We start from the raw sequence: 64,974 nt of genomic DNA, 5'->3' as shown, positions 1-64,974 counted from the left end.
CCAGATCATTGTTTGCTCCTTTCAGGATGCAAAAAGAATGCAACCTAATCATGGGAGACAGTTTTGAATTGATCATTTCTGCTGGAAAATAAGGCAGCACTTAAGTATGTCCAGTAACTTCCAGCTGGACTGGTTTTTGAACCACACCCTTTAAAGTTCATAAATTAAGTTTGTTAGAATGAAAACTGCCCATTATGCCGAGTTTCTTACTAGCTTGATTGCCTAAAGGCAATGGTGGCCTGATTTATGTGGGCTCTTGTTTCATAGATTATGCTGTTTGATATCACTAAACTTTTTGTATTAAATTGTAAAATACATTGTATGTTTTGTGAATACTCTTGTATATTTTCAAGATTGGTGTTGATACTTTGGTGCTTGTTCCACAGCAGTGGGTGAGTCTCCCTATCCTGCATGTTTATACCTTTATCTCCATGAAAGCAGAATTGCACTTCCCTTGAGAGGCAACAGACTTTCATTGACACTTTGTGACTAGCAGCTGGAGTTCAGTTGCTAGAGCTTTTATTTTATCATTGACCTCCTTAGAGGTATTCTCAACAGATATTTTTAAACAGTTACTGAAGGTTCTTATTTATTTCACTTGTAAATTCTTTTTTCAAATATAGTTTTTATGTAAATAAGGACACTTATTACGTGTTACTGCAATTAAGGCTTGGTAACAATAGTGTACAGTGTACATACTTAAACCACCACTTTGCAAATATTTTATAATGCATATAATTGTAACTAATTACAGATGTTTATTTTAACTTTCATATAATGTTATGTAAATCTGGCTGCGGCAGAGGCTCGTAGTTGCTTTGAGGTACTTATTTTTTCTATCTGCTGTCCAAATATGCATAACATTAAATACCTGTAACAGTATTAAAATTTAGACATTGGTTGGTTTATACTGTGCAACTGAAACAAAAAAATGCAACACTTCTACTTTTTATATTAAAAACTAACACTTATTTTTATAAATATGAATGTAATGGAAACTGACATGGACCAAATCATTTATCAACCAGACGAATGGATGAGTGTTGTTATTTGACAGAGCCCCTGGTACAGCTCATTGAACTGTTTCCTCTTATGAATTCTGATCCAGGAATGAGTTCAGAATATTTGAAGGGGTGGGGGAAAATAACTGGTTATAACTTTGTGTATTCCTCTGGAAGACAAAATTAAATTATCTTCATGGATAAATGTAACTACGTTTTATTGCTGTTGCATAATTTTACAATTGGTAAGGACATTAGTACTGGTACATGTGCAATAATTTTAAATAAAAATACAAAAGGGTGGAAGGTACTAGCAATCTATTTTGTTTATTTGAAATGCTGCTGCTTGTAATTTTGAGGGCTTCGGGAAGAAACATTAAAGCAAACTGTTCAATATGAATTAATACCCATAACATTTGCAATGGTGTTTATTAGGGGCTCTTCAGATTCTTCTGATTAGACTCACACCACTACCTATTTTCCCTTTCCTAAATGCTGACTCAAGTAAGCCCTTCTCAGACCTCTGCAAGTCTAATCTTCATGTAGAAGCCTAGCAGTGCTATAACTGATTGCTTGTAGCCTGCATTGTGCAAGAATCAGTAAAGGGCTTCTTCTTTGAAAGTGCAACACCTCAATGTTGGTGGATTGGTTGAGCAGTAAGCACCATTAGTGGTACTGTTTTTGCTACTAGAACTTCTCCTACTAACCTTCTACTGGAGGGTTAATAGGATTCTTTTTGCTATCTACCCAAGCCCTACAGAAAAGTCTCAAGCTGATGTGTAACACCTTGGCAGAGTCTCAGCTTGGTGCTTGAGCTGTTTGTCAAGACCAACTTGGATCAGCTTAGTTCTCCATCCAAGGAATTAAGTCTCCAGCCAGTTTCAGTAGTGGGGTATGCAGAAGAAGTACCTCAACCTCCAGGACTATCATTTAATTTTTACCCCACCTTTCTCTCCAATCCTTACATCTTCCTAAAGCTTACATCCTTCTTCTCTTCTCCATTTTATTTTATGAGGTAGGTTATGCTAAGTGTGTGTGACTGGCCCAAGATCACCCAGCTTCCATAGACAGAGTGCAGACTTGAACTTGGGTTTCCCAGCTCCTTTTACGATAGTCTAACCACTATACCACACTAGGTCTTATGAGGACCAAGAGAGGTGTCAATTTATCATTATTAGCTGCTTTCACGTGCATGTCAAGGATTGTTAGTGGCCTACCAACCAGAGATATTCCCATGGAAATAGTTGGTTTGGAAAAAAGTTTTGGTTTTTTGCTTTCTAGTTTAATTTCATCTACCTTGCTAGAAGCATAGAGAAGACAGTAGTAACTTTAACGAGTTTTTGCAGTTGCATTCATCCTTGTCTGCAGTAGCCTCTTCTTCCCCTACAGTTCAGTTTCAGCATCCCCAGGGCCTGAGTGAATATTTCCAAGGTAAGATGCTTTTTATGATGCAGAGGTGGGACCATGGTTTGTTTTCAGCATTTTGGCTTTTAGTTACAACAGAATATTTAATAGAGGGTAATTACAATCCAGATTCAGTGCTTCTTCCCATATATATTTATGCTTAGTCATTGATCTTTATCTCCTATAGACTTTGGGCTGTGTTGGTATGGCACCTTTTTCACACTTGGAAAAAAGTTTTAGCATTAGGCCATTGACGAAACTGTTCCCATGCTGAAATTGCTTACCACGTTTCTCTATTCTACATTTAAGAACAGCAGCCAGATTTTGCTTCATTGTTAAAGGGGCATCCCAGGTGTTTCCCCAGGTCTTGCTACCTACTTAGACTCAGTCCCTAAATTTGTTGTGAATGCTGTAAAGAGAATGCGCTACAGCTGGCTCAGGCTGTCAATGTGCAGGCAGAACCACAGAGTTTTATTCTGCATTGACTTTTGCTGTGGACTCCCTATAAGTGCCTCATTTGTTTAATATCAGGAGCTGCAGTGCCAAAAGGTGGCGATAATTTCCTTGCTCAGGTCACATGACACCTTATCATGGCAACAACCGCCAGATCAGTTTTGCAAAACCATAAATATAGTTTGAAGAACTACATGAAACTTAACTACACCCTCACAAGAACAGACACCCTTCTAAAACGATCAAAGCAAACTCAACTGGCATGGTTTCAGGGAAAGGTTTTTGGTCTTTGAACATGGTCAGATGTAACTTCTACCTTCAGCACCAGAATGTGGACCAGATTTCCAAATTTTAACTTGTTGACTGCATAATTTTCAAGGGGGAAGACTATTTCAAGACAAGATGTTTAGGAGATTTTGATGGACATGACAAGGAAAAAAGGCCATGCCTTCTGACTTGGTTAAACTGATTGAAAACAGGATGGGGGGGAAGAGACAACTAATTCCACTTAAGTGGAATGTGGGTTAACCTATGCACAATCTGGCATTGATTTCTAAACCAGGACTGTTCATACAAGGAGGGGTGCAATATTAAGCCAAGCGTGTGTACATCCCAGTTTAACATTGTCTAACTGCAGCCCAAGAAAGAAGGTTGGAAAAATTCAGCCCTGTATTCTATCCCTAGTAAAGTGACCCTCACAAAACTTTACCAGAAAAAGGGGGATTTTAAAAGGCTGCACATCAGTCACAATATTGCATACTTCCAACTTTATAAGCTCGTATTTAATGTTTAAATACTAGATGAATTAAAAGATATCACCTGGTGAGCTAAAGGAAAGTTTAGAAGACCATTGGAAGGATGACAGTAAATCACTTACTGCAAGTTTCTTCATAAAATCTTTTTATTTAGCATCAGTTTAGTTAACTTTCCATTCCATTCCCCTTTTCATGTTTTTCTCATTTTCACATCTGTTCTACAACCTTTCGTAGCAGCAGTGTCTGTCTTCCAACCCCATTTCAAATTGCAGGTTAGGACTCACAGCACAAATTCTCCCCCCTAAAAAAAAATCTTGCTGGTAGAAAACCAACATAACCCCAGAATACCAAGATTCTTCACATGTAGTTTTCCACGAGCAGGAAATGTTTTTGCATAAAGGAGCATGCCACCTGCAGTCTAAAGTGGTACAGTACAGTCAAAGGTGCAGTAGCTGTACATGAAACCCAGCATAGGTTTATATAGGTAGGTATTCTTAAACAATTATCAGGCATATGATCAGTTACATTTGACTTGTAATAAACTCAGAATCTTTATTCTCGAACTCATTTTGTCACAAAGCTTCTTTCAGTGCATGGCCAGAACAGAGGAAGACAAGTCAGAATAATTCCTGTGCTAAACAATTAAGTATTTTTAAATAAAAAAACATACCTCACACATCCCATTATTTCTTTCTGCTACGTAATAAAAAGATGCATCTTGCGTTAGGCAAAGTTTTTCTTCCAATGGAGAAGTTGTAATTTCTTGCATATTTTGACACATTTAAGATATTTTTTCATTGCTGCATGCAACGTAAGTTTAGAGGCACAATGAAAGTAAATTAAAGGCTTTGTGGACGTGAATTGTACAGATTTGGAATGCTTCCAAGCTAGGTTTGCCAGAGTACATAAGCTGTACAAAATAGTGCGCTGACACACATTGCAAGTGCTTCTCTACAATAAAATGGCAACATGTATAAGGCAATTAGGACAAATAAACATTGTACCTCTAAATGGGAAAAATTCTCAACAGAAGAAAAAATACTACACACAGGATTGGTTGCTGCTAAGGCAAGAGGTCGCGCACATCTTTGTGCATGTGGCTTTTAGTTAGCTTTGCTTGGCATGTTTTGGGTTTAATGGGCAAAGCAATGATATTCCTTAAGGCCAACCTCCAGCTTACACTGAACACATAGGTGCAGCCAAAAAGTAGCCATGAAACTAGGTTCTCCTTTCTTAAGAGCCAGCAGAACATACCTTGTGCCATGACCTGATGGCATTCTGTTGCCATTGGCAGGGCAGTCGAAGAGGGAATGTCATGATCCCTCTCTGCTGGATAAGTTATGCTTGATGGGCAAAAAGAAGATACGAAATGCACCACTGCTATTTTTGACAGTACCTGTGTCTTTAGTATAAATGTCTAGTTTTGCCCTAATTTGTGAACTGCAATTGTTCTGCATCAGAGTATCTTGGGAAATGTTGCATAACTTGATTCTGATGAAATTCAGAATTATTGGCATTATTTTAAAAATTATAAGCCAAATCATGAAAACTTATCCCAGTGACAAAACTGAAGACTACTATAACACAGCCCAAATGACAGAAATTAAACTAAAGTATAGGGTTTGAGATAATAAGAGCTTAACTGCTTTTATTTAGAAGCAAGTACATAGGATTGCAACTTCTACCAATTCTCATATTACCTTCTGCATTGGGTTGCTGGCAAAGACTAATGTAAGGTAGTGTCTGGGACTGAGCCACAGGGGGAGCACTGCGTGCAAAGGAGAGCAGTGTGTCCAGTGAAACTACTACGGTATCTGGGGATGCTGTACCAACATAGAAGGCTCCAGGGGTATGAACTGCTTTTCAGGATGACATTAACTATGGTTTGGACTCTGTGCGATTTCGCATCTCTCTAAGCGCAAGGCAGCCTAACATTAAACTGCAACCACACCTTTATTGGGGGATAGCGCACTGATTTTCTATCCACATGCTCTGTAAACGTTCAAAGTAGTAAAGCCTCTTTACAGAAAATAAGCCAAGTAGCAACATACAAAATATCTGCAGAGGAGCATATGCAAGTATAGGTTTTCTGCCTTCTGTCACCAAGGGACTGTATAACCCAAATTACTTGGGTACTGAGGATTTAAGACTGTAAAAAGAATGACACATTTTCTTTTTCATGAGATGGGCAAATTGAGTACAAAATGACTGGATGTTTATGTCTGGATTACTTTCTATAACTAAACATTATCCACAAAAGATGCAAGGAGAAAATGCATTTAAGCAAAGTCAGAACTCTTCTACAGGATCAAAAGCTTCTGTTATAATCTATCATTATATGCAGAAAGCAAAGAGTTTATTTTAAACAATGTGTTTGCTTTTTATATTCACCAGCAAAAGGTTCCTAATTAATAACATGTTTCCAGCCTCCTTTCTGCTCTCAATAAATAAAATGTAAATTTGTGCCAACATACGTTTCTTCGGCAAACATGCTTTTCTTGTGCACAGAAATATTTTGGCTTTGAATATTTAGATTATTGTGCTGGAAAAGGCTATGGAAGGTGAAAAAAGGGCAGTGACTCACTTATTAGATGCTTAAACTTTGTGCTGCTCTGGCTCATTCCAGTTTTTTAAAGCATATTTTCTACTTTTAGACAAAGTTTTACTGCAATTGGATTTCCTATGAAGTTTTCCTAATCCAACTATGAAACACTCATAAGAAATAAAAGCAAGGTAATAATCAACAACTCATTAACTACAAACAATGAAAACACACTTATACATACAGAAGGGCAGAGTGGTAGCTCAGAGCGTAACATAGAAGATAGTGCTTATGTGTTTGCATCTGATAAGTATAAATCTGCTCGTCATACTGCTTGGTCCCCACAGAGCAGAAGGTAAGTTATCCAACTTTTACTGAAAATAGACTGTATTAAAGCATCACCACAAGAAAGGAGGACAACTGTTATAAAGAAAACAGAACAGTAAGGTCAACACATGAAAAACGGGTTCGAAACAGAATGATCATCAACGTCTCTGGTTTTGTAATTTAAAGAACTTTGATTATAAAATGCATTGTAAGTGGATATCATTACTTCACAACTATGATCACTTAACACTTGCTTATCCTCCATGATGTACAGTCATAAAAGTCTCTGAGCTTTAATTCAGATTATAAAGGATTGACAAGGGTTTAGTGAAGGCAGCACTCACATTATTTAAAGCCCATGAAGTATTTAACTTATTGTGCTCAGAACTTCAGCACTAAAGCCCCTTTTGTTACAAGGCAGCCGGAAGTCCATCGTAAAGCCACATCTCAAAGGCAAGATTCATCTTAAGTCCATCACAGGCTTCAAGTGGGAGAAAAGGGTGGTTTGTGCTGCATAACCACATAGAAAACATAGTACACTGTCTTTTAGGTATTCAAGCTGCCACAGAAATACCATTGTAGGTAAAGTATCGTAAAAAAATACTGTCTTCTCTGACTTGCCCAACTCCCTATGAATCAAAGCTGTTATCCAGTATCCATCACCAAGTGACCTTTAAGTTACCTCTGGATTAAAAGACAAATTGGTCATAAGTGGAGACCCAACTGGAGTGAAACGTCCAATTGGGAAATCTTCCTGATAAGGCAAGTAACTGGGGTGACTTCTGATCTTCCCCAAAGTAGTAATGGGTAGCTATAGCAAGGGTGACCATTTCTTTGACTGGCTCATCTGAGACCTGGAAAACAGACAAAACAAAGTCAGAGTATCTACATTTTCAATTATGTCAAGCCAATTCATAGTTTCTAGTCACAATTCATCCTGAAAAGCACTTCTGTATCATTATACAACAATAAAATCAGATTCAGCAGACTTGGGCCTGCAAATAAGAGCAGACATGAATGGCAATAACAAGCCTGGCAAGCACACTGAAATCTAACCAAAAGACAAATTGAGCCCTCAGGTAATATGGAAAGAAGGTTTATAGAACAGTTGTCTGTCTAGAGAAAACAGCTTGTACTTATTTATTTCTACATACTATTTATAGGCTGCCTCTCTTGCAAAATAGGCTTCAAGACTACTAAGATATGTCCTGTTATTTAATTTATATCTAAATGACATCATCCCAAAGCTATATGGCTCTGAGTTCATTTCTCTCTCTTTAGGCCCTCAGAAAATATCAGACCTCTTATACGCTGATGATATGGCTCTGGTCTCCCTTACACGTGTAGTCCTAAGAAGGTTGTTGCACAAACTAGTTGACTACTGTAAAGAAGAGGCCTTAAGAATCAACTATGCCAAGACCAAAGTGACAGTCTTTAGGAAAAAGCCTCGCAAGTTTAAGTGGTCCATAGACAGAACCCCTTTAGAGCAATCCAGCACCTTCAAATATCTAGGGATAATGTTCAATGAAATTTTAACCTGAAGGGCTCATTTGGCAATTACCAGAGCCACAGTCTTAAGATCCATAGGGGCTATTCTGGAATTTCATTATGCGAAGGGGGGATTCTTGATCGACCCAGCTCTGAATCTTTATCAAAGTAAGGCAATTCCCTAACTTTTGTATGTGTAGAGGTTTGAGGTTGGAAGGATAGTCTGGTCACAAAGCTGGAAACTATCGAAAATCACTTCTTGAGGAGAATTCTAGCCTTACCCAGAGGCACACCAGCAGCCCTGATGTGAGCAGAACTTGGTTTGCCCTCAATCAGGGCCCATGTTCACTTAGCCCTGTTAAGATCTTGGAGAAAGCAAAGCAGTGACACCACCAACTTACATCGCAGGCAGTGTTTTAAACTGATGATGCAAAATGATGCTGACAAGCTGGTCTACTATAACAACATACTACATTGCTACTCCATATCAGAGGACACCCAGACTGTCCCCATAACAGGTACCAACATTCGGGAGTGAGCGTTCAAATGTGATGCTGCATCGGACAGGCAATCAATCTCCCAGTCCAAATTCTCACCATGGTTTAAACAGTTTAAAAGAGATCATGTCAGAGCTTCATACCTGGTCAGTATCCCCTTCCACAGCCTCAGAATAGCTTTTACCGCCCTCCGGTTTCAAACCATGCCAATGGCTTGGATAGCTGGACGTTACTCTCGAACACCATGGGCCTCTCGCCTATGTATTTGTGGGGCCGCTCCAGAGGACCTAATTCATTACACCTTTTTCTGTCCTCTTTATACAGAGCCCAGACTTAAATTCCTCGGAGCAATTCTAAAGGGCCTAAATCTTTCTACAGATCCAGAGGAGCTGCTCTTTCTCTTATCAGACACCAATCCTGATGTTTCCTACAAAGTGTCACTCTTTACTTTAGCAGCTAAGAAAATCTGAGCTAAAGCTGTTTTTAACCTGTGATCTTAACATATTTAAATATTAGTTTCTTGTGTGTCAGACTTTTTAAAAGTTATTTTAATGTTATTTTAATGTTTTGTATGGTGGGTTGTGATGGCCTTTGGCCACAGACAAACACTATCAGTCAATCAAACTAAGATATGATGCAGACTGCTCACTAGATTGAGTACGTGCTTTCAAAACAACTTGTACTAGGGAAAAATATTGAACATATAAGTGCAATGCTTGGTTAGTCTCCAGTCCAATGCCAACTATAAATTCAAGGGAGATACCACTGGCAAACTGAGAAGCCACTCCTTTGTTCTCTAAGCAGAAGAAAGGCAGAAGGCCCCTTACTGCAGTTCTAATTTAAAGAAATATCATCAAAAGGGACAGCATTAAAAGAAACTTACATTATTCTCCTTATTGTTTTTATTTTTTCTTTGCCATTTGCCCTCTATAGCATGGTTGTATATTGAGAGAAAGGGCCACCTGATTACTAAGATTTCCGAATGACGAAGACACAGACAAGAATCAAGGGAAAAAACTCTGAGGAACAGGTGAAGCTCTCCAAAGAGTCCTCTAACCGCGGTGGCAGAAAGAGAAATGAGGGAAGGATGCTCCCCACCCCTCCATCACATGTCCGAAAGGGCAGGAAGGACCGTTGCCGGAAGGGAGGGGGAGCAATTCTTGTTGCTGGGCTAAAATGAAGCTTTCTAGGAGTTCCGTGGCTGGCCTGCGCACGCGCAGTTCCCATGTGGGACTGCAAAGAGGCCACAACGATGAATCATCCCTACTTTTAGCAAGCAGATGAAAAACAGTCATTTAGGATTTTACAGCCAGGCCAGCACAACACAAGACATTAACGTAGGCGCCTCCCTTCCTTCCATTATTTGCTTCAACCACTGCATGTCTGTATAGCTCTAGTTTCACCCTTCCACATTCTTTTACCGGACAGGAAGACTATTCCATCCATTTTAGCAAACTAATAATAATGGCAGCCAGTTAGCACTGGCCTTAGCTAGTAAGTTAATTTCCATTGGCTGCATACAACATGTCTGATTCCATAGCAGATCTCTTGAAAGGAAAGAAATAAACTCTCTCCAGATCACATAGTGTTCCAAACTGCATCATTTGCAAGGAATAGTACTATTTGCAAACAGGTAGGATGAATCATAAAGAGCAAACTTGTATTAACATTCATTGTTATATCCTTTCTGACAAGACAATAGCAAGTAATTTAGTGGATTAGGCAAGAGAGTTCTGTTAAAAAAAATACAATGTTTATGGTATAGCAGGATTCCCACCCCTCTTACCTTCATCTCAATCCAGAAGCGCCATGGCAAGGCCTGGAGCCCATGCGAATAATACACAAAGTAATCCCCACCTATATTAACAACAGGAGTTCCATCTCCAAGGGACCACCTGGACAATGTCACCCCTTGCTGCGGTCGAAGGTATAAGGACATATGACTTGGACCTAAGTGAAAGGCAGACAAAAGTTCCTGTATGAATGTACAATAAAAAGCCATTTTTCAGAGATGAATTTCCCTTCACTGAAGTTCTATCTCACGCCCCAACTGCCTAAATCCCCCCCACACACACACACACTCTGCAGTGCAGAGCACATCAACAGGCAAACAAAGATAACTATGTCCACACTAAAAACTGGTCGTTTACCCCAAGGATTTCTAGGCATGGTATCTGGTGAGAGGGCTAGAAGTCTCTATCAGAGAATTCCTAGCAGTTGCATTAAAAAAATTCCCGTTTCCTTGTTGAAAGGCATCAAAACCATTTAAACTTTAAGTTCATAGCTAGCAGTAAAATTTAGAGTAAAAAACAGTTCCGAAAAAATATCACATGAAAATTCTTGCTCTCACTTCCAGCAGAGTGCTCTAATGAAAACGGAACCTTGATTACTTACCGTCAAGGTCCCTTCTTCTGAGGTAAGGAGGGCATCTTGAGAGATGGGTGATTCCCTTGCGGTGCTCTGGGACAGGCAGGATGTAATTAATTTAGACTTCCTGTTTCCTGTTCCGGAATCACCTGCTCACCAGTTTTAAGACTTTTCAAGCTAGGGATCCGGCAGGGAAAAAGGTTAGTGAGGGATATCGTAATAACTGCTACAAGGAATATGGGCAAGAGACCACTGGTACTTGCATCAACCTTTATGTAATAACAGATAATAAACTGGATACATAACAAAACTGATAATGCCAACATGTAACAAAAACAAAGGCTAAGCATTCGATCTGTCCTCATAGGGGAATAACAGAAACAGCAAACACATGCAACAACAACATTGGCTGAATGGCTAGGACTGACGCAGCCCTGGCACTTGTCCTTGCGGCCGTCATGGATGAATGTGCTCTGCCTTCACCCAGGGTGGGCCAAGATGCCCTCCTTACCTCAGAGAATAAGGGACCTTCACGGTAAGTAATCAAGGGTCCATTCTCTCTCTGAGGGGGAGGGCTTCTTGAGAGACAGGATGTCTAAGAGCTGTGACGTTTTTCAGGTGGGATTAGCCTTCGGTCACAACGTGTTGGGGCACTCTATGCCCAAAGGCTGTGTCCACGGAAGAATATCTGTTGAGGCAGTAGTGTCATATGAAGGTTGACACTGAAGACCATGTGGCTGCCTTGCATAACTCCTTGACAGAGGCCAGCTTGTTGAAGGCAGCTGATTTGGACACGCTTCTTATGGAATGCGCAGTGATCCCGTGAGGTACAGGCACATTGCTGGCCCTGTAGGCTTCCTCAATGCATGCGCGTAGGGTGTGGCTTATTTCCGCCCTGGAGAGTTTCTTGCCCTTGTTTGGGGCGGTCAAAGAGATGAACAGCGAGTCTGTTTTTCTGACTGGAGCCGTGCGGTCCAGATATATGTGTAATGCACGTGTGAGATCTAGGGTGTGCCAGTCCTTCTCCTTGTTGTGGCGAGGCTGTTGTGGCGAGACTGAGCACAGCGCGCACCTTTTCTGGATCCATAGTCAGTCCTTGGTGTGAGATGACATACCCTAGGAAAGTTAATTGCTTCTTGTGAAACTTGCACTCAGTTTGGCATAGAGCTGATGATCTCTAAGACGTTGCAACACCTCTTTGACCAAAGCAACATGTTCATCCATGGTTTTAGAGTAAATAAGAATGTCATCTAAATAAACTATCACTCCTCTGAACAGCAGGTCATGGAGGATCTCATTAATGAGGCCCCTTTCAATCCAAACGGCATCACCATAAACTCGAACATCCCAAAGCAACTGGAAAAGGCTGTCAGATTCATCCCCCTCCTGAATTCTGACTCTGTAATAAGCCTCGACTAAATCCAACTTGGTGAAAATGTGTCCTTCCCTCAATTTTCCCAAGAGATCAGAAATGAGGGGAATGGGGTAGGCATTCGTTTGAGTAACAGCATTGAGTTTCCGGAAGTCAATACACAAACGCAAATCCCCCGTTTTCTTCCGCACGAAAAAGGCTGGTGCCGAACAGGGCGTGGTGGAGGGTTGGATGAAACCGCAAGCCAAGTTTTTGTCTAAAAACTCACGGAGCACCGTCCGTTCTGTAGGGCTCATTGGGTAAATCTTACTCTTTGGCAGTTTTTCATCCCCCACCACCTCAATAGCACAGTTTGGCGGTGGGGAGGTAAAACATCACACTCCTGCACATTGAATACATCCGCAAAGTCCTGATAGTTGGGTGGCAAGTGCAGGGATTGGTTTGACTACGGTTTTAACGGCCATGTCATGTTGGTGTAATTCACACAACAGGCTATTGAACATTAAAGTCCCAGCGTCCCAGTATATGGCGGGACTGTGTCCTTTGAGCCAATTTGCTCTTAATACCACCGCATATCTAACATTGAGCACAATAGTAAGGTTGATTTGTTCCCAGTGGTGGCCAATCCCCATTGCCACCCTGTCAGTGCGACGATCTACTGGGCCCCCCCTGAAATCACTGCCGTCCATCTGGGCAAACTGGACAGGTGCAGGCAGAGGGACTGACTTCACCTGGAGCACCTTAAAAGTGGTTTCGTTTATTAACGAGCGGGCACATCCAGACTCAATTAAGGCTTTCACTTGTAATTGTGGGCCCTTTCTATAATGTTGTAATATGACATCTACATACACCATCTCTTCCACTTCACTCACCATGAAGGGGGCTTCAGGTTTTGCCCCGGGTTTCTCAGGAACTCCTGCGGGGGTCTGCGGTATCGCCCCCTCTACCGCAGACCCAGTTCGTTTTTTGGCGGTTCGAGGGGAGACTCCAGATAAAGGGCAGGGGAGTTCCAGTGGTCACCCTCCACGGAGGAAGTGGAGCTGATCTCTCCAGGGGTAGTAATTGTAATCCTGGACCCTGACGGGTCCACTGGCGAAGGGTCCATCGTTACCTCCCTGGCAAGCAGAGCTGGGGGTGCTTTTTGTCTTGGAGCGATGCTTCGCTCGACCGCGGCACCTCTCCCTCGAGTGCGTCCCTCCCGTGAGGAGTCCCCTCCGGCTGGGGAGAGGGACTCGGCAGTCCCTGACGTGACGGGCAGGCGGCTGTGAAGTGGCCCATGGCACCGCAAACGAGGCAGGCTCCCCTTTGAAATTGCAATGCTCAGTCCGGTGGAGGTAGAGCCGGCCTCCGCGGGGCTTGAGGAGCGGCCGGTTTAGGAGGGTTTTTCTGGCTTCCCCCCTCCCTGGCCTGCCGTCGGGCAAGAGAAATAAACTGGCGGCGACTTTACAACTCCTCCGCCAGTAAAATCCATTCCTCCAAGGTGGCTGGGTCTAGCTGCATGTATGCCCAGTTTAGAATCTCAGGATGCAATGCTGCTCTGAAGTAGTGCACTCGAGTCGCTTCAGTCCAATCGACTATTATATTAGCGAGTCTTTGGAACTCGTCAGCAAACTCACGGACTGAGGAGGATCCTTGACGGAGTTGTAGGAGGGCCGCCTTGGGCTTCTCTCCCTGGAACGGATCCTCGAAGCGTCTCCTTAACACTCGCATGAACTCATTAAGCGACCGTATGGAGCGGGCTTGAGTATCAAACTGGAGGACCATCCATTCTGCAGCCTTACCAGTTAGAAGTGAGGAAACGAATTTCACTCGGCTGTCTTCAGTGCATTCAGCTTGCAGCTGCCATATCCCCAAAAGGTGCTCTGGTTGACTGCACAAGCCATTTTTCCCCATGGTGGTCATGTTGCCACTGTTTTTGCTGCTCAATTTGCACTTCCAACAGATTCCACACAAAACAGGGTAATCTGGGTTTTTATTCTTGTTAGCCATGGTTTCCTTTCACACCAGATGCAGACTGTATACACGCCTCACCCTTCACCCCGCTGTTGTCCTATTTCTGTCATGATTTTCCACTTACCTTTAAAAAAAACCTGGTGCATGCATAGCACTGCTGAAGAAAAACACAATACTGAAAAACAAACAAACATGCATTTGCGTAGAACTGTTCCAGAATAAAGCAATACTGAAAACTTTCGGTAATGCTAATTGCTGGAAGGTACTGATGTCCCATTGTCTTTCTCTACACTGAAAGACTAACTGGTCCCTCTACTGCTCGGAGGATGGGGAGAGAGTGCTTCAGAAACTTTTCAAATGCTACTTGAGAGCAAAGAAAAACGCTTGCCATTTTTTTTGCCAGCAGTAGCACCAATCAGTTCACTGTGAAAATGCAGATGAAGGGGGTATTTGTTTCATTCTAACAAAAGGTGTACCATCCCTTCCAGATACAAAGATCATCCCAACAATGCCAAGAGGGGAAAGCTCAGGTTTGTTAGGTTTTAAAAAGTGGAGTTAGCAGAAAAAATAGACTGTTTGTGATTTGAACAGGAATGAAGGGTGAGTGTGTGTGTGTGTGTGTGTGTGTAGGGGGAGCATAACCAGAGAAATAATTTGGTCTGGCCTTTCGTGGGTCCTGGCAGATTTCTAGCTCAGAAGGATCTAAGACTGGTGATCCGCCCCCTCCCATGGACAGGAATAGCCTCTATTCAAGTCTCTATTTGCCGAGAAAAGGAACCTTTCCCCCCCCCCCTTGCAGAAGAGTAGTTAGCTATGGAGCTGCTAGGACCGCCCAAGAAACTGTGTTAACCCTTTCCCACCTGGGCCATGGAGAAACGTATTCCTTCTGTTTGTTTATTTGTTACGGCCAATAGCCAGCATAATATTCCTTCTGTATTACAAGAGGGCTGGGGGCGGAAGTGGCGACAATGGAGGGGTTAAAGGAAACAAGGCCAGAATGCGCGGGGGGAGGCGAGTTCTTAGCCAGTGTGTCCTCATTTCATCTCTGTAGGCAGAAGTAGCAGGAGCCAGATGTAGAATCCAGCCCCGACCAAGCAGAGCAGGAGCAACTCAAGCATGCGGCTGGACAGATACACCCGGCTGGTGCAACAGTCCATCCTGTGCCACCAGGTGGGTGAGTGCACCACTGGTTGTATGCCTGCCTGCTTGCCCGCACGTGGGGGGGGGTGTCATCGGGGGCAGCTGCCTGCTTGGGGCTTAGTTGGCTAATTTTTAAGTTGCTAATTTTGTATGGCCCGCAGATTATGTTATAAATATCCAAATGACCCTTGGCGGAAAAAAGGTTCCCAACCCGTTCTAGCACTTCAAAGATTAACACATTTATTGTGCCATATCTTCTCATAGGCAGAAGCCACATGTACCAGCTACATGTTGTCACACACATACACAACCACACACTGTGGCCGCAACATGTTGCAGTCATGCATTTCCTATACATTTTGTATGGCATATTTTAGGAGATTAGGCACAGAATATTCACTTGTAAAAACCACAGTAATTTCTACTGAAAAGTAACAATCTACAGATGGAAGGTGTGTGTAAAGCCCACCTGAAATTTCAAAAGTCAGCTTTGTAGAATCCCAGGGCATTTGCTCTTTGGATAGTAGCTGGAAGCGAATAGAGTTCTTAGGTATAATCTCTGGAGCAGGAAGATACCAATTTTTCCTAAGAAGAGAGTTTGTTAATTTATGCCGGTGTCCAGGATTAATTCTGTCAAAACAAATAGTCTATATACAACATGTGAAACACTGAAGGGCTATTTCAAGGGGTTTTAGTCTGCTGCAGAGAAAATGACAAAGAATCTTGTGACATAAAAGGTACTACAAGCCTCTTGTTTTGAGTGAAGGGTTACTTTGAATTTACAACTCAGACATCATGCCAAATCACTGTCTGACATTACATGAGTTACCCTACATGCTCCTTCCTTACCTTGCACGGTCTTTTGAGGCAAACCGCCCATTGCTTTTACATACAAATCAAATAAAAAGAGTTTGCCGCAAACTAGAACTGGGAGGCAGAAGCAAATTGTGGTTTCTAGTTCTGATGTGGAGCCAAATTAACTATATACACTTATATTTTAAATGTGGATTTAACATTGAAATGTTTGCCACCAGGGAGACCCTATTTTAGAGAGAGAGAAAAGAAAAGAAAAGAAAAGAAAGCTGGTAGCATAGGGATTGCTTTGTGTCCTTCATCACCAGCTCCCCCCACACAGTTAGGATTTTAGCTGCCTCAAACCACAAGGAAAGACAGGGTATAAATATTATAATAAATAAAAAATAGGATTTTGCTTATTGGAGAGAGGATTAGTCCACTCTTCCTTCATATGATGTTCAAAGAACTCTGGGAAGGACATCACCCTCTCCACGTCTGGCAACCCAGGAAAAACTCTTATTCCCTTTGGTTTCACTTTGGAGTTCTTTTTTTCTTCCCCAGACTCAGCGGGTTCCATGAGATCCAATGCCACTATGGCTTGGCCAGCAGTCCCTGATAAATCTTCCTGATTAAGAAGGAACTTGGGCTGTTAGGGAACTATAATCTCTTTCCCCTCTGAAACTTCTCCTTCTTTATGTCTGAGGCCCAGAGCCTCCGTCTGAGACGGAGTCCGATTTCCTCTCATGGGAAGCATACGTGTGGTGGGGTTATCTTTTGTGCTTCCTTTCTAGTCTAAGACCTATGGCCTGAGTCCCACACTCGTTCCAGAGACTCATGTCTACCTCCTACACTCTTTTTCCTGCTGCTCTTGTGGCCAAATCCAAGTGTCCACCATCTTTAACAGTGTTGAAAAGCTTCCTGTGAAAATCCATTGCCACCAAAATGGTGTCCTCCCATTCTTGCACCTGTGCCACCGATTGCTTCTGGTTCTCAGCGGCTGTGTGCATTTTTGCAGGGCTCGACCAGCCCAGCTCCACAGAGGAAGAGTCCCTGCCTCCAGGTTTGGGGAGAAGTAGGATGTCCCCATCCTCTGTGGAGAGATAGGCCTTGTTGAAGTTCCTCTGTCCTTCCATTACCTCAGCTACGTCACTCCACAAAAGGGGGGGGAGATAGGGTCATGGGAGAGAAAACAGGGACATGATCAGATATACAGAGAAAGGAAGGCAATTAAGCAACAATAAAGGAGAAAGTAGGTTGTAACTTGTAGGAGCCCAGCTCTCGTCTCACAAAATGCTTGCACTCCCTGGTAAGGCAGGAAATTAACTGAATCAATGGGGACTCTCACCTAACAGACAGGATGTTGAACATTTGGTCCTACCTCCTTGATGGACAGAGGGAAATCACCCATGACAAGATGTCTTTTCTCCTCAGAGCAAGAAGGGAGCTCAAGAACTTCAGACACGATAGTGTAATGCCAAGCCACATTTGGCATTCTGTCTGAACCAGGCCTTAGAGTCACCATTAAGCTCACAAAGGACATTCACATGACTAGCCACCATTATCATTTTAATATAAACAACAACAACACAGACCTAAATATAACAAAGCAAGCAAATGTATGATGAAAGGTACTGGAATTTTTTAACGATAAGCTAAGGTTCTTCTTAATTACTGTTTTTGCGACAAAAGTCATTAACAGCAAATCAGCACACACTGAGGGGCAACCAGGTTTTGCTTTTTTAAAGGCCTCTTGGGAATAAACAGTGAAACTGGAAAAATACAAACTAAGGTTGTAAGTTTTAATCAATAACAATTAATCAAATATTTAATCATAGGTTAAAATTAATTCCCTAATCAAGTAATCATCTTTGACTTTTTCCTGACAGAAACTAGAAGCAGCTTAAGGTGAGGGTGGAAATAATCTGTACATCTTTTAATATTCCACAGTATTGATGATCTTGAAATTATGTATAAACCATTTCATCTGCCATAAATTTGCACCACAGAAAATATTTTGTATTTCCAAATCTGATGTTAAAGTAAATATTTTTAAAACCCCTTTAGCCAACTCATTAAAAATACAGCAATAAAGAAATGAGGTGTTACCTCTGTTCTGGGTTGTTTTCTGCTTATAAAAATAAAACTGTAAGTAGTGACTATATTTTGGGGACACTGTTTACTAACTTACAAATGACAATGTCCAAAAAGGATGACGTTGTAGACCAACAGTGGCTATTCTTCACTGGCTGCTATCCAATTGTTAACAATAAATTATATTTTTTTTTAAAAAGAAAATTATCTTCTTGACAATTATAAGCAGTTTAATCGTTTAAAATAGCAAGCTCTCCCATTTTCCCCTTCAGGTTCCTCAGAAATGGATTTGTATTAAGGTGTTACTAGCTAATTTAAATATATAGCAACAGCTTTGTTTATATGTAAGTGATTAGCTGATTTTTAATGATCTTTCATCAGGTGACCAATTCAGTTTCAATAACTTTTGAAGACAGTTACCAACCTAAAAAGATAGTCCACAGGAAGGATCCAAGGTAATCCACAGAGAGGTGACTCTTCCTCACATTTTGTTCTAATAGTGTCATTGAGTTCAGGAATATGAGGAGTGACGTGAGATATTCCACCATAGTCGAGCCCATTAATCCATATTCCCGAATCGCTTTTTGCCAAGTGGCCATCCAGATCATGAAATCTTCTGTTCAAGTGCTGGAAAAGTGAGAGAAAATCAGATACTGGGTAGATGTTGCTATCTTATGGGAGCAAGCCTAAGCAGGTCTACTCTAAGCAGGTCCCATTTTATTTAATGGGGCTTACTCCAGGCAAATGTCCTTGGGATTGTATTCAGCAGTAACATCAAGATCATGAAATGAGTATCAACTTACTGATCAGGAAACAACTTTGCAAGGTAGAGGTTATATTTCTATCCACAAGGAAAAACCAATTCCCGCTTGTGTGATGTAAAAAAATATTATGTAAAAGGTGATTACTAAATACTGTTATCTCTCAAGTATGTGAAGGGCCTAGTGGAAAGATGCTGGAAGGTTTACTACAGAAACTATTTCAGAATCTGTATGACGTAACTATGATTTAGTAGACTCGTGTTGCTAGAACAACTATGCTATATTAGATGTTATGAAAAGCAAAGTACCTAACAAATAAATTCAGGTGGAAATGGAAATAGAGCAATAGTCTTTAAGGAACAGATACATTTCCATTTACTACTTTCCTAATCTAGCAAGACAAAAATTCCACCACAATCCCAGGTGGAATCACTACAGCTGGTTTCTAAATGCAAACTACTGCAGTTTAAATGAAATTTGAGGTAAACCTTATCATAAATATAACAAAAAAACAAGCACTACGGTCCAGGCAAGCCACACACCCCGCAGTATTATCTTTGCCCTTCCCTGCCTTTATCTCTGGTACTTCACGGCTGCACACAAGTTCTTGATATTAAAGCAAGAGAACATGACATACTGCAAACAGTGTGTTCTGTAAACAATGCCACAATCCTGAACTAGCACAAACTGTATTGGTGCAGCTATGCATGTTCCAATTCAAACACATTATACAAGTTAAGAAACATTTATCTACCAGACCATAAACAAATTCATAGTATGTTGTGCAGTATAGCTACAAGACTAACCTGTAAGAACAATTATAAATATAACACCAGTCCAATTAAATGAGACCATTACATAACAAATGTTGTTTTATCTTGTATAATGTGTTTGAATTTAATAGTTTGCTTTATTTGAGTTATAATTTATTATTTATCTACAGCTGTTTACAACAGGCTTCCAAATTAACCAGTGCAAGGTTGTTTATGACTGATGAAGATTCATACATTGAAACAGAAATTTAGCCGGCATCCTGCCTTGTTGTGTGCCCTTCTTTAGCTTGTGAACTTTTTAATAGAACTGTCATATTGAAGTTGTACTGAAATTGTTATTTGCTGTATTTGGCTTGTAAATCTTTTGTCAGTGTTCCTATTTGTTGTCATTTTGAATTGTGGACTTATTATGGTACAACCTTGTACTTTTGTAATTACAATAATAATCCTTTGTCTTTTCCATTACATTTAGCAATTTATGAATTATATATACAGTTTTTGGTATATTTTTTAATGCTTCTATAACTTGTTTAGACCTTTGGTAAACAGAGGTTTCACTTACTGTAACGGTTGTTCAACTGGTGGTCTTCTATGCAGGCACACATTGGGACTGCGCAGGCGCAGCCCAGCCACAGGTAAGATTTGTCAGCTTCTAGCAAAATTGAAAGTGAGAGTGCTCCCTCTCCCCTCGGGAAGGCTGCATGCCCTGAGGGGAGGGAGAGCACTCTCACTTTCGATTTTGCTAGAAGCTGACAAATCTTATCCATGGCTGGCCTGCGCCTGAACAGTTCCAATGTGGGACTGTACAGAAGCCACGCAGATGAACCCTTGTTCTTGTCGCTCAGAGGTTTCCTTTCTCCTTTTTTGTAGGCAGAATCTGGAGCAGTCACAAACAGCAGCATTGCAGAGATGTGTGCCAGAGCAAAATGGGGAGTTACTTGTCATATTCCCATTTTTCATATTTCAGCTATAATTTTTTTGCTGTCAAGTCAGATCTGACTTATGGCAACTCCTGATGGGGTTTTCAAGAAGAGAAATTCAGAGGTGGTTTGTCATTGCCTGCCTCCGTGACACGACCCTGGTATTCCTTGGAGGTCTCCCACCCAGGGTCAACCCTGCTTAGCTTCTGAGATCAGGCTAGCTTGGGTTACCTAGGTCAGGGCTTCAGCTATAATAGGAGAGTGAAATAGATGCCATACTAACACAGCCCAAAGGCTATGGGATATAAAGATCAATAGTTAAGCATTAATATGTCTGGGAAGCACTGAATCTGGATTGTAATTACCTCTTATTAAATATTTTGCTGAAACTGAAAGCTAGAACACTGAAAGCAATTATTATCTGATATCTCCATGGCTCCAACTCTGCACTTCTTACCTGAAGAAAGACTCGCTTAGGCCTTGGGTTTGCTGAATCTGAACTATAAGGGAAGAAGACGCCACTGCAGACAAGGATAAATGCAACTGCAAAAACTGTAGTTAAAGTTACTACTGTCTTCTTCGTGCTTCTAGCAAGGTAGATAAAATTAAGCTAGAAAGCAAAAAAACAAAACAAAACAAAGATCAGGTTATGTCATTTGATGAAGTACAGCTGCAGATGTCTAGAATACATTTGTTATAACCATAGGCCATCTTTTTCATTGTATTACCATTCCATTCCTGGGGTTTTGTTCTTATCTGCACAGCTTTGCTAGGCAATATCTTTGCCCACAAACATCAAGAAAAGGTCATGATCCAGAATGGATTTGAATCCAGCTCTTTCATGTCTGGCCTTAACTAGGCTGGAACTGAGTACATTCCATAGATAAATGAGCAACCTAGTAACATTGTTTTGTGGGCTAGTTAATTAATTATTCTGTCCAGGATGAGACACATCTCCATTATAAAAAACAGGAAATTTCTACATCAACGGCTGTGATTAATGACCAGGAATTAAGCCTTTTGAAATGCAAGCTGTCAGGCCACATACGGTATGTTTTAGTAAAATATAAGAAAGCAGATATTGGGAAGATGGTCTCAGAAAATTCCCATTCATGTCTACAGAACTTCATCTTACATCACAGAAAGAAGAAGAGTTGGTTTTTATATGCCAACTTTCTCTACCACTTAAGGAAGAATCAAACCGGCTTACAAACACCTTCCCCTCCCCACAACAGACATTCTGTGAGGTAGGTGGGGATGAGAGAGCTCTAAAAGAGCTGTGACTAGCCCAAGTTCACCCAGCTGGATGTGTGCCATGGTACCATTTTCTTAGATCACAAACTAGTCTGAAGGCATAACATATACAGCTCAAGAACTATTAAATTAGCTAATGTGTAATTTTTAAGCACCCTTACAAAATAGGAAGAAAGTAATATAGACGACACAACAACAAAAGAAGCCATTAATATATCAGGTGGAATTTCTGACCCACTTCGTCCCAGGATGGGAATGAACATTTCATATATAATCCAGTTGAGGTACATTAAATAGAGGTATGGAACAAACATTCCCAGAAGGTATATCAGAAGAAACTTCATTGTGGCACCTACAAGACAAGAAAAACAAGAAAAATAAATAAGCAATCTGTACTAGACTTCCCAGCAGCGTCACTTTTCTCTTTCATTGCAACACAGACAATGGCACAAACTTTAATGTACAATATGCCAAGATGAAAATATCTGCATATATTTTTGAGAGTTTATTAACCCTAAACTGTATACCTGTAAGAACAGGTATAAGAGACTTTCTCACAGAATGATTGTCATAATTCTACTAGCACCATTTTGTACTTTAAAAAGTTATTTTTTTCAAAGCTGCAGAACAGTGCTTGAACATACAGAAAAGGGATGGAACAGGACATCATATTTGGAGAGTACAATCTTAAGAACTGAGATAGCAAAGGGAAGCCCAACATTAATCTTGGGAAAGGAGAGGAGAAAGGTGACATTTCATGCTGGAGCACTCTAAATAGTCTATTTTAACTAAAAGCAGTGGCAAACAGGAATTGGCGACAAAAAGTGGTAATGCAGCAAAAAGCTCTGCATAAACATGCATGGGAAGGTCAACCCACTAGCAGCAGGTGTGGGTTTTTGGAATTAGGGTCTAGAAGGAGAAGGCTAAGAGAACCAAATTAAAAAAAAACATGTAGATTATTATAACACAAATGGAAACACAACTGGCACATGCATATATACCACTTGCAGTCACTTAGTTCTTGCTATCAACTGCCTCCACTTGAAAGCATTCAGATGGAGGTGATACCAAAGTTTAATCCATAGTGTTTGAACTTTTTGAGTCATGATGGCCATTGATAAACTTTTTAAGCTATTCAAAAAGTCAAGAAATGAATGCATGGATAACCGCCAGCATCATGTCCATCCATATGGCGTAATAGCATCTTGACTCTATACACTTACACAGTAATGCACTTGCATCTAGCTGTAGAACAGCATTGCTGCAGAGCTGGTAGCCTTTGGAAGGCTCTCCCCCCCACCAGTGTTTCTTTTTTGGGGGAAGATAATGTGCGTGTGTACATGTTTAAAAAAATACATAGGTGGAAGTCAAATGCCCTTTGTGTGAGTGGAAGGGCACCAAAGATAGCTACTGTTCACATGAAGCTGCCTTATGCTGAATTAGACCATTGGTCCATAAAAGTCATTATTTTCTATTTTGACTGGCAGCAACTTTCCGGGGTTCTCAGGCTGAGGTCTTTCACATCACCTCCTCCTTTTAACAGGAGGTGCCAGGGAATAAACCTAGGACCTTCTGCATGCCAAGCAGATGTTCTACCACTGAGCCATGGCTCCCCCCCTTCTTTATTTATTTATATGATCAACATACTGCACTGTTTTTCCCAACCTTAACTGGCTCTAGCTTGATCATATTTCAAAATAAAGAAAATACATACCAAATTTCCCCCTTCCACGAGAAGGGCACTTCTACATGTGCAAGAGGGGGAAGCCACTTCCACTGATTCCAGCCCTTCATGTCTATACCATTCCCAAAGGCCCAGCAATCCTCAAGAGTGACTTTTCAATTAAAAGTTAAAGTTACTTTTAGGTCCAAAGAAAAGTATTCCCGTAATAAAAGTACTGTTTATTACCCAGTCATAAATATTTGCCCTAGAATTTCTGTTTTAATAATAATACTTAGCATTTATTCAGTGCTCTACAAGGTTCAATGTGTTGCACAAAAGTTATCCTGTACCAAAATCTTTATAGCAACCTACTGGGCTGCGGGGTGGGGGTGGGGAGTATGCAAACTGGACCTGAGGATAAGAGAAAGAGCATGTCTATGGTCACGTAGTAAGCTTATGGAAAAAGCACCATTCTAACTGGGGACATCTTGATTGATAATTCAGTCTCTTAGCCATATGCTACATCAGCATCATCACCTGAATATATATCCCTTTCATGCACAGGAGGTGGTAGTGGTGTTTCAACATGTCATAAAGGAATGGACAATTAGGTCAATTTCTAATTTAAATAACCCTCTTTGTTTTATAGAAAAGCTCCTCATTTGCTGCAAGCACATACACTGATTTAGAAACAAGCTGATTTTTTAAAGACCTGGAAAAATTTACATCCATTTAAATTATTGATTTAATTTTTCTCTTAGATCTTCTGCCCATATTTGTTTCTCCTTTTTATTATCAATATTTCAGAAAAGAGCTTCAGATTTATTTGCATTTAACTTATATCCAGATATTTTACTGAATTTTGCAATCACTTTCCTAACCTCTAATCCAGATTTATCTGTTTGTTAGAAAAAGCGCTATATCATCTGCATATAGGCTTAATTTAAATTCCTCACCTTTAATCTTTATACCTTTAATTTGATTATTATATCTTATTGAGATCGCCAAAGGTTCTAGAGAGAGAGCATATAGGAGAGCTGACAATGGGCAGCCTTGCCTAACGCCCCACATGGTATCAAAACTTTCTGTTATTTCACCGTTAATTCTAATTTTAGCTTGACATTTGTTATACAGGATATTGATCCATTTATGGAATTTCCCCCCGAAACCAAAACTAAATATTGTTTCTTTCAAATAACAGTGTTCAACTCTATCAAATGCTTTTTCAGCATCTAAAAATAAGAGAGCTGCTTTTTCCATCGATTCTTTTTATATAATCTTGCAAGTTAAAATTTTTCCTAATATTTGATGTTAAAAATCTCTTCGGGATGAAACCTGTTTGATCAGGATTAATCGATTTGTTAATTATTTACTGAAAATGTTAAATATCTAGGAATATGGTTAAGTAAAGATAGAACTAAATGCTTAAATTTAAATTGTGGAAAAATGGCGAAAGAACTAAAAGAATATTTTCAGAAATGGCTCCCTTTGAATCTCTTCTTCTTAGGTCGAGTCAACCTAATTAAAATGATAATCCTGCCAAAAATAAATTTTATCTTTAATAACTTATTTGTAGACATAACGAAAAAAATGATTGAAGAATGGCAAAAGATTTGCAATAGATTCATCTGGCAAAATAAAAAGAATAGATTCAGAAATAATAACCTATATGAGATTAAAAACAATGGAGGGATAGGTATGCCAAACTTATTAACATATTATCAGGTGGCTAGGGTAAAGTGGTTAAAATCATGGGTAGTAAATGATCAAAAGGAATTGTATATCAAAACTGAGCAAGACTTTGTTAAATTCCCGCTAAATAGATGGCTTTAGGTTAAAAAAAACCTATAGGAAATTTTTTTACAATAATTGTATTAATACCATTCTAAAGCAATGGGATGTGCTAAGAGGGAAAATAGCCCCAGATATTTCCCCACTGTCTTCCTTTCTATGGAATATCTTTGCCGAGAACCCAGAATTCCAACTACCTCATAGAATAAAAATAGATAAACAGAATGAACATAATTATTGGATTAAAAATAGTAATTTAGAACCTTTATGTAAAATTTTGGATAAAAAAGAAATATTACATTTTTAGAATATTTACAAATAAAAAAGTATTAGAATAACCTAAAAGAAAATGATATAACCAAAATCAGAGATAAATCAGAGTTTGAGAAACTGATGCTACAAGACAAAACTCTAACTTCAAAAATATATACAATTCTATTGAAAGATAAACTAAACCTAACAACAGGATATCGAGATAAATGGAGTACTTATTTGGACAGAGCATTGAGTGACCAAGAACAGGAATACATTTTCACAAAGGGATTAGATTTTACAGTCAGTATGCAAATGAGAGAAAATCTAATAAAGATGGGTTATATACCACATGTATACCCACTTAGACTAAGTAAAATCCATAAATCAGAAAATGACAGCTGTTGGTACTGTTATAGAAAACAAGCAGATTTTATACACGTGGTAGAAATGTGAGAGAGCTATATCATTTTGGTCTGAAATAGTGAAATGCTTAGCTGTTGGAATGGAGATGGATATCCCATGTAAACCTGAGATATTTCTGTTAAATCTGGTACCTAATCTAACTAAAGACCAACTTTGTATGGGGTTATATGATAACTGCTGCTAGAACGACCTTTGCCAGACATTGGAAAAAAAAATTGACTCCAAAGAGAGGAATGGCTGGTTAAAGTTAAAGAAATATATGTTTTAATTAAGTTAACAACATATCAGAAAAATAGATACACAATAAGATTAGATGAGTTATGGTCACAAACTATAAGTAAAATAGAGAATTTTATAAATAAGGGCGAGAAAGGGGAATGGGTTGTCCTCAGTCAGGACGGAACGATGAATATGAAGACAAAGAAATAAGCTGTAGCATAGGAATCCTGTTGTTACCTTATTGTGTATATGGATATATTTAAGTCAAGAACATTGTCATTTTTTCTGCTTCTTTTAGTTGCTGTTATTGTTTATTGTAATTGTTATTGTTCTCCAATATTTTTTTTTAATTATTGATTTAATTTTTCCACTGCGCAATTTATATATTGCCTGGACAACTGTGTATGTTACCAGTTACCAATTCAAATATTCAGACTAGTCTGGACTTTCTAGCATCTAGGAGCATAATCTCAAACCTAAGGACATATTGTGTACATTCTTTCGCACCACAGAATTATATCTGCTTAGAGACACAGTACAACTGTGAAATGCATATTTTTCTGTTTCATTTCCCTATACCAGTGGTTCCCAACCTTTTTTTGACCAGGGACTACTAGGACTTTTTTGTTCAGTGCAGGGACCCCAAGGTTCAAAATAAAAATTCCGAGAATTTGAAAATAAACTTTAATCATAACTGTTAGTTAAACTTTAAACTTAGAATAATATTTGAATATATTTTTTATAATAGAGAAATTTTAATTGAAAATATTAATTTATTATGGGTTTATAACTTTGTTTCGTGGACCTTAATTTAGTTCTCGCGGACCCCTGGGGGTCCATGGACCCCTGGTTGAGAACCAGTGCCCTATACAAATGCAAGGACACTAAGCAAGATTACCTACTCCATGACTCAATGTGCACAACTTTCCAAAAGCAGGGGCCGATATTTACTGGATAGACAGTATTATTCCATGAGATAGGCATAATCCAGCTAATCAAAGCATGTCAAACACCCACTGAGTTCTACAGGAACCAAGCAAGGTTTAACACTCTTCTTTTTGAACTCTATGAAACAAAACTGTTTTAAGAAGATGGAAGGTTGTAGCTAATCCAGCTGTGAACTAAGTAAGTTTGTGGGAAAGAGTTCTACTACCTGCCCCTTCTTCTAACAACCCCACCACTACCCAAAAGTCTGCCTTTGCAAATCAGGGTACCCATAGAAACAGAGTGGTGCGCAACACAGCAAGACGAAAGCAGGATGGGTAAATCAGCACAAATCATTCCAGTATGAGCTTTTGCTCTGTTTGCGGAGCTTGGTGCAGAGAGGGACAACTTCCCTTGCCTCCTCAGGAACAGCTTTGGGGGGAAAGACACAAGGCGCTAGTAATGGGGAAAGAGGGAGATAGCCAAAATCCCTTCCGTAAACAGAATCCATTCATGGAACAACTGGATTCAACCCAGATACGTTTCTGTGCCCCACAATTCTTAGATTCAGGACCCCAATTTTTAAATGTTCAGATTTTAACACTGATTTGTATTAGAAATGTATGAGGGTCAGTTGGTGTAAACACACACAGACCCAAAATCCATTTTAAATGAAACAAACTTGATTTGTTTTTTTTTTTAAGCATGGATTTGTTTCCACCCCGATTGCAAGTATCTCATTTAAGACATGTCCAGCTGGCTGTATGAGACTGGATGTCCTGTGTCAGAATGTTCCCAACTGTCCAAAAGCAAACAGCGTCTTGGTTTGTGGTAGCCACATAAGCTCAAAGAGTTCACATCTTCCTACATGGACAGTTATGTGGATTAGAAGATTTATGGCTCAGTGACAACTAGCCCATATCTTGCTAAACTCTGGTATATATCTGGACACCATAAAGGCTCCAGAATCATTCATGCCTAAAATGATACTGGGAACCAGCATGGCATAGTGGTTAAGAGTGGAGTGACTCTCATCTGGAGAACTGGGTTCAATTCCCCACTTTTCCACATGAAGCCTGCTGGGTGATCTTGGGCCAGTCACAGTTCTCTCAGAACTCTCTCAGCCCACATGGAGGCAGGCAATGGCAAACCACCTCCAAACATCTCTTGCCTTGAAAACCCAACTGGGTCGCCAGCTGTGACTGAATGGCACTTACCACCACCACCAAAACGATATTGCTGAGGAAGGTGGGAGAGATTACCTCCCCCACACACCATAATTTCCAGCATCCCCAACCACAGAGCCCTGATTTACAGTGACACCCCAAATTGTGGATTCATGCATATTAATTCCCCTTCTGTACAGCCAAGGGCTCAGGGCAGGCTGTCAATCATATCTGGCTTTTTAAAAACATTCCCAGGATGTCATGGGAGAAAATAAATCTGCTCCTCCCTATCCTTCCAGGAGAATAACGAGCTCTTTGTTTCAACCAAGCAACTGTCCTCAGGTAAAACTGTAATTATATATCATAATAATGTACATTCATTACCTTTTTCTTTGAACTCTTTGTAAGTCATTAATTTTGTGAGTAGGGGAAATGCTACCCATATTGCACTGACAAACGCTGAGCAAAATCCTAGGTATGTAAGCAAGACCAACATAATTGACCAAAAAACAAGTGAGACATCAAAGAAAATCTCTCCAAGGAGCTGTTCATTTGTATTCTGGGAAAAGGGAAAAAAAGGAAAGGATAAGGATAAAGCCTCTCCGTTATTTTTAGTAGTCAGTGTTTCAAGCATTGTGATGGAGTAAATTAGAGTACAAGAACTGAAAAACACTTTCAAACAATGCTCATCTGTCAGGAGAATTCTGCCTCATGGTATCTTTTCTTTCCTAATGTGGTACAGAAAAACTGGGTTGTATACGATTATCTTCTTCTCACATGATTGAAATTGAGGGTCTAAACTAGAGGTTCCCAAACTTTTTGAGTCATGGAGCACTTTTCAGGAGAGAAATTTGTCACGGAGCACTAATTTTCACCTAGCACCTATATACTAAACCAAATGACAGTAGTATTTTTCTTTCCAATCTCTTCATGGAGCACAAGGAGATGTTTTGCGGAGCACCAAGTGCTCCAAGGAGCACAGATTGGTAACCTCTGGTCTAAACTACCTCATAATGCTGTTATATTATTTTTTCAGGTAAATATTTAATTAGGACTTTTTTTCAAATTAAAATTTACCACAAGACACACAACCTCTTTGGAATGCACCATGTTGCCCTGTCTTGCAGTTTCACTCATCCCACCTTCCCCCCTGGATCACCGGAACAGGCAGCACAGTTTGGAGTCCTTGGACATCTTTGACTTTGTTTAGATTATAGCCTTGAAGGAGCTTCAGGATCACTCCAAGATCCCTCTTCCCGACCCTTCATGGAGCAAACTAATTAGTTCATTACATAGCAGTAAGAAAAGTCTTGTTTGCAAAGAAAGAGCAAACCATAGGTCACCGGTTTGGATGAAAAGTCACTGACAGAGCAGAGTTACACCCTGTTAAACAATGGGGTTTAGGAGGGTGTAACTGTTTATTTGGATGTATTTGGTTAGTATTTGTATGGGAGACCACCAAGGAATACCAGGGTTGCTGTGCAGAGGAAGGCACTGGCAAACCACCTCTGTTAGTCTCTTGCTATGAAAACCCCAAAAAGGGGTCGCCATAAGTCAGCTGCGACAGCACTTTACACATACAACTCTGTTTAAGGGTTTTTCCACATTCTTAGTTTCGTGTCTAACTTCCTGTTTCTTTGTGGGGAGGGGGTTCAGTTGAGCACTGTTTTGCTCCCTCTAGTGGTCGACTTGATATAACACCACTTTATATTAAGCTCAAAAACCTGCAAATTTAAACTGCAGGTTTTTAAGCTAAGTATAAACTGATGTTATATCAAATTGATCACTAGTGGGAGCAAAACATGTGCAGTACTGAACCACCCCAAAGAAACAGGAAGTTAGACTCAATGAAACTGAGAATGCAGAAAAGCCCTACGATTGCTAGGTAAGTAACTTAGCAAATACAAATGGGAGGAGCGATTGTGAAAGCTGCCTGAACCTCCTTCAAGGGTCAATCAGCATCAAATAATAGACTGCTGTTAAGTTGGAACCAAGCCAACAGATAAGCTAAAATCCACAAATGAGCAGGGAGGAAGGAAAAAAGGGACTTGGATCCTCACTCCTCTCTAAAGCAGAACACAAACGAGCTGACAATCACTGATATTTAGGTCTGAAGTTCAGGTCACTAAACAATCAGAGAAGAAAAACATAGTAATTATTCATTTTACCATTCATTAAATATACAACACTTACTTTATAATGGAATCTCTTGACCAATGTGTGTACAAAAATTAACTTAGCCAAGGCTGCAGTTCCATACAGAAAAATGGACACGTAGAAGTGAGTATACCAAGAAAGAGAGCGTCCAATGAGAGAAATAAACACTGCCACAATAAGGATGCCAAGCAAGGAGATGAGCCAAGTCAGAACTGTAAAGACAAATGCAATGGCGAGTTCCCTCAGGTAACTAATTGCTGAAAAAGAAGGAAATATACATTAACAGGCAAATAAACAACCTCTACCTCAATGGGTCCTTCTACAATCAACGATAAGTTGTTCTGCAGTTTAACTCTCCTTAAGTTATGAACTAGCAGCTTACCTGAGAAGGACTTCAAAATTATGGTCTTCAGATTTAAGCTAATATGAAACAGGATGATGAAGTATTGATATGAAACGGACTGTTTCCAGACACCCATACCTGTTTATTCATATACCACAAGAAGTCATGATTTTTGCAAGAATGGACATTTTCAATTTTGTGTAGTAAGCAATTATGCTATTCTACACCTGTTGAAGTACTGCCTGGTTTGTGTACAAAATATTTTTTTCTACTTTACCTGATGAAATGCTGTCTGTAGTATGAAGAAAAAGTTTACTATAAGTAAAAGGTACATTTAGATACTTGTTAACAAGGATTTTCCTTTGTTATATATAACTCCTCATCTTGGTAATTTAAGCTATTTGTTTGCATTACAATCTGCATTGTAGCATAAGTGGTATATTTAGTAGCAAGAAATAAAGAATACAGTTTTTAAAAACACTGGATCTCAAACATGCTCACCTTCATATAGATTGTTCTCACAGGCCATACTACAGAGCAGAACATGCAAGAGGTTTCATGCACTCTTCTACAAGAGAGATGTACTTTGTGTATACATGGGCACTTTCCATTTCTCATTTCATACAGACAAGAAGGAGGTTTCATGCATGCCATCAGAGTCACTAAGTTATGACCTGTGGGAGGTGAACTATGACTACAGTGAGGTACTTCTACAACAAATAACCCACAGCCAGAAGTGTCAACAGCTATAAATTTGCAGCTCAAGAATGGCTCCTACCCTCTTATAATTATACAAAATATTTTTACCCCTTCCCCGTACTAACACACATGGTGCTCAAGGTGGTTTATAAACAATAAATTAGATTATTGCAAAATCAAAACAACTAAAATCAGCTACCAACGCAATAAACCAGAAGTAAGCTAGAGTATTTATTTAGCCTGGATAAAAAGAAGTTGTCACTTGAAAACTGAAACTTGGCGACTATTGGTGACCAAAGAAGCAGCCCAATAGGCATTCAATTATTTGCATCAGCATCCAGTAAAATTGGTCAAGGGAAGGCAGCTGTCATATACCAGCCAAGAGGTAGAGCTCAGGATCCCCTGCTGCATTATAGATATGCTGGGGCACAGAATCTCAACATTAACATTTTGCCTAAACATAAACAGTGTAGAAGACAAACTATAACAAAATATAATCAGACCCACTTTGTCAGAAAGCCATATATGGACCTGGACTTACCTCTCTTTCTGGGCTGTAATATTTTTTTGCCTAGATAAATAACAGACAGTGCTGTGATGACGAAGTTCAAAATGGCACCAACACGAGCTGGGTACGCCAGAATAAACACACCGAAGACATCAAAGAAGACAGTTTCCCCATGTTGATATTCATAAGATTTGCCCAGGTTATCTGATTTTGCTAAGTATTTTAGCACACCTAAGATGTTGTCTCCTTTAGAAAAATATAAATGTGCATTTAGTATTTGGCTTTCTCTTCAGCCTCACATAAAAATGTCACCAAGTACATGTTAGTATGAAATAAATCTTAATGAAAAACCACTGGGTTGTGTTGGGAATTTGAAGCTTTCCCTTGAAACAAAATACAAACATGACACAAATTAACTAGTTATAAGACGTAATTACCATTCTTACTACTATTGCAAATCAAACCCTAAAATGCTGCAACGCCCATTGCTCTCCTTAAGGATGAAGCAAATAAGGCCATGACTATATCTTCCCTGCATCTTTAAAAGCTAAATTTCAGAGGCTCAGTTCAGATTGGGTCTTGTGGGGAAGGGAAACGGGAAGGGACTTATCCCTCCACTCCCCACATATTTTGCCTGTTGAAACCACACTCCCTGTGCTTCATAGGGCATTGGTCTTCTCCTTTTTACAAGACATGGGGGACGGGGTATGTGAAATCATGCAAGGGTTAAAGGATTAAGCTGCCTTATTTCTCTTGCAGCCCCACACAGATTTGGACGCCACACAACTTTAAGTTACCTTTTAAAGATGCTAGAAAACCGGCTGTGATCGTCATTTCATTTATTATCAAGTTATAGATAAAGAAAATTAATGCATACAGGAAAATTAATACTGTCTACTTATCTCAGTTTCAGTGGCAAAAACCATAAAAAGATAACAGATTGGATTCTTAACAGTGATACTCAAAAGTGTGGGAGGTGTGAGATATATAAACTGTCACAAGTGATTAAAACATGTTAGCCACCATCTATATTATGAGCTGAACAAGAGGCCAATTCATTTGACTTTATTAGCTACAAGATTTGGATTTTCTTCCAGATTATTTCGTTTCTTTTAACATGCATAAAGCTGCTTTATACCAGACTTGGTCTTTCATATTCAGTATAGTCTCCCCTGGCAGCCGCTACCCAGGATCTCAGGTAGAGGTCCTTCATGCCACCTTCTACCTCATCCTGTTAGCTGGAAATGCTTGGGACTCAACCTGTGACCTCATGCATACAAACGAGACTCTTTACCACTGAGCAACGGTCCCATCCCTAAACAGAAGGCAGAGGCCAGACTAGAACCCACACCTCAGACACTCATGAACAGCTCCTCTAACGACACACCGAACAACTTTGTTGTTATTATAGAATCATAGAATTGGAAGGGGCCATATATGCCATCTAGTCCAACCCCTTCATCAATGCAGGATCAGCCTAAAGCAGCCCTGACAAGTGTTTGTCCAACCACTGCTTGAAAACCGCCAGTGAGGGGTAGCTCACCACCTCCCTAGGCAGTCAATTCCATTCCTGAATTACTCTTACTGTAAACATTTTCGCTAATATCCAGCCAGTGCTTTTTCACCCATAATTTAAACCCATTATTACGAGTCCTATCCTCTGCTGCCAACATGAACCGCTCCCGGCCCTCCTCTAAATGACAACCTTTCAAATACTTAGAGAACAATCATGTCTCCCCTCAATCTCCTCAGGACTGAATATTCCCAAGTCCCTCAGCCTTCTCTCATACGGCTTGGTCTCCAGGCCCCAATCCTCATCGCTCTCCTCTGCCCCTGCTCCATACTGTCCATATCCTTTTTGAAGTGAGGCCTCCAGAACAGCACAGTACTCCAGGTGCAGTGTTCAGCGGGGATATGACATCTTGCAATTTGGATGTTGTGCCTCTGTTGATATACCCCAGACAACATTAGCCTTTTTGCCACTGCATCACACTGATTTCTCATATTTAGCTTACAGACCACCCATACCCCAAGATCTTGTTCACACACACTGCTGCACTGAAGTGTTTTCCCCATCCAGTATGCATGCTTCTCATTTTTTGTTACCCAGATGTAGATCTCTGTACTTATCCTTGTTGAATTGCATTTTGTTCACAACTGCCCACTTTTCCAGTGCATTCAAATCTTGTTGAATTATCTAACTTCTGGGGTTTTTGCTGCTCCTCCCAATTTGGTGTCATCTGCAAATTGAATGAGTAGTCCCTCCAACCCCTCATCCAGATAGTTTATAAAAATGTTGAAAAGCACCGGACCCAGAACTGAGCCCTGAGGCACCCCACTGGAGACCTCTCCCCCATCAGATTAAATGCCAGTGACAACTATTCTTTGGGTGCAGTTCTCCAACCAGTTTCCTATCCACCTAACAATCCTATAATCCAGTCCACAGTCCTCCAGTTTACCCATCAGAACATCATGGGGAACCCTGTCAAAAGCTTTACTGAAATACAGGTAAACAATGTCGATGGCATTCCCACAATCCAGTAAGCTCATTTGATCAAAGAAGGAAACTAGGTTGGTTTGGCAGGTACTATTGGAGACAAATCCATGGTGACTTCCCTGGATCACCAAGTTGTCCTTCAGATGCTCTCAGATTGATCCTTTAAAATCTATTCCGGTATTTTCCCTGGGACTGACATGGGCCATCCTTCCTCCCTTTTTTGAGGATTGGGATAACATTTTCCCTCCTCCAGTCTTGTGGCACATTTCCTGTCCTCCAAGGGGTCTCGAAGATGATGGACAAAGGCTCTGCAAGCTTTCTACAAAGTTGTTGGAGCACTCTCGGGTGCACACCATCTGGCTCAGGGGATTTGTACTCATCCGATGCAGCCAGGTGCCTCTCAATAAACTCTTTGTTCTTGCCAACCAGCAGCCCAGACACAGTGCCTTGCCTACTACCGACTCTAGATGAGCCTGTTCTCTTCTTCAGAGAAAAAGCTGAGGCAAAATAGGCATTGAACCTTTCTGTTTTCTCTCTGTCCTCTGTCAAGAGTTTCTCCATTTTCACCCAATAGTGTGCCTATCGCCTCTTTTACCTTGTGTTTGCTCCTCATATACCTGAAGAAGCTTGGCCTCTGATGGCTGACCTACAGTGCCTAGCAACCCACAGATACTCTTCTTTAGAGGTATGTCCTTTTCTTGAACATTTCGTTTTTCTCTCTTAGCTCATCATGGAGTTCTCTATTAAGACAGTGCATATGGTTCTGAGCTATCATAGTAGCCAACATGGAAACTAATATTTGAGGCTTGCAATAAATCTGAGAAACCTTACATACCAACCTGCTCTCTGAATAGAATCTGTCAGAATTCGGTCTGCTGTGTCATACTTTGTATGATAGATGTAGCCATTTTCAATAAAAGCCAGGTCTATTCCTATCAATACAATTAAGTTATAATCAACATTTCTAATAAAATAGTCAAGACATTTACAGTATCAAATCACTTTTAAGTTATGCTAACAGAACATTTTTATGCAACTTACCACTTAAAAGAGAAGATTTAGTATTAAAATCTGTATTTGTTTAGGACCCCAGTTTGCGGGAAGGAAACAAATTCTCCTTTGCTCAGTCACCTGCATTCAGGCATCATAGCAAACTAGACTTTGACTAAAGATTTCTAAAACCAAAAACCATGAAAAATGCACCATGCATGAAAGAAGGGGGGGAGAGAAAGGAGCATGAGTATGACGACGAGCCAAGTTCATATTCATCACAGGCAGAAATCTGTCATGATGCCAAATGCAAACTTAGCAGTGCGTATAGTCTGTCAGAGTGCCAGACTAGATCTAGAAGCCAGATTCAATCCTGTTCTGTCCATGGAAGTTTGCTGGGTGAACTTGGGCCGGTCTCAGCATAGCCTACTTCACAGGGTTATTGTTAGGATAAAATGGAGGAGGACAGAGTGACGTAAGCCACTTTGGGTCCCCATTGGGAAGAAAGGTGGAATATAAATGAAATAAATAAATAAATAGTAAGCTAGTAATGGTCCTACTAACATTGCCCAACAACATACCTGGAATATGACCAAAGTCCCTGTAAATACGGAAGTCTGTATCTGCTGGGATAATGCCACTTTGAAACACTTCTTGAGCTACAACACATGCAAAAGGATGTTTTGCAGCAGAGATATATGCTTGCACCAGCCAAGCATTTTCAGGTCCTGTAATCATTAGAAAACAATAATAAACTTACCATTTGTTCAATTATAATTATTATATTATTTAGTTTGTAGGCTGCTCAACCTAAAAGTCTCAGAGAACAGAAGTAATATTCAGTGAGAAAATCCACTAGCAATCTTAGTGTTTTTAGTTCCAATACAGCTGAACTAGCTAAGATATCCTTGAAATTTGGATTAAAGTAGACAATGCAAATCTGAGATACATACCAATGAAATGTAGAAGATATGACAAAGCAGCATTATAAAGTATGCAATGTGGGAAGGTTAATTTTGAATATCTGCTTATTCCTTCCATTTTCCCCCAGAACATTTTAACGTTTATGTCTGAAAAAGCTAAATTCTTGCAAAAAGAATGCAAGATTCAAGGATGCCAGGGACATCAATCAGTTAAGGACCCAAGATGTATTAATCTTACACAAAGCAGCATGAATGAAGAACAAGCAGTTTCTCAGTCTTCCAATTTCCCCAATGACATCAGTGTACACTAGAGAACCAAGATCTCTGTGATTGGAAGGCCAGGTTCAGCTATTATGAGAGAACGTGGGAACCCACAGACTTGTAGGAGGCATCTCATTTCCCCCTCCCCAACTATTTCATCTTTCCCTTTCCTGAAAGCCCCCATAGCCTCTCCCCTTTCCTGCTTCCTTCTCTCCTCCTAGGGTTGCCAACCTCCAGGTGGGGGCTGGAAATCTCCTGGAATCAGATCTTCCAGCTACAGCAATCAGTCCCCCCTTAGGGTTGCCAGCCTCCAGGTTGGGAAAATGCTGGAGATTTGGGGGTGCAGCCTTGGGAGGTGAGGTTTGAGGAGGGAAGAGACCTCAGCGGGGTATAATGCCATACACTCCACCTTCCAAAGCAGCCATTTTCTCCAGGGGAACTGATCTCTATCATCTCAAGAGCAGTTGTAATTCTGGGAAATCTCCAGCCCCCACCTGAGGTTGGCAACCCTAGTTCCCCTGGAAGTAATGGCTGCTTTGGGAGGTGGAATCAATGGCCCTGTACCCTTTTGAGGTCCCTCACCTTCTCAAACCCTACCCTTCCCAGGCTCTAACCCCCAAATCTCCAGGTATTTCCTAACCTGGAGTTGGCAACTCTATCTCCTTTCCACCTGCCCCTCTGTCTTCAGCTTTCCCTCTTCCTCCCCCCCCCCCAACAGCCTCTAACTTGGAAAACTGTGGCCCAGTTGTGTGGTGCTGGCTACTGGGCCAGGCCCATATGCATGGTAAGGAACTCTCAAAGACTTGTTGGGGGTACCTCACTTTATCTGCATCCCCCTCCCCACACTATTTCCTCTTTCTGCCCTCCTGGCAATCCCCATGTCCTCTAACCTTTCTTTGCCCCCATCTCTCTTCAAACGTTCACCAACTTACCTGCTATCTGCCTCCTATCTTCAGCTATATTTATTATTTATTAACTTCCTGTATACCCCGCCTTTCTCCACAGTGGGGACCAAAGCAAATAACATTATTCTCCTTTCTCCCTTTTATCCACACAACATCCCTGTGAGGTGGGTTCAGCTGAAAGTATGTGACTGGTCCAAAGTTTTCCAGTGAGCTTCCACAGCAAGATGAAGATTCAACCTTGGGTCTCCCAGACCTTTCTGAAGCTCTGGCTTTCATAGGGTGGCTGCTGTTGATCAGTAGCAAGCAGCCAGGCCTAGTTGAGTCATGAAAGCCGGGTGGTTTCAAGTCACCTAGAGGCTGCTTCCAGGCCTAGGGCTGCCAACCTCAAGGTGGAACCTGGAAATCCCCCAGAGTTACAAATGTACTCGAGACAACAGCGGTCTGCCTCCCTGGAGAAAATGAATACTGAGGTTGGACTCTATGGCATTATATTCAGCGGAGGCTTCTCCCCTCCCTAAACCCTGCCCTCCTCAGACTGTACCACAATATCTCCAGGAATTTCCCAACCTGAAGCTGGCAACCCTAGCCAGGCCAGGCCCCAATGAGTTCTCCCTCAAAGGTCAAAACAGGCCTGGAAAGGGTTCTGCCTCTCCACCTTCTACTGACAGAACCAAACCTTGGAACCTTGTGGTTGTCTAGCAACAACCACTGAGGGAATCTGTTGCTGAAAGCTACAGGCACTCCTTTTATCATTTTCAGGTTTAAAAAAATGCTTTTTTAGATTTCATATTTTTTCTGTAAGCCTGGGGCCCTTTTCAGGTTTGTAGAAAGATCTGCCTTGCCTGTTCACAGCTCTAGTCACCAGTTTTAAGTATCCTCAGATTTGGCTGACTTGGGTATTAGTATATAGATAGATTCGGGTTATTCCTGTAACCATTACAAATGTGAAATGTTTTCAGAGCACAAGCATTTGCATAGCAGTGACAGAATGATACTCTGAGTTTAAGAGCCAATGTTCTCCCATAGCAGACTCTAGGAAAATCAGCATACAGCAAATATGTTTTCTGTCACTCTCACCATCTGATATTGCTTCAACTTTATAGCTAAAATAAATCATGCGACAAAGCAAAGCAATTACAGGTTTTTCAGTTCTATTTTTCATAGTACTTCTAAAGAACAGCACCATTTGGACAGAAAGGGAACCCATATCTTTGTCTGACCCATATCTTGCACAGTGTACTGGGAACTGGGGGGGGGGGAACAGACTTGAAGCATAATCCATTAGGATGGTTCCCTGCATAAGTTCTACAAAAATTAATCAAATCTGCACAAGAGCAGTGCTGTGTTTTAGCAATAAGGCTCATGCAGCCAAACTCCTGGTAGACTGCTCTTGAATCTTTTTCCACTTCATTACCCATTCCTTCTCTCTCCTAAATACTTGTACATTCCATTCTCAGTATGTGTTCAAGCAGAGAAATTTTTTATTATAAGATTTTGAAACTGTCTCAGGAGAACAATATCAGGAGGTTTCTCCAATATTTTCCTTTATCTATTTTAAAAAGAGGAAACTAATCAGGAACACAAAACAATGCTTAATTTCAGCGGAAATTATTCCATCCAATGTATTTTCATTCAAAACTTTCACTTAAAAACAAATACTAACATCTGTGTTTATATAGGCCCTTCTCACAAAGGATTACAGAAAAAGAAACTCACGAGGCCATTTATGCATAGCTGTTTCTTTGCGGTGACCCTGCCAACTTCTTTGGCCCTTTGCTTGATTATGCTTGCATTTTCCGACTGTCAGAGGTAGGCTCTCTCCCCGCACATTTCCATGTGTTTTCTGGATGCTGGCTAAACACAAACCCAGAAAACGCGAAAAGCACAGGGAAGCGCGCAGGAAGAGGGAGGCGACCTCTGATGGTCGGAAAATGCAAGCATAATGAAAGCAAAGCCCCGAAGTAGTCAGCGGGATGACCATGAGGAAACAGCCATACATAAATGGCCTAAAATTTTAGGCAGGAGCTACACTTTAGCTGAAATACATAACTGCCATCAAAAACAGCAATCATGTGCCTCTCCCTCTTCTCTGTTTTCTACATTTCTCCTCCCCTGCCAGCAGCCTGCCTATGCTGCAAAGCAGGTCAAAAACACACACACTGTTGGTCTATTTTAGGGTCCATTACTCCATTCAAGTCACCTATGATCAAAATTTCTTCAAAGACCAAGTGGCTATTCATCAAGGAGAAATTTTGATCATAGGTGACTTGAATGGAGTAATGGACCCTAAAATAGACAAATCGTCTCAATTTAAAGGGAGCAAACTGCCCAAGATAGTATTTTAGCTTATGGAAGACTGGGGTATATCGGATGCTTGGCGATTCAAACATCCTAAAGACAGAGACTATACTTTCTTCTCCAACAGACATAACTCTTATTCCAGAATTGATATAGGTCTCATATCTAAGACTTTATTGAATTATATTGAAGCAGTTTCTATTTTACCTTCAACATAAGCAGATCACAATCCTTTGAAATTAAAGTTTTGGAGTGAAAGAAAAGGGCTAAGAAGATGGCGCATGAATGACACCATATTGTTAAGAAAAGATATAACCAAGCAATGCCAAGAAGAAATCAAATAATTTTTTGTTCGAAACTCGACACTCAAAGTGGAAGTGAATTCAGTGTGGGATGCAAGCAAAGCCTATGTGAGAGGAAGATTGATAGCTATATCGTTAAAATAAAAAAGATCAAAAGCAACAATTAGATCACTTATAACTGCAGCAACTAGAGGAAGAACATAAGAAATCAGGTAAAAAAAATAATGGCAAAGATTCAAGAGATAAAACATAAAATTGGTGGAATTGAAGCTGAGGAAATGCAGATGAAACTAAAATTTGCTAACCAAAAATATTTTGAACAGTAAACAAACCCGGAAGATTGCTATCAAATATATTAAAGAAAGAATCAGAGAAAAGAAGGATCCTGGCAGTTCAAAAAAATTGCCAAATGACGAACAAAGAAGATGACATCCAAGACGTTTTTATGAACTACTATAAAAATTTGTATCAAAAAAGTGACACTGAACAAATTGGTTTAGACAAGTATATAATCAGCATGTCTGAATAAGTTTTCTGATGAAGATTGAAATTCACTAAATCAGAACATAACTATCCAAGAGATTTCAGATGCTATTCGAAGGCTGAAACCAGATAAAGCACCAGGCCCAGACGGACTCTCAGCTAACTATTATAAATTGATGCAACACATTCTGACTCCACACCTATAGAAAACCTTTAATAAAGTGTTACAGGAGGGCAAACTACCTGACTCATGGAAAGAAGCACACATTTCACTAATTACAAAAGAGAGTATTACTCTCCAAGAGCTTATAGACTAATTTCTTTATTAAATGTGGATTATAAATTATTGGCTGCGATATTGACTGAAGGACTGAAGAGACATATCTCGAACATAATGCATCCGGACCAAACAGGATTCATGCCCAAAAGACAATTGAAGGACAATGTAAGAGTAGTTTTGGCAGCCATTCACCATATTAAAACCAACAAAAAGAAAGCTGCAATGTTGTTCTTAGATGCAGAGAAGGCATTTGACAATGTGTCATGGACTTTTCTTAAGAACACGATGAAGCAGTTGAACTGCGGAGAACAGTTTATGAACGCAGTGGACGCAATCTACTCTTCACAAAAAGACAAGACTGTTAATTAATGGAATGTTGACTGCACAATTTGACAGCGAAAAAGGCACTAGACAAGGCTGTCCCCTGTCACCTCTATTTAATTTGGCAATGGAAGCATTGGCAAGTAAAATAAGAATGAATCCAGAAATTCAAGGAATAAAATCTCAATATCAGGAATATAAAATTAGAAGCTACACAGATGATGTAGTATTAATCTGCCAACAACCCAAAAAGTTGACGGAGACTCCAACACAATTTTTCCATTGTAAATCTTTTTGTAAAAATATCTTCCCCTCTTGTGTGCCCTTTCAAAGGGTGACAAAACAATAATTCCTCATGTATGCTTCCTTCATAAACATATATTACATAAAGTAACAACTGTGCCATGTTGGAACTGTCAGTTGTCTCATCTAACTGAATTGCAAACTTTGGACTGCCCTTAAGCCTAGTAATAAACTGCTGGAATTGGTCATTACTAATTTCAGAAATTCTTTTGGAAACAGTATCATTCAATAAAGGAATTTTATGAAGTTCATCCCCATACTTTTCCCCATGAACTATTTCTGACATTTTAATAGCAGTAGGTAACAAGATCTTCTCCTATCGCGTAGGGCTTTTTAGTTTTTGCAATTAAATAAGAAGTTTCATAAGAAGCAAGTAATTACTTTTCATTTACTGTTATTTGTCAGATATTTTCAAAAAACTCAATGATTTAAACATGTTGCTTCAAGGAAGAAATTGTAACATATTTATGTTAAAAGATAAAATTGAAAGTTTTACTAAAGAAGTTAACATATGAAAGAATAGGGTGGAGAACGGTTCTTTAGAAATGTTTACAGCTACAGATGATTTTATAATTGAAAATAACCTTCCCAAAGATTTAATTGTAAGAGTTATAATTGATAACTGAAGTGTCTGGAGACACATTTTCAGAAATACCTCCCTTCAAATTTTGATTCTAAAAAACTAAATTGGGTTCATAAACCCTACTCAGTTGAAATCAAAAACTTCAATCATCTGCCATTAAAAGCTCAAGAAGAACTTGCTGAGTTATCAAGCGACACAGGTTTAAAACTTGAGTTTCTGAAAAAATAGTTAAATGAATTTTGGCTTGGGATTAGGACAGAATTTCCAACAATTTCTGAAATGGCCTTAAACACACTTCTGCCATTTTGTACTACGTATTTATGTGAAGCAGCGTTCTCAGCATTGACGATTGTAAAATCAAAATATAGATCAACTCTGAAAAACTTTGAAGATGCTCTACATCCTGCAGAATCAAATATTCAGCCAAGATTTAATTCTTTATGTAAAAATAAACAAGCACATCCATCTCATTAGTATGCAAATTTGCTGACATTCTTGCTTTAGTCTGTAATAAATGGTAAAATTATATGTATACCAAAGAATTGTTTTAAAATAAATTTTTTATGGTTTATCATCAGTAAATGTTTGATTTGTATACCCATTTTATATACCTATATACCCGGGGTCCCCTAAAAATTTCTCGGGCAAAAAGGGATCACGAGTGGAAAAAGTTTAAGAAGCTCTGGTCTATTGTACTAGCCCTAAACATTGATAAGAGAAAGTGCCCCCAGTACTATCCAGGGTTGTACCATGTAGAACATGTAAGTTAGTCTGGGAGGGCAGTTCCAAAAATTTAAGCCCAAACGTATTAATTACCCTATCCTTAGATGTTTGTTCTAATAAAGTAGCATGGGTAGCAACTTGCACCTTGATGTTAGCTCTTGCATCAATAACACCCGAACCTATTCTCGCATTAAAGTCACCTCCTAGGATCAGTTGGGAGTTAGGGTATTGAAAAAGGAGAGAATCCATAATATCAGCCAGTACATTCCACAAAGTCACTGATTCTTGGGACCTAGAACATTTAGGTGGCATATATAAATTTATACATAAGAGGTTACCAAAATGAAAACTTTTCACCAATAAAATCTGAAAATTGTTACAAGGGTTATTATCTAAAACTTGTACTTCAACATTCAAGTCTACTGTTATAAGAGTTGTCAAACCTCCACTGCCCCGTCCTTTTAAGTGGGTTTTAGTTGCGGGCACAGAAAAGGGCCTGTAACCCTGAATATCAGGGAAGTCATGCTCCAAAGACCAGGTTTCCTGTAAGAACAAGGTATTGTGCTCTTGCAAGAAAGTTAAAAAATTTGAATCATGGAGTTTATTCCTCCAACCCCCAATGTTCCAAGACAGGAGCTTTAATTGTCAGACCGCTATTGAGATCTTATTTAAGTCACCCTTCACATCCAGGAAAATGCAGCCATTTTTAGGTGGGACTGGAGACTCAATTCGATCCTCCTTGATATTCTTTAGGTTGTTATGGTCCAAATTAGATTCAACCTCCATCTGGTGGGAATTACAGCAGCTATCATCTCTCTCTCTAAAGTTTACTACCTCTGGAACCAGGGTCAGTCTAGTCCAGTCTATTAGTGATCTTTGTTCTGTGGGAGGGAGACCTAAGAAAGAGTTTAAAAGTTCTTCTTCTATTGAGTTTTCTAGTGAGGAATCTTCTAGGTCCAAGATATGTTAGTTAGGTAGATCAATCCACTGTATCAGGTCTTGTTGCTGGTCTTCAGGCAGGTGTCCCACCAGCGCTGTATCAGCATCCTTTGATGGTTTCAAGCATTTAGAGTTTTGGGAGTTTAGCAACAGAGGTGATAAAAACACGTGCTGGAAATATCCCCTTATGGGGTAAAAATGATTTCTAGCAAAGTAGCAATCCTAGGGCTATCAAAAGTGAGTAAAATTATTTGTGCCTGATTCGAGTTGTGAAGTGATTCTATCGATTTTAGATCAATTGAGGGTAAACTCATACCAAATAAAGCTCTTAAGTGATGACTAGCTGGTCGTTTAGATTTCCATGAGGGCCTCTGTAACCACAAACAATTATGCACACCTTGCATGGCTGCAGCATAAGGTGGTATTGTGGTCTTCCTTCCCTGACTGCTTCTGCGAAATGCCCTTTGCTCTCTTTTCTATGTTAGTAGACTGTTTATATACAGCCTTTCCATTATCACTAGCGCTGGGACTGAGTTATTTCAATAATTACTGGCTCAGTTGATCCATTTTAGTCTCTAAATGGTTTATTCTTTCAAAAATAAGGTCAACTGTTTTAGCAGTCAGGTGGGAGAACTTCTTTAATGTACTAATAGCAGAACTGTCTTCCTTAGCTTCCTTGGCTTCTTCTTCTTGCAACTGAGTAATTAAATCGCCCCATTCATCAGGACCTTGATTTTCAGATTTTCATAATTAGCCAGCAGAGCAAATCGATTTGAGGTTGAAACAGCACACTCAGTGGTGCCTTTTAGTGTGAAAAAATCCTCCATTTTGGTCTGTTTGCTTGCTGGAGAGGGAGTTAGTCCCTCTGCATCACATGCTTCTTTGTAAGCCCCCATTGCTAAGAAGATCTAGCTAGCTAGTTCTGTCTTCGCAATTCTCCTTTGGGGGAGAAAAAAAAGGGAGGGAAACATAAAATAAAATTCTGCAAGTTGGGTTGGGCTGACTGGCCCTCAGGGACGTTAAAAAGATGTTAAAAGTGTGTTACACAGCGTGGCAAAACAGCAACAAGCACGTTAATTTGCAGTAGTTTACAGTTTGCAGTGAATTCCTTCAACAAAAAGCAGCTAGTAGAAGTCTCTCTCAATATATTCCATAAAATCTCCTTGTCATAATAAAATTCCATTTAAAAAACTCCTTGTCAGTAATGAAATTTGTAGCAATAGTCCAATCTCCACTCTGAATGGGCACGCAGTCTAATTAAAGATTATCTCTTACAAGGCTGAAGAAATTAGCTCCGTGTTATAACGATGCTATAATGAGACGTCTCCGACCTAGCATTACTCAGCAACCAAGGCAGTGAGGATGAAACCCAAACAACAAATGCACGGATGCTGTTATGAGTTCTGAACAGCCAAGAGTTGGTCTGACAGCTTTACAAGAGGAGTTAATAAGAATTAAAAGCAAAGTCACGGGAGAGCCTCAGAGCAATGCTGCTGATCCGTCCGCCATCTTGGGAGCCACCAGTAGGTAATACTAAACAAGACAGAAGACAAGGGAAGATACACAGACAGCTACTGTTTTTGGCAGCAGCTTTATCTTTTCCATAAAACTATTAATTGCACAGTTACCCACAAATGAAAAAGAGGAACCAACAAACTCAGGTATGTTTCACAAAATAGCTGATGTAACACTGAAATAGTTGATGCAATAGTTGAAGTAACATTTTCTTCAGTTTGCGTAAGAGAGCAAACTGTATAGTTCTGTTGCAGCAACAGGCTCTCTGAAAGTCTACCTCTGAGCTCTTGGAGTCTCTGAAATACTTATTTCACCAACACAGATATGGATTATGATGTAAAAAGCCATTTATGCATATGAAAAGGAACCCTGTGCACAGCCAGATCTTTCCTTGCCGTTTTCACTGTTACTGCTCACTTGTTCAACATGGCAGTAACTGTTGCCCTTTTGAGGCATTTACAGTGATATTTATGCAGGTTTGCTAAGACGTCACTGTACTAAATTGGACTTACTCACAGGCAACTGTATATAGGATTGCAATGATGTACTCATCTGCAGGGGAAACAGTGGCTGTGAACAAGATAGAAACTAACATTTCAGCTGAACACACAATTTTCTTTCACGTACTGATCCTATATGTTGGCTGTGAAGGATGATATCATGGAGAATCTGGTGAAGTCGAAGGCAGTGCCACCCTCTCATGATACTCTCAAAATGGCAGATTAGTATTGTACAAAAGCAGTGACACTAAGTATGACAACAAGCTGATATAAATTTCCAAGCTGAGATAAACTTGGAAAGCCTGTTTATATCAGCTTATGGAAGTTTATTTGACTTTTTTCATCTCATAAATATTTGGTTCAGGTACATCACATTTTCATCCAGGGTTGTCCAATGAATTTAAATGCTGTTTCAGTTTTAAAAACATATTTTAAAAAAATTCATCTGGAGTTTGCCACCTCTAAATTCACATGGTTTCGAGGCCATGGTTGTACTTACACGGAATGCTATTAGTCAATACATTTACTTTTCAAATTGAGGCACAAATTACATGGTCTAGAAGTATTAAGCACACCATTGGCAAAGGTAAAAACTAGTTAAACTAGTTGTTATCTTCCCATCGACTCCTACTTACTGTGCCCTGTTCCTCCCTTACAGAATGTTCAGTCTTCCACAGCTGTGGAACAGCCCAAGGAAGTTAGGAAAGCTCAAACTCTTCTGGTTTTTAGAAGGAGATGTAATTTCAGAGAATGCTGCAGGGTGAATGTTGCAGTGTTAATACTTATGAGGGTTCTTCTGAGTTTTATGGCATAGGCTAGAGAGAGATTTGTGGAGAGTTATTTTAATTGGTTCTTGCAGGTTATCCGGGCTGTGTGACCATGGTCTTGGTATTTTCTTTCCTGACGTTTCGCCAGCAGCTGTGGCAGGCATCTTCAGAGGAGTAACACTGAAGGACAGTGTCTCTCAGTGTCAAGTGTGTAGGAACAGTAATATATAGTCAGAAAGGGGTTGGGTTTGAGCTGAATCATTGTCCTGCAAAAAGTATCCAAGGTAAAGTGCTAATCATTGTCCTGTAAGTATCAAGATAATGTGCTAATGAGGGTGTGGTATGTTAATATGGAACCATTGTATCCTGAAGTGATCTGTTAATGTGTGAAACCCAAAATTAATCCGCATGGCTATTGTGGACTGTAGTCTTTGTTAGTTGCCTTTGACTTTGTTAGTTGCCTTTGTTTACTAACAAAGACTACAGTCCACAACAGCCATGCGGATTAGCTTTGGATTTCACACATTAACAGATCACTTCAGGATACAATGGTTCCATATTAACATACCACACCCTCATTAGCACATTATCTTGATACTTACAGGACAATGATTAGCACATTACCTTTGATACTTTTTGCAGGACAATGATTCAGCTCAAACCCAACCCCTTTCTGACTATATATTACTCTTCCTACACACTTGACACTGAGAGACACTGTCCTTCAGTGTGACTCCTCTGAAGATGCCTGCCACAGCTGCTGGCGAAACATCAGGAAAGAAAATACCAAGACCACAGTCACACAGCCCAGATAACCTACAAGAACCAATGAACTCAGACCGTGAAAGCCTTCGACAATAGTTATTTTAATATTGGTTTTGACCTGGGTGGCCCAGGTTATCTGATCTTGTCAGATTTGGAAAGCTAAGCAGGTTTGGCCCTGGTTAGTATTTAGATGGGAGATCATCAAGGAGGTCCAGTGTTGCTACAGAGAGGCAGGCAATGGCAAACTGCCTCTGAACATCTCTTGTCTTAAAAACCCTACGGGGTCGCCATAAGTCGGTAGCAACTTGACAGCACTTTCTACCACATTTTAATGTTGATTAGTTTTTAATGCTATTCTTGATTCTTACCAGCATTTTTTGTATGCTGCCTTGGATCCTTCAGGAGAAGAGCAGAACATAAATATTATAAACTATAAATACTTGGTAGGCAACAGCAAAGCTGTTTAATTGGGAAAAAATATGAAAAGTGATTTCCCCTTTTCATTTGCTTTTGCTAGGGTCATGACAAAAATTCAACTGTACAGCAACATGTTAAAGTTACATAACAATGAAGGGACCAAGTATCAAAATCTATCCTTGCTTGAACACGCTTTTGTATTCAAGTGGAGAACATTTTAATTTTTTCAAAATAGAATAAAAACAACCACCCAGGGTTACATGAGAAGTGCTAAGCTTCTTACCTGTTTGAAATACAAGCTCTTTCCCTCCTACTCCAGCAGCCTCCAGATTAATAAATGCTCTAATTGATTTAGCCCAATGGTGCTGCGTAATGAAGCCATGACTAGCCTTTAGAAGCAAAGATAACAGGCATCAAACACGACAACTATTATCTCAATGCACAAAATACTTGGCTCTGACAAGATGTTGCCAATTGTAGTAGCACATTACACTGCAAGACAAGCAAGAAATTTGCAGGACTGTATACACATACAGAAAAGCTGTAATACAACAACACACCTCCCTGACATGTCTATGTATCAGAATATTGCTTTGGAGAACAGAATTTCATTATGACCTCTGCCCCACATACAGTCTGACGTGGTATAATACAAACTGGGCCCTTCTGAAGAACCCTATTGGATGAACACTAATATATGGCATTAGCATGAATATTGGCATACTCAACAAAATTTAAAACACATCCACAGTACAAATAAAGGGCCACACTATACTAAAGAGCTTTATAAATTTTATTGTGAATATATACCAAAACCAGGAATAAATACTCATTCTGGATGTGTCTGGGTAATCCAATTGTTGTTTTGTTATATTTATTGAGTACAAATTGCTCCACATATTATACAAGATGGCAACAAAGTGGGTGTTAAAATATATTTGTGATTCTGATTGCACACTACCATGTACAAAATGGGAATTTACTCTTTGTACCTACCTGCAGAAGATCGTTCCAGATTTATCTAACATCTATATATGTTCCTGCCATTAACAGAATTGCATACGATCTGAAGTTTAACTAGAGCTACTGCAGGCCTGTTCTGAATGTACAAAGGGTTTTTTCCAATTATCCACCGTGAGCAGGGAAAGCATGCTGAACATTCACGAGTCTTTCCTCTCTAACCAAAACCATGCCACGACGAGCCTAAACTTGTAATTCTACTATTATTCTCTGTAACAGAGTTGGGCTCCAACGAATCAGACAATTAACTGGGTATGCCTAAGGAACCGTCAGACTTTTGTTTCTTGAAGAGCCGCTGGCAAACCACATTCAGAAATGGTTAATGAGATTTTTAGGCGGCCTTCTGTTCAAAGAAAATACTGTAAAAAATCAAACTGGGTGTTTCCAAGCCCTTAGGACCCAAGACAAATTTGGTATTCTTGTCAGGCAGCCCATTCCTGAAGGGGTGTGTGTGTGACGCTCCTTAGGAGTGGGCGTGACCCCGCACTGGCATAGGTCCCACCTTATCATGGAATAAGGTGGCATCTACGCCGACACGGGGGCAAACATGCTTAAGTCCAGGAGTCACCGTCCACCACTGGCAGTACAGCCACGCCGGCATAAGGGAAAGCCCACGCCGGGGGGTGGGGGCATTCCTGGGGGCAGAGCTGCCTTTGGGTAGCTTCCTAAACCCATTCTCCCCGGGAACGCCCCCTTGAGCTGCAGCAGGGCTGCACCACCTTTTTTGGTGGCGCAGCCTCAGTTTATTCAATGGGGCATTTTTCCCTTTTTCAGTATTTTAATTTGAAAAAACAAAACAAAACTTTTTTTTCTCTGCAGCAGCCGGGAAGCCTCTGAGATGGTGCGGCTCAGCCGCTCCCAGCAGCTGATGATCTGTCCCCCCTCCTCAATGTTTGATTATATCTATGTTTTCTAACTATGTATTGCATTCTTACCTGCAAGACGCTTTCTTCTGCACCATTGAACAAGAATATAATAGCATGCTGCAAAGGTTCAGGAGATTTTGAAAGAGTGTGCAGTATCTCCAGCATCACAGAACAGCTGACAGCATCATCACTGGCACCTTATAATAGTAAGATATTTAGTGCAATACATTTCTGTCCTTTTAAATACAATTCTCCTACTACACCAACTTTTAAATCAGCCAGCCATATGGGTAAATGTTTATAATAAAATTTTCTTGCAAGCCTATATAATTACATGAAAAATCTCAATACAATTATGAAATCATTAATTACAAAATGCAAAATTTTCTCTCCTCCAGCAAAATTTGCATATATGAAACAACTTGGAATAAAACCAGATTCTATTCTTCTTTGTATTGGTTAGCATATCAAAACCCATCACTGCAAGACTGGCATAAGTCTTTACTGTTCTAATAAATAATTCAACCAAGGGTTAACATACTGTAAGCAAAATATCATTATGAATCACAATAAATTTCAGAAATGCTTGTAGGTAGGATTTTGAAACAGCTGCTTGAAAATTAATCTTCAGGAAAGTCACATATATACAAGAAAAATAGCCTGAACAATGCATTAGAAACATTTGTGTATACTCTTCAAATAGTTTTCTAGAATATGTAAAAATAAAATACTGAAAATACTGTAAAAATAAAATACTGAAAATACTGTAAAAATAAAATACTGAAAATACTTCAGTTTATTCAAAAGCTATTTTGTTAATGTTTCACTAAGATCCGTCGGGGGAAGGAATTTATTTTAAAAAATAGCTGTTATCAAAATGTATTAATAAGGAAATTCAACAAAAACAAGACATATGAATACTATTATGTAACATTTCACTTTCAAGAACAATTATTGTGCAGCAATGTGTTGCTTCAAAGTGTGTTCCACTGAAATTCATGGGATTAACTTTCATGTAATGATCAGCACCCGAAGAAGTAGAACTAGTTTCATGTGCCTGAAAAGGCCTTAGACTTCTCTTTCTTAAACAGTTGACTCCATACCACATAATAAGCTATTTTTGAAACTGATGTTTCCCAGACAGGCAGTGATGCGGCATGGACAGGGGTAGGGAGTGTGCCTGTTGTTCAAAGGGAAATAGTAAAAAATCTCTCAGGATGTACACAAGCCCTTTGGACTCTCCAAGCATAGTTCTTTGGAAACCAGGCAGTATGCTTAGGACCAAGGTGTTAAAGGAAAAAGCAAAGCAAGAAATGAAATATCTGTGTATTTAAACAAGCATGCCAGCTTTGTCTCAACAAATTTGTAACAGTATTATGAACATGGCTCAGTTCAAACATCACACAAAATCAAGGTTTGTTTTAACTGTAGTTAGTTTGTGAAACTAGGATACAGCTCATAGCCAGTAACTGGAATCCTGGTTTGCTGCGGCAAATGCTGATTTAATTGCCTTCTCTCTTTTGCCTCAGAGAGCATTGCTAGAGAACAAGCCTGGAGAAAGTATTCAGACTTCATGCAAAACCATAGTTAACACTATACCGTACTTATAAACCAACTTTAGATCCTGGATTCAGAACATGGTTTGAGGAACCCTAACTAAGCAGTTAGCAGAGAAGCCTGCATTCAGACAATCACACTAACCATAGATATCATGGTTTCTCATGATGTCTGAACTCAACCAATATGTGTTTATTTAACAATGAAGATTTTACAGCTATCAACTGTTCCACAGAAAATGGTGATTAAATTTGTTAAAGTATGTATTTATTTGATTAGATTTCTATCCCACCCCCCACTGAAGCAGGGCTCAGGTGATTCACAACACAAGGTGACACAATATTTAACAACTTTGAGATAATGCTAATTCAAAAAGCAGCAATGGATAAGTTTACAATCGTAATAAAGACACAATAATGGTGCAATTAATCTAAATGTATTCATCCCGTGGTAAAACAGGATATAAATAAATAAAACATCACCATTAACAGCCAAGGGTGAATCAGGAATAACACAACATAAATGGAGACTATTATGGTAAAAATAATGGAAAAGATAAAAAGATGGAAAGGATGGGAGAGTAGGCTTCAGTACATGGTCCAGTATCACTTTGTGAGTGTCAAGTGTCCTCAACTGTAGGCCTGGTGGAACATCTCTGTCTTACATGCCCTGTGGAACTGAACAAGATCCCTCAGGGCTTGAGTCTCTTTAAACAGAGAGTTCCACCAGGTTGCAGCCACAGCCGAAAAGGTCCTGGCTCAAGGACAACTGGATGGATTTTGGGCCAGGGATTTCCAGGAGGTTATCTATCAAAGAACATAACGTTCTCTGGGAGGCATATCAGGAGAGGCAGTCACGAAGATATGAGCGTCCCAAACCATTTAGGGTCTAACGTATTGTACAACACAATCATCCAGTTTGGGGTATAACTCTGCTTAAGGCTGCACTATAAAGCACAGCAACTTTAATTTCTGCAGTTACAGTAGCTTTCAAGATTTATTAAGCAATCCTTCAATCAGCTGAGTACACTGGCACAGATATAGTTGTTTCCATGAAGCACAGAGCAAGCCACTGAACATAAACAAAGTAAAATTATTGAACTGCTTTAACTTTTTATAACAGTACCAGACTTCATGTCAAATTACAGAATGATAAAAGGGCAAAAATGCAAAGAACCAGAATGCAACTTGCAACAGATGAATGTTTCTCACAACCTAGATGCAATTTTCTTCTGTGTTGCCCCATAGCACATCTTACAGAACTGCAGTTTGCCATCCACGAAATGGAAAAGTGTTCAACTAACTTTCGGATGAATTGCCAGAATAAATATGTAAACTGATACATCCAGGACTCTCAACAAGTTGTTATTAACCCAGGATACACACAAACCTGTCTTGTTGCTTTGCTTACAGTCACTCTTTGCATGCAGCACGATGAAAAAACTAAGTCCAATTATGCGGAAGGCATGGGTGCAGGTACACGGGTTAGCTAGAATTAATTTTCTGCCCATAAACCAGGATTCTATACCCAGATTAAACTGTGATTTAAAGAGCAGTCCAAAGCAAGTCTACACATAATCCAGTTCAGGTCTATTCAATGGCATTTACTTTCAAGAAAGTCTTTTTAGGATTGCAGTCTAAAAATATTGGATTGTGTGGGAAAACTAACTCCAATTAATCTCCATACCTATATTTCTATATCTCAGGTAATTAGATCTTGCCAGGATTCCTTCATTGCATTCCATACAGAAAGGGAAGGAGAAGGAGGGAGGCACACAAGTAAGCATGGCAACAAGCTGGTTCATTAATACTTCACCATAGACCGTAGGCTCCTGTTCTTGATTCGCACCTTGTACAAAAATACAACCCTTCAGGCGAGATGCAGCAAACAAGGGCACCTTTCAGGAGTAGTTAACACCTATAAAGGAGTAAAGAAGGGTTGCATCTTGGCACCCAAGCTGTTTAGCTATTATATCAATAACATAGTCAACAACGTAAAAGACCCTGCCTTTCATCCCCCAATGCTAGTGCATTGTGCTATCTTTATCTTATTATATGCAGATGACGCGGTTATATTATCTATAACCCCAGTGGGACTGAAAAGAGCCATGCAAAGGCTAGCGCAGTACTGCTCAGCAGGAAAACTAGATATTAACTACTCTAAGACAAAAGTCATGGTCTTCGGCAATCGGCCAAAAATGTATTCATGAAACATTAATAATTACAGAATAGAGCAGGTAACCAAATTCAAATATCTGGGTGTGGTAATCCACAGCTAGACTGGAGGCAGGGTTGGTGAGGGTAGAGGCTAGGGTCTGCTTGGCTTCTATTACTTTATGGCTTAAATTAAATCTCAGTCCCCAGGGCTTGCTACCCCTGCTAGTGCAAGACAAATTCCAATCATCATAGCTAAAGGAGGTTTTAAATAATATGGCCCTGCTGGGCCTTTCTCTATCTTCCCTATTAACCTTGGGTATAGACCAAGCAGTAAGCTTCCTGAAGCAAAGGGTAGAAGATATCGAACGTCAAGTAGACCTGGGGAAATCTCCTTTCTTTTTATCACCAGAAAAATTCAGGCGCCTAGTTACACCTGTGGCTTATCTCTCCCACTTGGAACTTATTAACTATATGAAGGCCTACACTTTGGCAGGGCTTGGCATCGGGCCATTGGCAGTTTTAGATGGAAAATATAAGAAGATCCCAAGATCTGAAAGGCTGTGCCCTTGTAGGACAGGTGACATAGAAACTATTGAACATGCATTGTTCAGCTGTCCATTTTATCATGGGGCTTGCATTAGACTTATTGCTCCCCTGATCAGCAGATTATCAGATAAGTCGGCTGAGTTCCTATCTAAGAAGCTTCTGATGGGGGAAATTCCTCATCTTTCGCTTCCCACTGCCAAATTCTGTTCCATTGTAATTAAAATATGCAAAAATAGGGTGGAAAAAACCTGTTAAATTCTTTTATACTTCTATAATTTTAGTAATTTTAAGTAGGCAAGCCACTTTTGTGTTAGGCACTAATATTTTATATCTTAATACCAGATGTTTATCAATTTTTGTAATTTGTAATAGTTTTTTAAAAATTATAAAGTTAAACAATCTGATATAGTAACTTCTGGCTGGTCCAATGTGTGTGTGTGTAAAGTGCCGTCAAGTCGCAGCCGACTAATGGCGACCCCTTTTGGGGTTTTCATGGCAAGAGAGTAACAGAGGTGGTTTGCCAGTGCCTTCCTCTGCACAGCAACCCTGGTATTCCTTGGTGGTCTCCCATCCAAATACTAACCAGGGCTGACTCTGCTTAGCTTCTGAGATCTGACGAAATCAGGCTAGCCTGGGCCATCCAGGTCAGGGCAGCTGGTCAAATAGACCATATCAATAAACTTGACTTGACTTGACTTGGTTCATTAATAACCTGGCTTAATCACAGCATGAAAATGAAGAGCAACCTCTTTTCTGAGTCCAAGAACAGGTACAACAGGTCTAGATTATGTATTAGAATAGAGAGCACATGTAATTTCATTTCTACTCAGCCTATATTCTCTCAATACAGTGCACTGTGGGCTTGCTAATGGCTAGAAAAACCAACAGAGTCCAACAATTAAATTTGTCTTATCCATAAATACTGAGCTAGCACTAGACCAGGACTTGCACAACTCCATTTGTTGCAATGCTTATGCCTGCTCTTCATTCCTTCTTGCAATCAGCATGATGAAGGAATTCTGGTTAGAAACAAACTCCAATAATCCATGACATATGAATGCAGACATGTGTGTTAATGAGAGTATTCACAGAAACCTAATAAGTATTTCAACTGCACTTCATCACAATCAAGAAATCATAAGTTTTTGGATTTGAGTGGACTCATCTCCTAAAGCAGGGGTTCCCCAACATAAAACCATGATGCCCACCAACACCTTTCCTGGCACCTGCCAAGTGTTTTAGAAAATGAGCAGGGCCTGGTGGGGCTACCACTGGGCTTCTGATTGGCCATTGGAGATCTGATGTGCAGTTTTAAAGTTGCTCTGTAGCAGCGGCCACCACAGCACAAGGATCTTCATTGCATGACTGAAGGTAACTGAAGAGTTACTGTTAGAGTTATGCATGACCTCACTCCTTGACATTTTGTGGCTGGCTCTGCCTCCTATGGCAGCCATTTTGTAGTTCCACCCACCACCCTCTATCTGAATTTCAAAGGTGCCTTCAGGCTCAAAAAAGATGAGGACCCCATCCTAAAGCACTTTTTACTAAGTGCTGTTTTTCCCCCAATGTGCAGAAGATTTCTATTACATACTCACCTGGAGTATTTGGTACAGAGTCAAAGTGACAGTTGGACAGTACTGCATGTTCAGCTCCACTTCTAGGTTCCAGTTTAACCACCACATTTGTAATATTATCATAGTAACTGGTGAAGCCTCCTAGAAAGTCAATACTGAAGGTGCCTGTTGGCCTTTGTACATCTACAGCGATCTTATGGACATTGCTGCTTTCAATTTCAATTGCTTTAATTTGTTGTATGAGGTAGTTGACTGTAAGGATTTCATTTTCTGGACTTCCAACAACCCTTGGGCCAAATGCAGTAATATTTTCTAGATATGTCCTATAGGGAACAATATAAAATATCAGAAGTATAATTATTTTAAAATACACATGTGTACAAATGTTGCTGCAATAGCAAGTTCTCACAAACCAGTTTTGCTTCCTAGCGGAACCAAGAAGGGAGTTAAATCAATGAGTACATAATTCTAATAACATTCCCTATGGTCTTAAGCTCATAGGGTAAATATCCAATACTTAACATTCCACTGAACGGCCAGCAGCAAGAAACAAGATCACTGTTAATATACAACAGTATAAAAATGTGTCACAGGACTGAATTTTATATATATATTTTAACGTACAGGAATAATATCCAGAAAATTGGGGGAAATTAAAAGAGGGAATTTTTTTTTTGCTTTTGCCTAGTCACACTTCACTTATATCATTTCACATTACATGGGAAATCTGCCAATATTCCTTCAACACATTCTGAACAGCATACACGGGGTTTATTTCATTTATTTTCATAACAGCATTAGTGATTTACTTCATAGCAGAAGTGGAAAAAGGCAAGAGTCCAGTAGCACCTTAAAGACTAACAAAAATATTTTCTGGTAGGGTATGAGCTTTCGTGAGCCACAGCTCACTTCTTCAGATACCTTTGTATTAGGGTGTGAAAGCTCACACCCTAATGAAAGCTCCTACCCTACCAGAAAATATTCTTGTTAGTCTTTAAGGTGCTACTGGACTCTGGCCCTTTTCTACTACTGCAGACAGACTAACACAGCTGTGGCTCACGAAAGCTCACACCCTGCCAGAAAATATTCTTGTTAGTCTTTAAGGTGCTACTGGACTCTTGCTCTTTTCTACTACTGCAGACAGCCTAACACGGCGACCCACTGCGAATTATACTTCATAGGAGACAGGGATCCAACGACTCCAAACTTCTAGATAAACATTTTAGTAGCAGTCTAATTTCCTCTAAAAGAGAGGAAGAGGTATTACACGGATTTCGTTTAGAGGATTTGATCAAGCGCCCAGTTTCTCTTCAACACAGTCCCACATTCAGCCATCTTTTGCCTGCAGTCCTAGGTGGAGTGTGTGTGTGGGGAGGATTTATCTCTCTGGCCATTTATCCATGGAAGGTTTTGCCTTGGGTTTGCCACTCTTTAGATGCACTTCTCTCCCCCCCCCAATCCATATTCTCAAAACTTAATAATAAGCCCCCATGCAGAGTTCTGAGAATTTGGATGGGGAAAATGTGCATCTAGAGAGTGGCAAACCCAAGGCAAAACCTTCCATGGATAAATGGCCCCTGTAAACCACCGCCACCTCCTTTTCCAGACACTCCACAAGAGGAGCGAGGTCCCAAGCGAGCAAACAGCGGTTTCAGTGACCGCGGTCAAGCAGCAAGGAAAAGAAGCAGGGCGCGCGTGCGCAGGCCCGACAAGCGAGTACCTGGCGCGAGCGGCATCGAATTCCCTCGGGTCCCTCGGCGGCTGCACCAGCCGCTGGAAGGAGACGTGCACGAGCCCGCGCAACCCAAGCAGGTAGAGCAGCAGCGCCAGCGAGGCGCGCGCCTCGGGCAGCAGCCTCGGGCAGCCGCGCCCGGCGGGCTTCTCTCCGTCCCGCCCCTCTTCGTCTTTCTCCGGGCGTTGGTGGCGGCGGCGCTGCTGCTGCTGCTGCTGCGGCGGGGCCTGGGTACGCAGGCGCCGGACGGCCCCCACCACAGCAGAGCTCCGCTCCATAAAGCCCCGAGCTCTCCGGCGCCGCCTAACTCGCGCGCAAACGCTCCGGGACGGGCTCGCGGCTGTGGGAGAGGGGACGCCGACGGTGGCGCAGGGAGGTCAGAAGAGCGCGGTTGGGAGAGGCCCGCCTTCGGTTCGCGCTCCGGCTTAAAGGAGGCCGCGTCCCGAGGTCACGTGGGGAGAAAGCGTGTCGCTGGCTCCTCCTCGCGCCAGTCACCAGGATGACGATAATTCTGTCGGGGGGGGGGGGGAAGGGACGCCTAGTTTTCTCAATGGACGAAAACGCGCGGTCGCTGGAGCCTCCTTTCTTCCCTGTTCCAGCCAGGGTTCAGCCAGGATCGAACGCGCGAACGTTCTTCCCTGTTCCAGCCATCCTGGCTGAATCCTGGCTGGAACAGGAAGAACGTTCGCGCGTTCGATCCTGGCTGGAACAGGGAAGAAAGGAGGCTCCAGCGCCCGTGCGTTTTCGCCCAATCTCTGCCACAAATTGAGGGCGGAGCTGCCTTTATGAATTTTCTATCATGATCCGATCTGGAAACACCAGACTGGAGTCTAGAAATATGTGATAACATAGAAGTGAGGCTCCCAACCTCCAGGTGTTTGGAAATCTCACAGAATCACAACTGATCTCTGGGTGACCAAGATCAGTTCTGGAGAAAACTGCTGTTTTGGAGGGTGGACTCTATTGCATTATACCCCGATGAGCTCCCTCACGAAGCCATGCCTTCCCCGACCCCCCTCCCCATCTCAGGAATTTCCCAACCAGTTACCAACCCTTAAAAAAATGCACTCCTGAACACATGCAGAGTGTGTTTCTTCTCTCATAATTCAATAAACCTCAATTTCATGTTCACAGAGTTTTCAGTCAGGGCAGATGAAACTACCATTTGACAAGCTTTTACAGTGCAGTTCTGTGTAGTCCATGGGTTTAGACTGAAACAGTTCTGCATTGTGCTGCCATGTTAATTATTTTATTTATATCCCATACCCTGTGTTTGAGGCCACTTATAGCAATAAGATTACAAATAAGACTACAATTATAGTATGTCATGGCAGAATAAAACAAAACTCTAGTGGCACCTTAAAGTCCAACAACATTTCCTGCAATAGAGAGATACTTCTGTGGTACATTGGTACTACTGCTTTAAGAACAACTCTCAGAGGCTCTCTAGAAAAGAGAAGCTCATGTCTTGTGACCTAACTGGAAGAGGAGTTAGAGTTACTGAGGCCTAGTTGTAGCCTGTTCAGTTAGTTGGCTGTTGTTTTCCAGTAAACATAATTTTATGACCACTGCTACCTCCAGCACTGATTCTTCCCTTCTCTAAAGACGTAGCAAATTGTCAGAAGTTGGCACACATTTGCAAGCATCTTAGACGCAGAACAGTGAGTACTCAATAAAATAAATTCAAACCTGCAAGTATAACAGCTTTGCCAGAAAACTCTAGTCTCAGTCCCATGGAGGGCTGTGCACCACCTCCACCCCATCTCTGATTGGGAACCTTGCTGAAAACTGGAGAAGGTGGGAGTAACATTTTCACCTGTATCTGATAGTCTCTAGAGCAGACACCAAACCAGCAGCCTTTCAAGTTGCCCTTTTATTACATGTAGATGGAGAAGAGGCCTTAAAGGTGTACAATACATTGGTACAAGACCCTGTGACTGACTTCACCCTAAATCAGGCTTTAACTCTACTCAGGAATCTTGCAACCCCAAAATAAATATTATATTTGAGCGCTATAAGTTCTGGAATCACCTTAAAAGCTACAACACAAGGCAGATCTTTGTTTCTTCATTACCAGTGCATCAACCACGCCAATACTTGGGAGGGAGGCCTATGTGCAGTTCTGCCTAGTATGCAGAATTATTGCAACTCCCAAAGAAGCTGCCAAGTGTAGGCGCGAGCTGCAGGAAGAAACAGCAGAGACTCCCCCAACCAGCTGGAGCCAGCAAAGCAGCAGGCAGCTGGAAGGACTGGCCTTGGAGGAGTTTACTCACTGAGCAAGGAGGCTGCAGGAGAAAGCCTGGAATGTAAGAAGCCACAGCCAGCTGGCTGGAGTCTGGCTAGGGGCCAGTTAGGTAACTTGCTAAAAAAAAGGGGGGGCCGGCTTACACGCCGAGCTCTTTATCGCCCAGAGGCTGTGGTATAAGGGAAAGGACTACAGGGGAAGGAATTGAGCATGGAAAAAGGGGTGAAACTCACTAGCTGTACACTAATTAAAGGAAGGTCAAAGGGCTGTACACTGCATTGGTCAGGCCACACCTGGAGTATTGGGTACAGTTCTGGAGGCCTCACTTCAAAAAGGATGTGGACAGAATCGAGCAGGTACAGAGGAGAGTGAAGAAGATGATCAGGGGCCTGGAGACCAAGCCCTATGAGAAAAGGCTGAGGGATTGGGAATGTTTAGACTGGAAAAAAGGAGGTTGAGAGGGAACATGATTTCTCTCTTTAATTATTTGAAAGGCTGTCACTCCGAGGAGGGCAGGAAGCTACTTATATTAGCAGCACAGGATAGGACTCACAATAATGGGTATAAATTATGGCTGGAAAGGTAGGAGCTGGACATTGAGAAGGTGGTGAGCTCCTCATCTCTGGCAGTCTTCAGTGGCTGGACGAACACTTGTCAGGGATGTTCTAGGCTGATCCTGCACTGAGCAGAGGGTTGAACTAGATGGTCTGTATGGCCACTTCCAATTCTATGATTCTATGGCCATTTATGCTTGGTTAATAGCTGTGTGATCCCCGTGGGACTGCTTCGGGGCTTTTTTATTCATGATTTTTCTGACCTTCAGAAGTGACTTCGCTGCCTCCCCACTCTTGTCCCGGAGTATCAGGAACCTGTTTTAGCACTAATTTAAATTTTGCCTCAATCTCAAAGCAAAGCTAATTCAGGCAATTTCTGTGAATGGTCTTAACTTCACATTCCTCTTTACCCGCCCATTCTCACTTGTCACGCCCTGTTCCAAGTTCTCCCAGAGAAGCCATTTTGGTCAGTTCCAGCAGGGAGTGTTTAGATCTCCAGAAGGGAGCTGCCTTACCCTTCCCCCATGTCTCATCAGCATCCTCTCTGGTCAGTTTCATCAGTGTGGTAACATCTCTGGAAATGGAGAAAATCAAATGAAAGAATCCCGTTGCTGGGCTGGTTGGGGGTGGCGGCGTGTGAGCAGGCTTCTGGGCTGGTGAAGGAATGATGGTGGCCAAGACACTGAAATACTGGACAATTCTACCAACTATTTTGTAAGATTGCACAGAGAAGCCACTGAAATTCATAAACATCAGCACAACTTTAACAGAAAAGAAGAGAGTCTAAGAATGAATAAGGCTTGGCTTCCTGTCCTGAAAAACTCCAGACTAACAAAGACTACAGTCCATAATAGCCATGCAGATTAGCTTTGGATTCCACATGTTAACAGATCACTTCAGGATACAATGGTTCCACATTAACATACCACACCCTAATTAGCACATTACCTTGATACTTACAGGACAATGATCAGCACATTACCTTTGATACTTTTGCAGGACAATGACTCAGCTCAAACCCAACTCCCTTCTGACTATATATATTACTCTTCCAACACACTTTGACACTGAGAGACACTGTCCTTCAGTGTTACTCCTCTGAAGATGCCGGCCACAGCTACTGGCGAAACGTCAGGAAAGAAAATACCAAGACCATGGTCACACAGCCCAGATAACCTACAAGAACCTATGAACTCTGACCGTGAAAGCCTTCGACAATGTAAGCAACTTTTAACCATGCACTAATATTTTAAAAAAGTTTTATTCCTAATTCTTCTGAAAGTTGTGTACTTTCCTTCTCTTGTGCAGGATTGCTCATGGAGCTAACATTTTACAAAGGTGTATGGTAGGTTGCCCACAGGCCTGGCCAAAAAAAAGAAAAAAAGCTTGTCACTTTAATAGAGGCTTTCTATGTGGAAATGGGCAACAGAAGATTTTCATGGCATGGAGAGAAAGAACATCATCTGTTAAATAACACCCCACTAAGCCACTATTAAAGGGATAGAGCAGTTTTTCTCCAGACAGTTGGCAACCCTAGAAGTTGAAGAGGGAGCAGGTAGTCCACACCAATCTATGGCACAGAAAGAGTATCATGCTAAATTCACCAAAAAGGAACAGTGATAGAAAGCTGAAAGGCGGTTACAGCAGTCTTTATTCATGTGATAACATCTTAAATTCAAGTACCACCTATGGCCATAATGGACTTTATTCAAGAAGATCTGTGAAGAGCTGGTTTCAGTAGTGATACATTTTGGCCCCTTCCTGATCGTTCATGGCTCCACCCTGAATTGGGGTCTATGTGGCAGCCTTTTAAAATCCCTGGTAGGGTCAAAGACGTCCCAGAATGATTTTTCAGAAAATAATTTGTAAAGCAAAGAACTTCATGATTAAATTAAACTTCCTGGAGTCTTATTAAGATGGTAGAAACAAAACCAGAAATAGTACTAACATGTTACTGGAGCTCCCTCCAGAGACTTTAAGAAATAATAAAATTTATATTTCTATTTTGCTTAAAAGCTAAGCACTATACCAAAAGAGAAAGAAAAAAACCCTCTGTCCACAGGCTTACAATCAAATGTAGATAGACATTAAACAAAGCAGGGAATGAAGCAAAAGGAAGGAGAATAAAGAAACGTGCTTGAACCTTACCCATGTTTCTGCTTGCGCTCCTCTTCAGAGGTGATCCTCCACTGCAGACCGTATTCTTCTTGTGCTACACACTATCTGGCACCCTGAAATACATTTGACTTGCATGAGCAGAAGTCCCTAGCACCAGAGGACTGTGGTCCACAGCAGAGGACTGCCTCCACAACAGTTGAAGAGAAGCAAAAGTGGAAACAAGGTATAAGATCCAAGCCATAGAATACTGGGTGCTAAACAAGGAAGCTTAAGACACAGTAACACATATGTGCCCGAGGTGGACTTTTCAAAATAAGACTGGGTCTTCAGAATAAAATAATGCCCTCCCTAAAAAAAACCCAATATTTTAAAAACAGTAAAGAATGAGAGAGCACTTATGGTGATGACAACTAAGCTCATGCCAGCAACTCTGAGAGATACGTCAATTGATGGCAAGAAAAGTTTCTGAATGTCAGAACCATGTGCAGAGAGAGATTGAAGCCACACTTCCCACAGCAGCTCCTTTGTCCAATAAAGGCAGCTACATCAACGGTAAACATTTCATCCTCAGAAATGGATGGACAAGAAGGAGGAGGAACATAGTAAGGAAATAAAACTTAATGAAGAAAACATGGTTACACTTACCTGTAACCGTTGTTCATCAAGTGATCATGAGTACTGTACCTGTGTAGGCCTGCTACAGAGAAAATTCTAGAGCTCTTAAAAAGGTGTGAAACACTTCCTCCCCTTGTGCCATTTTTCCTGCTCTTTCAACAGAAGCACAGGGGGAAGGGAGTGTTCTCCCTTAGTTCCAAGATGCCACCGTGGAGAGCTCAGCAAGAAACAAGGACATGAGTGGGGCAAGAGGGAGGGATATATGCCTGCACAAGTGACCAGCACCTCTGATGGTCTGAACATCAGAGGTGCTGGTCACCTGATGAACATTAGTTACAGGTAAGTGCAACCATGTTTTCATTGTCGTGGTCTCTGTGCTGTCCCACATGGGAGATCAGCAAGCTGAGTTACCCTCTCGAGGAAGATGGGTCTGGTGCTGTCAACAGAACATTTATCGTAACATCTCTTCTCCAATGTCTTCTTCCTTTGCCATGTTCACATCCATAGTTAATGCTTGGCAAAGGTAGACCTGGAGGATCAAGTGGCTGCTCTGTAGACTGCTCTCCCAGCAGCTGAAGAAGCTTGCACTGTGGTGGAGTTCCTGTGCACCTGTAGAGAACAAGGAATCTTGGATGATTCATAGCAGAGCTTAATCACAGATACAATCCAGTGAGAAATAGATTGTGCCAAAACCTTAAAACCTTTCTTTGGGCCACTGTATGCAATAAAACGTCTAGTGTCCTTTCTGAATTTCTTTGTTCTTTCTCAATAAAATAGGAGGGCTCTGCATATGCTCTATCTGATCTTGGGGGTTGTGGGGAAAAGTAGGGAGAGAAACTTCCTGAGCAAAGTGAAAATCAGATACTGCCTTAGGTAGAAATGATAAGCAAGGTCACAAGACCTTGATGTACAGCTTGCAATTCTGAGACACTTTTCCATTATGGTAATTGGCCTACTCAGATCTTGTAGCAGTTTTATTGAAAAATTCTTAATCTGCAGATATTGCTGCATCCTAATTGCTGATGATCCCATTTTGGAACTAAAATATTGTTACGACCTCACTCTTCCTCCTCCTCCTCCTCATTATTATTATTATTATTATTATTATTATTATTAATACTATTATTATTATTTTTCTATCCCGCCTTCCCCAGCCAAAGCCGGGCTCAGGACGGCTGACAACATTATATATAACATAATACAATAAAATATACAATATAAAAATAATTAAAATCACAAAAAACTGACAAGTTCAATATAATTAATGTCGCATCATAGACCCCAAGGCCATCATCAGCCTGGCAATGCAACCAGGACTCATATAATTTAGAGAGGTCTGATAAAATGGGGGCAAGGAGGCCAGATTTGATGGAACCATTGCTGTCCCCAACTGTAGGCCTGGCAGAATATCTCTGTTTTGCAGGCCCTGCAGAATTCTTTAAGATCCCACAGGGCTCTGGTCTCACTTGAAAGAGAATTCCACCAGGCTGGGGCCAGGCCTGAAAAGGCCCTGGCCCTAGTTGAGGACAGCTAGACACTCTTTGGCCCAAGGACCACTAATAGATGGTTATTGACAGAGTGTAAAGCTCTCTTGGGGGCATACCAGGAAACGTGGTCTCACAGGTACGAAGGTTCCAGACCATGTAAGGCTTTAAAGGTTAAAACCAGCCCCTTGAATCTGATCCGATGCTCCACCTGGAGCCAGTGGAACAATTCCATTTTACAGGCCCTGTAGAATTGAGCCAAATCCCACAGGCCCAGGTCTCACTCAACAGAGAGTTTCACCAGGCCGGGGCCAGGGCTGAGAAAGCCCTGGCTCTGGTTGAGGACAGCTGGATATGTTTCGGGCCAAGAATCACCATCAAGTTGGTTCCAGATGAGCACAGTGCTCTTGAGGGGTATATTGGGAAAGGCGGTCCCACAGATACGATGATCCCAGACCAAAACCTTTAACCTGATCCGGTATTCAATCTGGAGCCAGTGCAACTGTCGGAGCACAGGTTGTATATGTGCTCTCCAAAGAGTCCCTGTCAGGACCCTCACTGCTGCGCTCTAGAACAGTTGTAATTTCCGGAGCAGTCTCAAGGGTAGCCCTGCATAGAGAGAGTTACAGTAGTCTAACCTGGAGGTGACCGTTGCACGGATTACTGTAATTAGATCAGGATGGGACAGGAAGGG

General features: G+C 40.7%; 1 protein-coding gene across 1 annotated transcript; it reads right to left on the bottom strand.

Annotated features, from left to right (window-relative positions):
* Positions 1–7,098: 7,098 nt before the first annotated feature.
* Positions 7,099–57,542, bottom strand: LOC130476872 (endoplasmic reticulum metallopeptidase 1-like). Its single transcript, XM_056848877.1, has 15 exons — positions 57,253–57,542; positions 55,554–55,855; positions 49,769–49,896; positions 48,097–48,202; positions 36,110–36,256; positions 35,378–35,470; positions 32,075–32,287; positions 30,528–30,748; positions 28,719–28,893; positions 22,055–22,245; positions 21,097–21,249; positions 18,610–18,812; positions 15,769–15,884; positions 10,254–10,417; positions 7,099–7,336 (listed from the first exon to the last, which is right to left on the bottom strand). The coding sequence occupies exons 1-15, from the start codon at positions 57,540–57,542 to the stop codon at positions 7,172–7,174; spliced, it is 2,667 nt and encodes an 888-aa protein (XP_056704855.1). The 3' UTR covers positions 7,099–7,171.
* Positions 57,543–64,974: the final 7,432 nt, after the last annotated feature.

Source organism: Euleptes europaea, chromosome 4 (assembly GCF_029931775.1).
Source record: "Euleptes europaea isolate rEulEur1 chromosome 4, rEulEur1.hap1, whole genome shotgun sequence".
Classification (NCBI taxonomy): domain Eukaryota; kingdom Metazoa; phylum Chordata; class Lepidosauria; order Squamata; family Sphaerodactylidae; genus Euleptes; species Euleptes europaea.
The sequence above is the reverse complement of the archived record's forward strand: the minus strand, read 5'-3'. Positions and strand labels throughout refer to the sequence as shown.

Bases quoted from the DNA above. Each gene is read 5' to 3' on its own strand.
- LOC130476872 (XM_056848877.1), bottom strand. From the start codon at position 57,542: ATGGAGCGGAGCTCTGCTGTGGTGGGGGCCGTCCGGCGCCTGCGTACC. The intron at 35,471-36,109 runs GTATGTTGTTGG...TTGTATTGATAG, and splicing joins GGACTTTGGTCATATTCCAG to GAATAGACCTGGCTTTTATT. The intron at 22,246-28,718 runs GTAATGAATGTA...CTTGTCTTGTAG, and splicing joins CAAAGAGTTCAAAGAAAAAG to GTGCCACAATGAAGTTTCTT.